At 44.6% G+C, this 72,089-nt stretch overlaps 1 non-coding gene, 1 pseudogene and 1 gene segment (V, D, J or C); 1 reads left to right on the top strand and 2 right to left on the bottom strand.

The window, feature by feature from the left end:
• Positions 1–29,655: 29,655 nt before the first annotated feature.
• On the top strand, positions 29,656–52,482 carry LOC139235449 (Ig heavy chain C region-like). The segment is given in 5 exon segments: positions 29,656–30,031; positions 48,622–48,961; positions 50,688–50,814; positions 50,906–51,203; positions 52,100–52,482. Coding segments are annotated over 5 exon segments (1,524 nt in total).
• trnal-uaa (transfer RNA leucine (anticodon UAA)) lies at positions 39,781–39,863 on the bottom strand. Its single transcript has one exon. It is a non-coding gene; the product is annotated as a tRNA-Leu (tRNA).
• Positions 52,483–63,090: 10,608 nt separating the features above from the next.
• LOC139235448 (probable G-protein coupled receptor 139) lies at positions 63,091–65,970 on the bottom strand (annotated as a pseudogene).
• Positions 65,971–72,089: the final 6,119 nt, after the last annotated feature.

Raw genomic sequence — 72,089 nt, 5'->3', positions numbered from 1 at the left:
CCACTAGTATTTGAACTCTTCTTATTCTAACATAATATTTCTAATCCAAATATTCTATGATGAAAATATCCTTGGCCAGTTGGTTGCAAACACCAACTGCTGCTCAGTGAAATCTCTCTCTAATGATAACAACGACATTTTCCCCAATATGGAATGAACTAAACATGAACACCTTTCAGAAGCTGAATTAGCCGAGTTCCCTATGTCAACACCCCTCTCATCTTCCATTCACTTCAACTGAAAGGATAACGCCAGATTGTATCAGTCGGGATTTGAAAGATATTTACAACAGATGCTAGAAATTCTTAGAGTTAGCATTGTTCTCTATTCTGTCTACTCGAGGAGTTTGATAAAAGAATTTCTCCTGTGAATGTAGAGCTGGAATATTGGGCCGGGATGTATTTACTTGTTCATCTTGTTGACTCGAACCCGTTGGCAATTATTTGATGTGATCTGTATTTTCTTAAATACATTTCCTGAGTGGATTCAAATTTAAATTAAACCCAGGTTTGCAGGCGTGATGCTCCATTCACACATCGAAGGTGAGAGAGATGCTGTGGGACACACGCTAAGTCCAGTATCTGAAAGTGATTCACAGACTGGGTTTTGTGTTCAGCGCTCCCAGGCATGTTACCGACACCTTCCCACAATACCAAGGCTAGGTGAGGCACTCTGGAAGGTAAGGGGAACTGGCATTTGTCCACGAGAGTAACCAAAGGTATGAGAACTGAAATAATCCAGAGTTAGAAAGGAGAAAAGGCCCCACAATGGTGCAGTCAGTAACAGGACATCAATTAGTCTCCTCTTATCTTGGAACATTAAATGTCGACACACTCTGTTGTTGAAATATCAAAATATTATATTCCAGCCCAGTTATAGGGTTATTATCATCAGAAACAAACTTCAACTGTCGGAATGGACACGATTCAGTCGGGATGTGATTAACAGCTGCAATTATAGCAGAATCCAACCCCTGAAGTCACTTGTGAACTCGCTGGTGTCTCAGAAGGTGGGATGAAAGAGTGAATCGCTCCCACACTCAGAGCAGGAGAACGCCCTCTCCCCAGTGTGAACTCGCTGGTGTGTCAGCAGGCGGAATGACACAGTGAATCCCTTCCCACACTCCGAGCAGATGAACGGCCTCTCCCCAGTGTGAACTCGCTGGTGTATCACCAGGCTGGATGAATGAGTGAATCGCTTCCCACACTCTGAGCAGGTGAATGGCCTCGCCTCAGTGTGAACTCGCTGGTGTATCAGCAGACGGAATGACACACTGAATCCCTTCCCACAATGAGAGCAGATAAATGGCCTCTCCCCAGTCTGAACTCGCTGGTGTGTCAGTAGGTCGGATGACCGAGTGAATCGCTTCCCACACACGGGGCAGGTGAACGGCCTCTCCCCAGTGTGACTGTGTTGATGAATTTGCAGTGCAGACGGGAGCTGAATCCCTTCCCACAGTCCCCACATTTCCACGGTTTCTCCGTGGTGCGGGTGTGCTTCCGTCTCTCCAGGTCGGATGATCAGTTGAAGCCTCCTCCACACACAACACCTTTACAGTTCCTCCCCGCTGTGAATGGTACGATGGTTTTTCAGGCTGTGTAACTGGTTAAAGCTCTTTCCACAATCAGTGCACTGATACACTCTCACTCGGGTGTGTGTCTCAGTGCTTTTTCAGTCACACTGATGTTTGTAATCTTTCCTCACAGACAAAACAAAAAAACATTTCTCCTTCCACATTCAAAGGCCGATGATATTCAAGTCCTGATGAATCGAGTGACTCTATCTGATCACGACGTGACGTTTAGTTTGAGTTTCCCTTCTTCAAATCCTCCCCTTCTAACACCCTGCAAAAGGAGTTTACAAAAGTCATCACTGTAAGTACAGGATCGAAATTCAGAAGAGACAATTTTAGTTTCTATGGAACATTCTTTCCTTCTGCTGTGTGGTTTTAAGTATTGACTTAATAAAAATAATAAAGAGAGAGAAGTTAGATTGAGAGTAAACTGGCAAGAAATATAAATACAGTCAGAGCTTCTACAGATATATAAAAAGGAAGAGATAGCTAAAGCAAACGTTGGTCCCTTCGAGGATGAGACGGGGAATTAAAAATGAGAAACAGGGAAATGGCAGAGACTTTAAACAAATATTTTGTGTGGTCTTCACGGTGGAAGACACGAAAAGCATCCCAATAATAATAATGATAGATAATCAAGGGGTCACAGGGAGCGAGGAACTTAAAACAATCACTATCACTGGAGAAAAAGTACTCGACAAACTATTGGGACTAAAGGTGGACGTCCCCTGGACCTGATGGCCTGCATCCTGGGGTCTTAAAAGAAGTGGCTGCAGAGAAATTGGATCGATTGGTTGTAATCTCCCAAAATTCCCTGGATTCTGGCAAGGTCCCAGTGGATTGGAAAAACTCAAATGCAATACCCCTATTCAATAAGGGAGGGAGGGAGAGAGAAAGCAGGAAACTATAGAGCAGTTAGCCTAACATCTATCATTGGGAAAATGCTGGAGTCCATTATTAAGGAAATGGTAGCAGGACATTTAGAAAATCATAATCGTCAAGCAGAGACGGCATGGTTTTATGAAAGCGAAATCACGTTTGACAAATTTGACGAGTTCTTTGAGGAAGTAACGAGCAGAGTGGATGAAGAGGAACCAGTAGCAGATGTGTATTTGCATTTCCAGAAGTCATTCGATAAGGTGCCAGATAAAAGGTTACTGCACAATATAAGAGCTCACAGGGTTGGCGGTAATATATTAGCATAAATGTAGGATTGGCGAACGAACAGAAAACACAGATAACTGGGTCATTTTCAGGTTGGCAAACTGTAACTAGTGGGGTGCCACAGGGATCAGTGCCAGGGCCTCAACTACTTACAATCTATATTAATGACTTGGATGAAGGGACGGAGTGCACTGCAGCCAAATATGCTGCTGATACAAAGATAGGTGGGAAAGCAAGTTGTGAGGAGGACAAAAAGAATCTGTAAAGGATTATAGGCAAAAATTTGGCAGATAATGTGGGAAAATGTGACGTTATGCACTTTGGTAGGAAGAATAAAAAAGCAAATTATTATTTAAATGGAGACTACAAAATGCTGCGGTACAGAGGGATCTGGGGGTCCTTGTGCATGAAACACAAAAAGTTAGCATGCAGGTACAGCAAGTAATCAGGAAGGCAAATGCAATGTTGGCCTTTATTGCAAGGGGAATGGAGTATAAAAGTAGAGAAGTCTTGCTACAATTGTACAGGGTGTTCGTGAGACCACTTCTGGAGTACTGTGTACAGTTTTAGTCTCCTTATTTAAGGAGGGATATACTTGCATTGGAAGCAGTTCAGAGAAGGTTCACGAGGTTGATTCCTGAGATGAAGCGGTTGTCTTATGAAGTAAGCTTGAGCAGGTTGGGCCTGTACTCATTGCAGTTTTGAAGAATGAGAGGTGAACTTATTGAAACGTGTAAGATTCTGAGGGGGCTTGACAGGGTAGATGCAGAGAGGATGTTTCCCCTCCTGGGGGAATCTAGAACTAGGGTGCATAGTTTCAGAATAAGGGGTCACCCATTTAAAACAGAGATGCGGAGGAATTTCTTCTCTGAGGGTCGTGAATCTTTGGAATTCTCTACCCCAGAGAGCTTTGGAGGCTGACTCAGTCAATATATTTAAAGGGGAGATAGACAGATTTTTGAATTAAAGGGGAGTCAAGAGTTATGGGGAGCAGGCAGGAAAGTGGAGTTGAGGTCAAGATCAGACCAGCCATGATTTTATTGAATGGCAGAGCAGGCTCGAGGGATCCAATGGCCTACTCCTGCTCCTATTTCTTATTGTTATTCTGTGAACCTTGACCTGAACGTTCCAAAATATTACTGATTTTGTGCAATAGAAAAAATATCTAAGCATTGATAAATGCATCGTCTAACATCTCCAACTGAGCTAACCTGCTGTAACTATGTCAGTATTTGTGTCAGCTGTGACTCAGTGGGTAATACACTTGCCTCTGGGTCACAAGGTTGTGGGTTGATGTCGCACTCCAAAGACATGAACACAAAAATCTCGGCTGATGCTCCAGTGCAGTGCTGAGGGACTGCTGTACTGTCGGAGGTGCTGTCTATTGAATAAGATGTTAAACCGAGGCCCTTTCTGCTCCCTCAGGTGGATGTAAAAGGTCCCATTGCACGATTTCAAGCAGAACAGGGGAGTTATCCCCGATGTCCTGGCCAATATTTTCCCTTAACATCAGTAAAGCAGATTATCTGGTCATTATCACATTGTAAATTGGTTGCTGCGCTTCCTACATTACGATAGTGACTACATATCAAAAATAACTTAATTGACTGTAAATCACTTTGGGGCATCTGGTGGTGGTGAAAGGTGCGAAATAAATGCAAGTCTTTTTATTTTCTATCTCTTTTATCACTCTCCCTTCTCCCATTGTGCCTCCTTTTGTCTGCTGTCACTTCCCCACCTCCTCTTCCCCACCCAACTTTACAGTTCATTTCTTGTGTACATGGTCTCTCTCTCTCTCCTTTCCCTCACTCTATCGCTCCCTATAAGCTGTCCATCTGCCATATCTCCGAGTCCTGATCAAATGCTCTCCCTGACCCATCACCATTTCTCCATCCTTTATAGACAACAACTTTCATTTATATAGCGCCTTTAAGAACATAAGAGTTATGAGCAGGAATAGGCCATACGGCCCCTCGAGCCTGCTCCATCATTCAATAACACCATGGCTGATCATTAACCTCAACTCCACTTTCCCGCCCGATCTCCATATCCCTTGATTCCACAAAACGCCAAAATGTATCTATCTCAGCCGTGAAATAACTCTGTAAAATGGCCCCTGGTGCTTCACAGGAGCATTATCAGATAGAATTTGACACCGAGGGTCAAAGAGGCACTTTTTAAAGAGGGTTAAAAAGGAAAAGAGTGGCTCAAGTAAATGTTGGTCACCTGGAAGATGAGATTGGGGAATTAATAATGGAGAACAGGGAAATGGCAGAGACGTTGAACAAATATTTCGTATCGGTCTATATGGTAGAAAACACTAAAAACATCCCAATAGTGGATAATCAAGGGCGATAGGTAGGGAGGAACTTAATGCAATCACTATCAGTAATGAAGTGGTACTCGGTAAAATAATGGGACTAAAGGCGAACAAGTCCCCTGGACCTGATGCCTTACACCCTAGGGTGTTAAGAGAAATGGCTGCAGAGATAGCGGATGCATTGGTTGTAATCTACCAAAATTCCCTGGATTCTGGGGCGGTCCCAACAGATTGAAAAACCACAAATGTAACGCCCCTATTTAAAAAAGGAGGCAGACAAAAAGCAGGATACTACAGACCAGTTTGCCTAACATCTGTCGTTGGGAAAATGTTGGAGTCCATAATTAAGGAAGCAGTAATGGGACATTTGGAAAAGCATGATTCAATCAAGCAGAGTCAGCATGGTTTTATGAAAGGGAAATCAGGTTTGACAAATTCACTGGAGTACTTTGAGGATGTAACGAGCAGGGTAGATAAGGGGGAACCAGTGGATGTGGTGTATTTGGATTTCCAGAAGGCATTCGATAAGGTGCCACATAAGAGGTTACTGCACAAGAAAAAAGCTCACTGGGTTGGGGGCAATATATTAGCATGGGTAGAGAATTGGTGAGCTGACAAAAAACAGAGAGTCGGGATAAATGGTTCATTTTCCAGTTGGAAAACAGTGACTAGTGGGGTGCCTCAGGGATCGGTGCTGGGTCCTCAACTATTTACAATTTATATTATTGACTTGGATGAAGGGACAGAGTATAATGTTGCCAAGTTTACTGATGATACAAAGATGGGTGGGAAAGCAAATTGTGAGGAGGACACAAAAAATCTGTACAGGCTCAATGAGTGGGCAAAAATTTGGCAGATGGGGTATAATGTGGGAAACTGTGAGATTATCCACTTTGGCAAAAATAATAGAAAAACAAATTATAATTTAAATGGAGAAAAATTGCAAAGTGCTGCAGTAGAGAGAGACCTGGGGGTCCTTGTGCATGAAACACAAAAAGTTAGTTTGTAGGTTCAGCAAGTAATCAGGAAGGCAAATGGAATGTTGGCCTTTATTGCAAGGGGGATAGAGTATAAAAGCAGAGAAGTCCTGCTACAACTGTACAGGGTATTGGTGAGGCCACACCTGGAGTACTGCGTACAGTTTTAGTCTCCTTATTTAAGGAGGGATATACTTGCATTGGAGGCTGTCAGAGAAGGTTCACTCGGTTGATTCCGGATATGAGGAGGTTGTCTTCTGAAGATAGGTTGAATAGGTTGGGCCGATACTCTTTGGAGTTCAGAACAATAAGAGGTGATCTTATTGAAACATACAAGATAATGAGAGGGCTCGATAAGGTGGATGCAGAGAGGATATTTGCACTCATAGGGGAAACTAAAACTAAAGGACATCGTCTTAGAATAAGGGACCGCCCATTTAGAACTGAGATGAGGAGAACTTTCTTCTCTCAGAGGGTTGTAAATCTGTGAAATACTCTGCCCCAGCGAGCTGTAGAGGCTGGGTCATTGAATATATTTAAGGTGGAGGTCGACAGATTTTTGAACGATAAGGGAGTAAAGGGTTATGGGGAGCGGGCAGGGAATTGGAGCTGAGTCCATGATCAGATCAGCCATAATCTTATGGAATGGCAGAGCAGGCTCGAGGGCCCAAATGGCCTATTCCTGCTCCTATTTCTTACGTTCTGAGGGTGTTAAACGAGGAGGGAGGGAATTCTTGAGCTTAGGGCCTAGGCAGCTGAAGGTATGGCCAGCAATGGTGGTGTGATTAAAACCAGGAATGTGCAGGAGGCCAGAAATCATGGAGGGTTGTAGGGCTGGAGGAGGTTACAGAGATAGGGAGGGGCGAGGCCATGGAGGGATTTGAAAACAATTATGAGAATATTAAAATTGAAGCTTCGTGTCCAGTCACCATATCTCCTTCATTTACAGACGCTCCCTCACCACTCTCCATTTCTCCTTCCTTTACAGATGCTCCCTGACCACTCTCCATTTCTCCTTCCTTTACAGACGCTCCCTGACCACTCCACATTTCTGCTACATTTTTTTAAATATTTAAACATTTTAATAAATCTTTGAAGGTCGCAGGACAGGTTAACAAAGCTATTAATAAAGCTTAAAGGATCCTGGGCTTTAAAAATCGAGGCACAGAGTACTAAAGCCGGGAAGTTATGCTAAAGCTATATAAAACACTAGCTCGACCCCAGCTGGAGGATTGGGTACAATTCTGGGCACACTTCAGGAAGGACACACAGGCTTTGGAGAGGGGACAGAAGAGATTTACTGGAATGGTGCCAGGGATGAGGAACTTCATTTATGTGGAGACTGGAGAAGCTGGGATTGTTCTCCTTGGGGCAGAGAAGGCTAAGACGAGATTTGATAGAGATGTTAAAAATCATGAAGATGAGATAGAATGAATAGAGAAACTGTTTCTAACGCTGATAACCAGAGGGCACAGATTTGAGGCGATTGGCAAAAACAGAGGTCATATGAGGAAAACCATTTTCACACAAGGAGTGGTTAGGGTTTGGAATGCACTGCCTGACGGAGCGGTGGAGACAGAGTCAATAGTAGCCTTCAAAAGTGAATTGGACAAACACTTGAAGCAGAATGATATTGCAGGGATTTGGGGAAAGAGCGGGGGAAGTGGGATAACCGGAATGCACCCCAAAAGTATCGACGCAGACTCGATGGGCCGAATGGCCCCCTTCTGTGCTGTAATATTCTGTGATTCTAGAATTCTTTACAGACGCTCCCTGCTCAGTCAGCATTGCTCCTTCATTCAGAGACGCTCCCTGGTCCATTACTATTTCTCGTTGATTTACAGACGCTCCCTGAGAGTTTGATGCAGACACAGCGCATGCACTGACCATTCCTTCGGGCTGGAGCGGACCCAGGACCCGGCAGGCAGAGGGAGAATGTTCCCCGGTTTATATCCCCCCCCGCCCCGGTGTGGGGAGAATGTTCCCTGGTTTATATCCCCCTCCCCCCCCGTTGTGGGGAGAATGTTCCCCGGTTTATATCCCCCCTCCCCCCGGTGTGGGGAGAATGTTCGCTGGTTGAAATCCCCCCCCCCGATGTGGGGAGAATGTTCCCCGGTTTATATCACCCCCCGGTGTTTGGAGAATGTTCCCCGGGTTTTCTCCCCCCGGTGTGGGGAGAATGTTCCCCGGTTTATATCACCCCCCCCGGTGTGGGGAGAATGTTCCCCGGTTTATAGCGCCCTCCCCCTCGGTGTGGGGAGAATGTTCCCCGGTTTATATCCCCCCCTAGTGTGGGGAGAATGTTCCCCGGTTTATATCCCCCCCTCCCCCCGGTGTGGGGAGAATGTTCCCCAGTTTATATCCCCCTCCAGTGTGGGGAGAATGTTCCCCGATTTATATCCCCCCCGGTGTGGGGAGAATGTTGCCCGGTTTATATACCCCCCCCGGTGTGGGGAGAATGTTCCCCGGTTCCCCGGTTTATATCCCCCCCCTGGTGTGGGGAGAATGTTCCCTGGTTTAAATCCCCCCCCCGGTGTGGGGATAATGTTCCCCGGTTTATATCCCCCCCCTCCCCCGGTGTGGGGAGAATGTTCCCCGGTTTATATCCCCCCCACCGGTGTGGGGAGAATGTTCCCCGGTTTATATCCCTCCCCCCCGCCCTGGTGTGGGGAGAATGTTCCCCGGTTTATATCCCCCGGTGTGGGGAGAATGTTCCCCGGTTTATATCCCTCCCCCCGGTGTGGGGAGAATGTTCCCCGGTTTATATCCCCCCCCGGTGTGGGGAGAATGTTCCCCGGTTTATATCCCCCCCCGGTGTGGGGAGAATGTTCCCCGGTTTATATCCCCCCCCCGGTGTGGGGAGAATGTTCCCCGGTTTATATCCAGGCCCGGGCCTGCACTCGGTGTTGTTGCCCCCAGCGTTTCTTTAACCCGCTCCCTGGATCTCGCTCACCTCCTGCGTCAGCGTCTGCCACCGCCGCCTGCACATGCTCAGCTCACACTGTCCGGGTGATTGACGGCAGCTCCCCACCAATAGGAAGAGCGGGGCGGTGCTGGAGGACCGAATGGGCGGTTGGTCCTCCAACCTATCGGAGTGTGTGAGGGGCGGGGCTTCCGGCAGGCTGTAACTAGTGGGGTGCAGCAAGGATCAGTGAAGGGGCCTCAGCTATTTACAATCTATATTAATGACCTAGATAATGGGACCGAGTGTAATATTTGCTGACGATACAAAGCTCGGTGAGACAGTAAGCTGTGAGCAGAACACAAGAGTGCAAAGATATATAGACAGACGATGTGAATGGGCAGTAAGGTGGCAGATTGAGTATAATGTCGGGAAATGTGAGTTTATTCACTTTGGCAGGAAGAATAGAAAAACAGAATATCTTTCAAATGTTGAGAAACTTTAAATGTTGGTGTTGAGAGAGATTTGGGTGTCCTTGTGCAAGAAACACAAAAAGCGAGATGCAGGTACAGCAAGCAGTAAGGGGGTGGAGTATAAGAGTAAGGATCTATTGCTACAATTGTACAGGGCCTTGGTGAGACCACACCTGGAGTACTGGGCAGTTTCGGTCTCCTTATCTAAGGAAAGATATACTTGCTTTGGAGATGGTGCAACGGAGGTTCACAAGATTGATTCCTGGGATGAGAGAGCTGTCTTACGATGAGAAATTGTGTAGAATGGACCGATACTCTCTGGAGTTTAGAAGAATGAGAGGGGATCTCATTGAAACATACAAGATTCTGAAGGGTATTGACAGGGTAGATGCAGAGAGCTCGGTTCCCCGGGCTGGAGTGACTAGAACTCGGTCGCTCAAGATAAGGGGTAGGCCATTTAAGTCAGATGAGAAATTTCTTCACTCAGAGGGTTGTGAATCTTTGGAATTCTCTGCCCCAGAGGGCTGTGGATGCTCAGTCTATTCAAGGCTGAGATAGAGAGAGTTTTTGGACTCTCGGGGAATCAAGGGATATGGAGATCAGGTGGTAAAGTGGAGTTGAGGGCGATGATCTTACTGAATGGCGGAGCAGGCTCGAGAGGCCGTGTGACCTACTCCTGCTCCTATCTCTGATATTCTAATATTGACATCTCAGGGCTCTAGATTTATTAGTCCCACCCTTTATCTTAAGGGAACACGCTTGCTCTGAACCCTCGCTATCTCCTCCTTGAATGCCTCCCACTGCTCTGACACTAATTTTCCTTCAAGTAGCTCTTTCCAGTCCACTTTGGTTAAATCACATCTCCGCTTAGTAAAATTAGCTTTACCTCAATTGAGAACTTTTATTCCTTTTTGTCTTTGTCCTTTTCCATAACTACCCTAAATCTAACTGAATTATGATCACCAGCACCAAAATGCTCTCCCACCGATACCCCTTCCACCTGCCCAAGCTTCATTCATTAAACCTAAGTCCAGAACCACCCTCTCTTGTTGGGCTTGCTACGTCATGGCTAAAAAAGTTCTCCTGAATGCATTTTAAGAATTCTGCTCCTTCTATATCTTTCATACTAAATCTATCCCAGTTAATATTTGGGTAGTTGAAATCCACGACTATTACTGCCCTATTATTTTGGCACGTATCAGAAATGTGCCGACATATTTGCTCTTCTGTCTCCCTCTGACTGTTTGGGGGTCTATAGTACATCCCCAGCAGTGTGATTGCCCCTTTTTTGTTCCTCACTTCTCCCATGTGGCCTCATTTGCTGATCCTTGGAACATATCATCCCTCCCCACAGCTGGAATTGTTTCTTGAATCAACACTGCGATACGTCCTCCTTTTTTTTATCCTTGGCTCTGTCTTGTCTTAAAACCCTGTAACCAGGAATGTTGAGCTGCCTTTCCTGCAGTTATTGTAGCCGTGTTTCACTAATAGTTACAATATCATACCCCCACATGTCTGTCTGTGCCCTCAGCTTATCTGCCTCAATCCCTAGACTCCTTGTATTGGCATTGAAGTATTTCTAGATTGATTCCTGTGATGAGAGGACTTGTCTTATGATGAGAGTTTGTGTAGAATGGGCCTATACACTCGGGAGTTTAGACGAATGAGAGGTGATCTCATTGAAACACACTGGCACTGGCATTTAGCGCTGCCAAACTCCCTTATTGTCTATTTTCTAGCCCTTGTTTCGTCTGCCTTCCAAACACTATCAAAACCCCCAGTTAGGATATTGTCCGGTCCTGTTGAGGTGCAATCTGTCCGGCTTGTACTGGTACCAACTCCCCCAGAAACGCTCCAAATGCCTCAGGAATGTAAAGCTTTCCCTCCTGCACCAAACTCCAGCCATGCATTCATCTGCTCTATCCTCTTATTTCTGTACTCACCAGCACGGAGCACCCGGAGTAATCCCGACATTACTACCTTTGAGGTCCTGTTTTTTAATCTCTTTCCTAGATCCCTAAAATCTGCCTGCAGGATCTCATCCCTCTTTCTACCTACGTCATTGGTCCCGATATGGACCACAACCTCTGGATGTTCATCCTCCCCCCTCAAATATGTCCTGCAGCCACTCAGTGACATCCTTGACCCGTGCACCAGGGAGGCAACACACCATCCTGGAATCATGTCTGTGCCTGCAGAAGCAATTGTTTGTTCCCCTATCAAATCCACTCCCACTATTGCTCTTCCACTCTTCTTCCTCCCCGCCCTGTGCAGCTGAGCCACCCACGGTGTCGTGCACATGGCTCTGGCTGCTTCTCCAGAGAAATCATCGCCCTCATCAGTATCCAGATCTGAAAACCGGTTAGCGAGCGAGATGCACTCAGAGGACTCCTGTCCTACTCTTGTCCCATAATGCTGAAAATTTGTTTAGCTCTTTCGAAAGTTACAAGTGAATTTGCTTCCACCACCCTAACAGGCAGTGCGTTCGAGGCCAGAACATCTCGCTGCTTCATTAGTCCCCTCATGTAGCATCTGGTTCATTTGCCAATCACATTCAATCTGTGCCTGTGGTTACTCAACTTTCTGACACTGAAAATTGTTTCTCCTTATTCAGAGGATTGGAGGGCTGGAGGAGGTTACAGAGATAGGGAGACGTGAGGCCTTGGAGGGATTTGAACAAGAGGATGAGAATTTTAAAGCCTGAAGCCACCAGCCGTCTCCCCCAGTGCAGAATGTGACTCACTGCTAACAGAAAGGATTTTTGTTTACTTACAAAAGATGCATAATGAACGGAAATCAATCTCTGTATTTTAACTAACAGCGACATGAGGGAAATGAATGAACTTTAAACACCTGGTTCACTTGGCACTGAAGTGTCTGAAACTCATAATAGGAACTCCAGGGAAACAAAATACTGACAAATGTTAAACTGTTTTGCTGACAAAGGAAATCTCGATTTAATTTTAAAAGATGAATAGTTTAACAGGGGTTCACACAGATTCACCTGACAGGCCGACTCAGGATCCAGCCCTCAAGCACCGCGAATGATTGCAGAACACGGTGCTCCCTGGGCCCTCCGGCCTCTGACCTCTCTTCCTGTTGGTTCCCAGTGACAGATTAAGTTGAGGGGCTCAGTGGGAGAAATAAAATGTGGTCGTGAATCTGAGTTCAGAAATAAAATTACAGCAGCAAAATTTAATTTATAAACAAAACTATTTAAAGTCAAATCAAATGAATTGTTGCATTTAATACATCCTTCTGCCTCAAGTGGGAAACAAGTCATGTGTGGGCTATGCAGAATATCTGTGCCCAGTTACACAGCGTGTCCCTGGCTTCCTGCTCCAAGTGCACATGTTTCAGCTCACATCCAACTGACTGGATAAACCTCACCCGTCTAAACCCCATCACACAAATAGCAGCATTTGATGTTTAGTTATGCTCAACCTTTATAAAACACTGGTCAGGCCTCAGCTGAAACATTGTGCTCAATTCTGGGCACCACACTTTCAGAAGGGTATCTACACCTTCGAGAGGGACCAGAAGAGATTTACTAGACTGGTACGAATATGGAGGGACTTCAGTTATGTGGAGATACTGGAGAAGCTGCGGTAATTCTCCTTGGATCAGAAAAGGTTAAGATGAGATTTGATCGAGTGTTCAAAATCATGAACGGTTTTCATAGAAAAATAAGAAGAAACACATTCCAGTGGCAGAATGGTCAGTAACCAGAAGACACAGAGTTCAGGTGATTGGCAAAATAAACAGAGGCGACATGAGGAACCATTGAATAAACAGCGAGTTGTTGCAATCTGGAATACACTGCCTGATAGGGTGGTCTAAGCAGATTCAATAGTGGCTTTCAAAAGTCAATTGGATATATACTAAAGGGGCAATATTTGCAGAGCCATGGGGAAGGAGCAGGGGAGTGGAACTAATAGAATAGCTCGACCATAGAGCCAGCGCAGGCACGATGGGCCGAATCGCCTCCTGCGCATTCATTCTATGAAAATGGCGGATGATCTTATCCAGAATGCTGTGACCACATATCCTCAGAAAACCAAGACCGACTATTTCCACCTCTGTAATATCGCCATCTCCATCCCTGCCTCAGCTCACCCTCTGCTGAAACCCTCGTCCATTCCTCCGTTACCTCTAGACTTGACTATTCCAACACACCCCTGGCTGGCTTCCCACATTCTACCCCACGTAATCTTCACCTCATCCAAAACTCGGCTCCCTTTGTCCTAACTCGCACCAAGTTACTCGTTCACCCATCACCCCCTGTGCTTACTGACCTACATTGGCTCCCGGTTAAGCAACGCTTCGATTTCAAAATTCTCATCCTTGTTCACAAATACATCCATGGTCTCGCCCCTCCCTATCTCTGTAATCTCCTTCAGCCCCACAACCCCCAGAGATATCTGCGCTCCTCTAATACAGCCCTCCTGAGCATCCCTGATTATAATCACTCAACCATTGGTGGCCTTGTCTTCTGTTGCCGAGGCCCCAAGCTCCGGAACTCCCTCCCTAAACCTCCGTGCCTCCTCCCTGAAAGAACTGACTCTGCCTTTGTTCAGTTCTACACTCACTGGTTCCTCTCCCCTGAAGGTGCTGACTCTGGCTGGGTTCAGTTCTACACTCACTGGTTCCTCTCCCCTGAAGGTACTGACTCTGGCTGGGTTCAGTTCTACACTCACTGGTTCCTCTCCCTTGAAGGTACTCACTCTGGCTGGGTTCAGTTCTACACTGACTGGTTCCTCTCCCCTGAGGGTGCTGACTCTGGCTGGGTGCAGTTCTACACACACTGGTTCCCCTCCCCTGAAGTTACTGTCTCTGGGTGCCTGTGCTCTCGTCACCTCTTTGTACACTCTGACCCTCCCTGTATATCTGTAATATCTCCCTGTTTTGGTGATGGGCTCTCTCTGATCACTCTCTCCCTGACTCTCACCATTTCAGGGAATCATACGGCACAGAATGAGGCCATTCGGCCCATCGAGCCTGTCCGACTCACTGAAAGACTCACTCCCGGCACCTGCCCAAAACACCAGAAAATGTTCCCTTTGAACATTGCTGGTTTTGAAAGTTATTATTGATGTCCCAGAATTGAGGCCAACGCTCAATATCTGAGTCTAACTCGTGAGTGATAAAGGTTGACCATAACTTGCTTGTTGTACTCTGTACTGCTATTAATGCTGGAACAGATTGATCAGCGGACCCTGCCTCCTCACAGCTTTGTGTTCACCTGCAAATTGCACCATTTGCTTTAGAATGCCTCCCATTTTTCCTCCTTCCCAAATCCCAGCTAGTGGCCGGTGACCCCGCTGACCCCGGGCCTGTCACCGCGGGTCAAGCCCGGGGTCAGCCTCTGGTCTGTGATTGGCCCTGGGCCCTACACCAGGTGTTTGTGACGCTCACCAGCTCCACGCGCGGCTCCAATTCCTGCCCCGTGCCGACAACAGACATCATCCGGGATCCACCAACTGTCGCCGCCGCCGCTCGCACATGCTCAGTGCGGGAGATCCGGGCTCAGCCCCGCTCCCAGCACGCTCCGAGTGGTTGGAGGACCCACCGCCCGCTCGGTCCACCAGCCCTGCCCCTGCTCTTCCCGAGAGACAACACTCTGCATTATCCGCTTCACACACACCCGCTGTGGGCCTCAGGCCCTGAACAACAACCTGCGGCTCCGGCCTTTCCCCGAGTGTGGCCCCCGGGGAGGTGGGCTCTGAGCCCGTGCGGGGCCCCCGGGGAGGTGGGCTCTGGGCCCCCGGGGAGGTGGGCTCTGGGCCCGTGCGGGGCCCCCGGGGAGGTGGGCTCGGGGCCCGTGCGGGGCCCCCGCGGAGGTGGGCTCTGGGCCCATGCGGGGCCCCCGGGGAGGTGGGCTCTGGGCCCGTTCGGGGCCCCCGGGGAGGTAGGCTCTGGGGGAGATTAGATTGTTAAACACACCCTGTCCACACAATGGAAAAGTGTTTGAGGAACAAGTATTTCTGGAGAGACTTTTAATCCATTGAACATATACAGTTTTTTCAATTTGTTCCGGGCTGTGGCCGTCGCTGCCAAGGCCGGCATTTATTGGCCATCCCTAATTACACTGGAGAAGGTGGTGGGGAGTCACCTAATTGAACTGCTGTAGTCCGTGTGGTGACGGTACTCCCACAGTGCTGTTAGGGAGCCAGTTCCAGGCTTTTGACCCAGTGACGATAAAGGAACGGCAATATATGACCATGTCCGGATGGTGTGTGTCTTGGAGGGGAACTTGCAGATGATGCTGCTCCCATTCACCTGCTGCGCTTTTCCTTCTGGGTGGTAAAAGCCATGCTACAGGTTTGTTGGCAGGTTCCCTTCCATCAGAACATAAGATTTAGGAGCAGGAGTCAGCCATATGGTCCTTCGAGCCTTCTCCGCCGGTCAATACGACCATGGCTGATCTTCGACCTCAACTTGACTCTCCCGCCCGATCCCCATATCGCTGGAGGACATTAGTGCGCCAGTTGGGATTTTACTGACAATCCAACAGCTTTCATGGTGACTATTTTTCTAGAGCCTGCCCCACAAATTCCCCGATTTATTAAACTCAATTTTACAACAAGCCTTTCTGTTTTTCTGGGTTCTCTCTCACTCCCTTTTATTTGTTTTATATTCATTGTGCAGGTTATTAGAAGGGGAGGACTTGTAGACGGGAAATTTAACTCCAACATCATATCAAGGTCGATCAGTCTGTTCATCGGGACCTGAATATCATCAAACATAACATGGAAGCAAAAAGCAGAGTTGACAGCGGGGAGAAACCGTACACGTGTTGTGTGTGTGGACGAGGATTCAGCCGATCCTGTGGCCTGGCGAAACACAAACGCAGTCACACTGGGGAGAAACCGTGAAAATGCGGGGACTGTGGGAAAGGATTCAATTACCTGTCTGAGCTGGAAACTCATCAACACAATCACACTGGGGGGAGGGAGGCTGTTCAGCTGCTCCGTGTGTGGGAAGAGATTCACTAAAAGAGTTTCACTCGGTCATGTGAGCTGCTAACACACCAGCGAGTTCACACTGGGGAGAGACCTTCACCTGCTCTGTGTGTGGGTCAGGATTCATTTCTTCAACCCATCGACTGACACACCAACTTGTTCACACCAATGTGAGACCTTTTAAATGTTCTGCCTGTGAGAAGAGCTTTAAAAGCAAAAAGGAACTGCTGGCACACCAGCGCACTCACACTGGGGAGTGGCCGTTCACCTGCTCCGTGTGTGGAAACACATTCAACAGTAATTACTGTCGTGTTTGCCAGCACTCTAGTAATGACTCCACGAGGTAAGGTATTGCACTTGCACTGTTGTGACCTTCGTCCTTTTATTGCAGCTCCTGAATGAGGTGACAGTAAGGTGGGCTCCCTTTTATACCTGCGGTGTGCAGGTGACATCTAGGTCTCCACCTGTTGCACCCTCTGGTGGTACAGGCATATTGTATACAGTGTAAAGATACATTCATAGGTCTTACGTAACTGTACATTTAGTGTACAATGTGTATACACGCACAACAATTATCACCTGCTGAGACACCAGCGAGATCATACCGGGGAGAGGCCGTTCACTTGCTCCATGTGTGGGAAGGGATTCACTGGATCATTCAACCTGCTGAGACACCAGCGAGTTCACAAGTGACTGCAGGGTTTGGATTCTGTTGTTATTGCTGCTGTTAATCACATCCAGGACTAAACCATGTACATTCCACTGTGGAACTCCGCTGACCCCGCTGAAGGTTGTGAGCTCAGGGAGTGGGACCTCCCGGAGTGGAGTGTAAGAAAGCTGGGTTTCGGTATCCTGACAAATATATGGCGTGGTACCAGTGGAATCCTTACAAGTTAGGATCTGATATGCACTGCCTGAGAGGGTGGTGGAGGCAGACTTAATCGCGGCTTTCAAAAGGGAATTGTGTAAGTACCTGAAAGAAAAAGATTTGCAGGGCTCCGGGGAAAGGGCGGGGGAGTGGGACTAGCTGAAGGGCTTTTGCAAAGAACCGGCACAGACTTGATGGGCCAAATGGCCTCCTTCTGTGCTGTAACCACTCTGATTCTCTACTCAGGAACCGTCCAGCGTAGGACGAGGGGTAAATGATGTCTGATTCCCTGAACTATTTCACATTGAACCCAGTTCAGATCCAGATCAATTCAGTTTACAGAAGAATAGAGAGAAATATCACCCCCAACTGAGGGAGACAAAAGCAGCCATTAGAGAAGCTCAGAGATCTTTGGAAAAGAAGAGAGTGCTCAATTATGGTAATCATTACAAAAGATTTTCCAGCTACGTCAGGAGGCAGAAGACGGTTAAAGATGGTTTAGTGCAGGGGTGGGGCATTATTTGGGCTGGAGGGCCACTGAACAAGTTTTGCTGAGCTGTTGAGGGCCGCCCACCAATGTTTCCCCGAAGGTGGGCGGCCGCACGGTCACGCATCAATCGCAGGGTCGCGCGCAGGGTGCTCACCAGCTCCCACCGCTGGAAGAGACACTGTGCAGCAGATTTAAAGGGACCGCTCACCAGCTCCCACCACTGGAAGAGACACCGTGCAGCAGATTCAAAGGGACCGCTCACCAGCTCCCACCGCTGGAAGAGACACCGTGCAGCAGATTTAAAGGGACCGCTCACCAGCTCCCACCGCGAGAAGAGACACCGTGCAGCAGATTTAAAGGGACCGCTCACCAGCTCCCACCGCTGGAAGGGACACGGTGCAGCAGATTTAAAGGGACCGCGCACATTGGTGAGAACACAGTGCTAAATTGGTAAATTTGAAACAGTCCCACTCTTGGGGCTCAAATTTGACCAGTAGAGATTTCTGTCGAAATGACCAGAGGTGAGCCGCTTTTCTACACCGATTAGGGCGCCAAAAATCTTCAGGCCGAGTTTGGCCGCTCCCCAGCCTCGCCTCGATGGAAACGCAGCCAGGTCCCGGTGCTGAAAACAGTGCCGGGACCTCTGCACATGCGCGCTAGAGTATGCATGCATGTGCAGCAGCTCCTCGCCCCCAGAATCTCTGCGTGTGCTCTGCAGGCTGTGTGGGACGGGCCCGAAGTGCGCTGCCCCTATCCCTGGCCTAATGGGCTCCCTCATCGGCGGCCCGCTGAAGGTGGGACTTCTATTTTTTGTGTGTCTATTCATTTATTGATTGATTGTGGTCCATTTTTCATTTCGCACTCTGGGTTGTAAGAGATCTCTTGAGACCCCAGTTTAAGTTCGCTAAAGAGATTCTGAGCTTTCTCTGAGTTTTGACTGCACATACATGCAAGTTGAGTTGCAGTCAGTAGGGGGTTGAGGGTATATCACCAGGAGCAGATCAACACTGAGAAAGAACCGATTCTCCGACCTTTTTATTTGTTATTGATTGATTGCTTATTACATTGAAACATAGAAAATAGATGCAGGAGTCAGCCATTCGAGCCTGCACCACCATTCAATAAGATCATGGCTGATCATTCACCTCAGTACCCCTTTCCTGCTTTCTCTCCATATCCTTTGATCCCTTTAGCCGTAAGGGCCATATCTAACTCCCTCTTGAATGTATCCAATGATCTGTCATCAACAACTCTCTGCGGTCGAGAATTCTACAGGTTAACAACTCTCTGAGTGAAGAAGTTTATCCTCATCTCAGTCCTAAATGGCTTACCCCTTATGTCCCCTGGTTCTAGACTTCCCCAACATCGGGAACATTCTTCCTGCATCTAACCTGTCCAGTCCCGAAATAATTTTATGTGTTTCTATGAGATCCTCTCTCATCCTTCTAAACTCCAGTGAATACAGTCCCAGTCGATCCAGTCTCTCCTCATATGTCAGTCCTGCCATCCCAGGAATCAGTCTGGTGAACCTTTGCTTCAATCCCTCAATAGCAAGAATGTCCTTCCTCAGATTAGGAGACCAAAACTGAACAAATATTCCAGGTGTGGCCTCACTCAGGCCCTGTACAACTGCAGTAAGACCTCCCTGCTCCAATACTCAAATCCCTGAGCTTTGAAGGGCAACATACCATTTGCCTTCTTCACCGCCTGCTGTGCCTGCATGCTAACTTTCAATGACTGATGTACCTTGACACCCAGGTCTCGTTGCACCTCCCTTTTTCCTAATCTGCTGCCATTCAGATAATATTCTGCCTTTGTGGTTTTTCCACTAAAGTGGATAACCTCACATTTATCCACATTATACTGCATCTGGCATGCGTTTGCCCACTCACCTAACCTGTCCAAGTCAGCTTGCAGCCTCTTAGCCCTCCTCACAGCTCACACCGCCACTTAGCTTAGTGTCATCTGCAAACTTGGAGATATTACACTCAATTCCTTTAGCTAAATCATTAATGTATATTGTAAATAGCTGGGGTCCCAGCACTGAGCCATGCAGCACTCCACTAGTCACTGCCTGCCATTCTGAAAAGGACCCGTTTATCCCGACTCTCTCCTTCCTGTCTGCCAACCAGTTCTCTATCCATGTCAGTACATTACCCCCCAAACAATGTGCTTTAATTTTGCACAACAATTTCTTGTGTGGGACATTGTAAAAAGCCTTTTGAAAGTCTGGACACACCACATCCACTGGTTCTCCCTTGTCCACGCTATCAGTTACATCCTCAAAAAATTCTAGGTTTGTCAAGCATGATTTCCATTTCATAAATCCATGCTGACTTGGACCGATCCTGTCACTGCTTTCCAAATGCATCTTTAATAATTGATTCCAACATTTTCCCCACTACTGATATCAGGCTAACCGGTCTATAATTACCCGTTTTCTCTCTTCCTCCTTTTTTAAAAAGTGCTGTTACATTGGCTACCCTTCAGTCCATAGGAACTGATCCAGAGTCGATAGACTGTTGGAAAATGATCACCAATGCATCCACTATTTCTCGGGCCACTTCCTTAAATACTCTGGAATTCAGACTATCAGTCCCCGGGGATTTATTGGCCTTCAGTCCCATCAATTATTTTGGTCTCGGTGCTTTAGATGCAGGATTCCTTCTATTTTTTATTTGTTAATTAATTGCTCATTACTTTTTGTGCTTTGTTTCGTGCTTTGTAAATCTTGGTGCTAGGTGCAGGTCCTCTCAGCTTCCTTGTATTTTTTATTTGTTATTGAATGTTTATTTTTGTGCTTTGTTTAGTGCTTGGTGCTTTAAATGTACTGCTTTGTTTAGTGCTTGATGCTTTCTCAACTCCCCACAAGGTTTTTCTGTGTGGCCAGATACGCTGGCTTAAGTTAGTTTGGAATAACTATTAGCTGTTCAAACTAGCTTAATGACATCACTGCAGTACCTAGCAACCAACCTCCCTGAGCCCTGCTCATTATGGGCAAGGTTAAGCGTTTGATGGGACATTGTAGAGGGAGCTTTACTCTATATCTAACCCTTGCTGTACCTGCCCTGGAAGTGTCTGATGAGACAGTGTCGAACATAAGAACAAATGAACATAAGAAATTGGAGCAGGAGTAGGCCATACTGGAGCCTGCTTCATAACCCAACACGATCATGGCTGATCCGATCATGAACTCAGGACCACTTCGCTGCCCTCTCCCCATAAACCCTTATTCCCTTATTGGTTAATAAACTGTCTATCTCTGTCTTAACTTTATTCAATGACCCAGCTTCCACAGCTCTCTGAGGCAGCGAATTCCACAGATTTACAACCCTCCGAGAAGAAACTGCCACCAAAGCAAGAATATCCTTTCGTAAATATGGAAACCAAAACCGCACGCAATATTTCAGGTGTGCCCTCACCAATATCCTGTATAACTGTAGCAAGACTTCCCTGCTTTTATACTCCAACCCCTTTGCAATAAAGGCCAAGATTTAATTGGCCTTCCTGAGCACTTGCTGTACCTGCATACTAACCTTTTGTGTTTCATGCACAAGTACCTCCAGGTCCCGCTGTACTGCAGAACTTTGCAATTTTTCTCCATTTAGTTAATAACTTGCTCTTTGAATTTTTCTGCCAAAGCACATGACCTCACACTTTCCAACATTATACTCCATCTACCAAACGTTTGCACGCTAATTTAGTCTGCATGTCCTTTTGAAGATATTGTGTGTCCTCCTCACAGGGGTATTCAACATTCAGGAAAGATAGAATAAAAGGAAAAGGAGGCGGGGTAGCATTGCTGGTTACGGAGCAAATTAAGGCAATAGTTCGGAAGGACATCAGCTTGGATGATGTGGAATCTATATGGGTAGAGCTGCAGAATACCAAAGGGCAAAAAACGTTAGTGCGAGTTGTGTACAGACCTCCAAACAGTAGTAGTGATGTTGGGGAGGGCATCAAACATGAAATTAGGGGTGCGTGCAATAAAGGTGCAGCAGTTATAATGGGTGACTTTAATTAGCACATCGATTGGGTTAACCAAACTGGAAGCAATACGGTGGAGGAGGATTTCCTGGAGTGCATAAGGGATGGTTTTTTAGACTATAATGTCGAGGAACCAACTAGCGGGGAGGCCATCTTAGACTGGGTGTTGTGTAATGAGAGAGGATTAATTAGCAATCTCGTTGTGCGAGGCCCCTTGGGGAAGAGTGACCATAATATGGTGGAATTCTGCATTAGGATGGAGAATGAAACAGTTAATTCAGAGACCTTGGTCCAGAACTTAAAGAAGGGTAACTTTGAAGGTATGAGGAGTGAATTGGCTAGGATAGATTGACGAATAATACTAAAGGGGTTGACTGTGGATGGGCAATGGCAGACATTTAGAGACCGCATGGATGAACTACAATAATTGTACATTCCTGTCTGGCGTAAAAATAAAAAAGTGAAGGTGGCTCAACCGTGGCTATCAAGCGAAATCAGGGATAGCATTAAAGCCAAGGAAGTGGCTTACAAATTGGCCAGAAATAGCAGCGAACCCGGGGACTGGGAGAAATTTAGAACTCAGAAGAGGAGGACAAAGGGTTTGATGAGGGCAGGGAAAATGGAATACGAGAAGAAGCTTGCAGGGAACATTAAACGGATTGCAAAAGTTTCTATAGATATGTAAAGAGAAAAAGGTTAGTAAAGACAAATGTAGCTCCCCTGCAGTCAGAATCAGGGGAAGACATAACGGGGAACAAAGAAATGGCAGGCCAATTGAACAAGCACTTTGGTTCGATATTCACTGAGGAGGACACAAACAACCTTCCGGATATAAAAGCGGTCGGAGGGTCTTGTAAGGATGAGGAACTGAGGGAAATCCTTATTAGTCGTGAAATTGTGTTGGGGAAATTGATGGAATTGAAGGCCGATAAATCCCCAGGGCCTGATGGACTGCATCCCAGAGTACTTAAGGAGGTGGCCTTGGAAATAGCGGAGGCATTGACAGTCATTTTCCAACATTCCATTGACTCTGGATCAGTTCCTATGGAGTGGAGGGTATCCAATGTAACCGCACTTTTTAAAAAAGGAGGGAGAGAGAAAACAGGGAATTATAGACCGGTCAGCCTGACATCGGTGGTGGGTAAAATGATGGAATCAATTATTAAGGATATCATAGCAGTGCATTTGGAAAGAGGTAATATGATAGGTCCAAGTCAGCATGGAATTGTGAAAGGGAAATCATGCTTGACAAATCTTCTGGAATTTTTTGAGGATGTTTCCAGTAAAGTGGACAAGGGAGAACCAGTTGATGTAGTATATTTGGACTTTCAGAAGGCTTTCGACAAGGTCTCACACAAGAGATTAATGTGCAAAGTTAAAGCACATGGGATTGGGGGTAGTGTGCTGACATTGATTTAGAAGTGGTTGTCAGACAGGAAGCAAAGAGTAGGAGTAAATGGGCACTTTTCAGAATGGCAGGCAGTGACTAATGGGGTACCGCAAGGTTCTGTGCTGGGGCCCCAGCTGTTTACACTGTACATTAATGATTTAGATGAGGGGATTAAATGTAGTATCTCAAAATTTGCGGATGACACTAAGTTGGGTGGCAGTGTGAGCTGCGAGGCGGATGCTATGAGGCTGCAGAGCGACTTGGATAGGTTAGGTGCGTGGGCAAATACATGGCAGATGAAGTATAATGTGGATAAATGTGAGGTTATCCACTTTGGTGGTAAAAACAGAGAGACAGACTATTACCTGAATGGTGACAGATTAGGAAAAGGGGAGGTGCAAAGAGACCTGGGTGTCATGGTACATCAGGCATTGAAGGTTGGCATGCAGTTACAGCAGGCGGTTAAGAAAGCTAATGACATGTTGGCCTTCATAGCGAGGGGATTTGAGTACAGGGGCAGGGAGGTGTTGCTACAATTGTACAGGGCCTTGATGAGGCCACACCTGGAGTATTGTGTACAGTTTTGGTCTCCTAACCTCAGGAAGGACATTCTTGCTATTGAGCGAGTGCAGCGAAGGTTCACCAGACTGATTCCCGGGATGGCGGGACTGACCTATCAAGAAAGATTGGATCAACTGGGCTTGTATTCACTGGAGTTCAGAAGAATGAGAGGGGACCTCATAGAAATGTTTAAAATTCTGACGGGGTTAGACAGGTTAGATGCAGGAAGAATGTTCCCAATGTTGGGGAAGTCCAGAACCAGGGGACACAGTCTAAGGATAAGGGGGAAGCCATTTAGGACCGAGATGAGGTGGAATTTCTTCACCCAGAGAGTGGTGAACCTGTGGAATTCTCTACCACAGAAAGTTGTTGAGGCCAATTCACTAAATATATTCAAAAAGGAGTTCGATGAAGTCCTTACTACTAGGGGAATCAAAGGGTATGTTCAGAAAGCAGGAATGGGGTACTGAAGTTGCATGTTCAGCCATGAACTCATTGCATGGGGTGCAGGCTAGAAGGGCCGAATTGCCTTCTCCTGCATCTATTTTCTATGTTTCTATGTTTCTATATTGCTTTTCCTCCCATCTTTGTATCGTCAGCAAATGTGGCCATGTTACACTCGATCCTTTCTTCCACATCGTTAAAATAGATTGTAAATAGTAGGGGTCCCAGCACTGATCCCTGCGACACCCCACTAGTTACCGATTGCCAACCCGAGAATGAACTATTTATCCTCACTCTGTTTTCTGTTAGTTAGCCAATCCTCTATCCATGCTAATATATTACGCCCAACCCCGTGATACTTTATCTTGTGCGTAACTTTTTATGTGGCATCTTGTCAAATGCCTTCTGGAAGACCAAATACATCACATCCACTGGTTCCCCTTTATCCACCCTGTTTGTTACATCCTCCAAGAATTCTAACAAATTTGTCAAACATGACTTCCCCTTCATAAATCCATGGTGACTGCCTGAATGAATTGTGCTTTTCCAAATGTCCTGCGACTACTTCTTTAATGATGGACTCCAACATTTTCCCAAACACAAATGTTAGGCTAACTGGTCTATAGTTTCCTGCTTTTTGTCTGCCTCCTTTTTTGAATAGAATGGTTACATTTGCAGTTTTCCAATCTGCTGGGACCTCCCCAGAATCCAGGATATGTTGGTAAATTACAACCAATGCATCCACTATCCCTACCATTACTTCTCTTAAGACCCTAGGATGCAAGCCATCAGGTCAGGGGATTTATCCGCCTTTAGTCCCATTATCATAATGAACACCACCTTCTTAGTGATTGTGATTGTGTTAAGTTCCTCCCCCGCTATAGCCCCTTGACTATCCGCTGTTGGAATATTGTTTGTGTCCTCTACCGTAAAGACCGATACAAAATATCTGTTCAGAGTTTCTGCCATCTCCATGTTCCCCATTACGAATTACACGGTCTCGTCCTCCAAGGGACCAACATTTACTTTAGCCACTCTTTTCCTTGTTATGTACCTTTCGAAACTCTTGCTATCTGTTTTTATATTTCGTGCTAGTTTACTTTCATAGTCTATCTTCCCTTTCTTAAATTTGTTATACATTCTTTGCTGGCTTTTAAAAGGTTCCCAATCTTCTGTCCTCCCACTAGTTTTGGCTACTTTGTATGCCCTTTTAATTGGATACCGTCCTTTATTTCTTTAGTTAGCCACGGATGGATATCTTTTCTTTTACACCTTTTTCTCCTCACTGGAATGTATTTTTCTTGAGAGTTGTGCAATATCTCCTTAAATGTACGCCACTGTTCATCAAACATCCGACACTTTAATCTATTTTCCCAGCCAACTTTAGCCAACTCTGCCCTCATACCTACATAGTCTCCTTTATTTAAGATTAGTACGCTGGTTATAGATCCAGCTTTCTCACCCACCATCTGAATTTGAAATTCAGATCATGCTCTGATCACTCATTCCAAGGGATCCTTTACGAGGAGATTGTTCATTAATCCTGTCTCATTAAACAGGACCAGATCTAAGATAGCCTGCCCCCTGGTTGGTTCCATTACATACTGCTGAAAGAACCCATCTCTTATGCACTCTATGAACTCTTCCTCAAGGCTACCCTGACCAATTTGATTTGTCCAATCAATATGGAGGTTAAAATCACCCATGCTTATTGCTGTTCCCTTTTTACAAGCCCCCACTATTTCCTGGTTTATACTCCAACCAACACAGTTGCTACTGTTAGGCGACCTATAGACTACGCCCACCAGTGACTTTTTCCCTTTATTATTCCTTATCTCCACCCAAACTGTTTCAACATCCTTATCATTTGAGCCAATATTGTTTCTCATTATTCCATCCTTGATCAATAGAGCTGCCCCACCTCCTTTTCCTTTCTGTCTGTCCTTCTGGATTGTCAAGTACCCCTGAATATTTAATTCCCAGACCTGGTCACCTTGCAACCATGTCTCTGTAATAGATATTAGATCATAACCATTTGTATTTATTTGTGCCGTCAACCCATCTATTTTGTTGCAAATGCTCCGTGCATTTAGACAAAGTGCCTTTAAGATTGTTTTTCCCCCTTTTTTCCCCACTTGTTTCCTCTCTCCTTCAAACTCACTTTCTTTAATTTTGCTTTCTAATTCCAGCTTTACTCCCCTCCCTACTGAATCTATTCTAAGGTTCCCATCCCCCTGGCAGGCTAGTTTAACTCTCCCCAACAGCACTAGCAACCCCTGCCCCCGCAAAGATATTGGTCCCGGCTCTGTTGAGGTGCAACCCGTTCAGCTTGTACCGGTCCCACCTCCCCCAGAAGCTGTCCCAATGCCTCAGGAAACTAACGCCCTCCCGCCTGCACCATCTCTCCAGCCACGTGTTCATCTGCTCTTTCCACCCATTTCTGTACTCACTCGCTCGTGGCATCGGGAGTAATCCAGAGATTACTAGCTTTGAGGTCCTGCTTTTTAATCTCTCCCCTGGCTCTGTAAACTCTGCCTGCAGGACCTCACCCCTCTTTCAACCTGTGTCATTGGTCCCAGCGGAAGTAGCACACGACAACCCAAGCACTTCAAGAAACCGGCACTTCAACCAACGTACTTTCAACCACCGTCTGTCCAACCTGCGACAGAGACTGTAGCTCCCGCATTGGACTTAACAGACATCTGAGACCTCATTTGTAATGTGGAAGCAAGTCATCCTCGACTCCAAGGGACTGCCTTTGATGATGATGGTTTATATCAGACAGGAGGGGATTGGTGTCAGTTACTGTGGGGTGGGTTTATTTCAGACAGGAGGGGATTGGTGTCGGTGACTGTGGGGTTGGTTTATTTCAGACAGGAGGGGATTGGTGTCAGTGACTGTGTGGTGGGTTTATATCAGACAGGAGGGGATTGGTGTCAGTAACTGTGGGGTGGGTTTATATCAGACAGCAGGGGATTGGTGTCAGTCACTGTGGGGTGGTTTTATTATCAGACAGGATGAAATTGGTGTCAGTGACTTTGTAGGAGGAGTCTCCAGCTTCAACTACTCGAGCTCCATGTTTCGGAGCATGAGCGGCGGCTGGACTCAATACGGTGCATCCGCGAGGCTGAGAGCTCCGTGGATAGCACCTTTTAGGAGATGGTCACCCCACAGATTAAAAGCGTGCAGGCAGCGGGGAAGTGGGTGACCACCAGACAGAGTAAGAACGCTTGGCAGGTAGTGCAGGAGTGCCCCCGTGAGTCCATCTCACTTTCAAACCGATATTCACATCTGAGCATCGGTGAGGGCAATGGTGCCTCTGGGGTGTGCAGCTCGAGCCAATTCCAAGGCACCACGGGTGGCTCAGCTGCACAGGGGAGAAACACGAAGAATAAAAGAGCTGTAGTGATTGGGGATTCTATAGTTAGGGGAGCAGAGAGGCGTTTCTGCGGCCACAGACGTGACTCCAGAATGGTATGGTGCCTCCGTGGTGCCAGGGTCAGGGATGTGACAGAGCAGACGCAGGGAATTCTGGGGGAGGGAAAGAGGGTAAACAGCTAGAGGTCATGGTACATATCAGCACCAGCACCATAAGTAGAAACAGGGATGAGGTCCTACAGGCAGAATTTGGGGAGCTAGGAAGAAAATTAATGAGTAGGACCTCAAAGGTAGTAATTTCTGAATTACTACCAGTGCCACGTGCTAATGAGCACAAGAATAGAAGGAGCGAGAGAATGAACGCGTGGCTGAAGGATTGGTGTAGGAGGGAGGGCTTTAAATTACTGAGGGATTGGGACCATTTCTGGGGGAGATGGGACCTGTACAAACAGGACGGGTTGCACCTCAACAGTGCCGGGACCAATAACCTCGCAGGGAGCTTTGCTAGTGCTGTTGGGGAGAGTTTAAACTAGCTTGGCAGGGGGATTGGAACCTGAGAAAACATTCAATAGGGAAGGAAGTAAAGCAGAAATTGGATAGCAAGAATTTAGAAATCGAATCTGTAAAACAGAGGAAACAAGGGTTAGTAAGTAGCAATCAAGGAGGGCTTCCTTTGCTAAATGGTATATACTTTAATGCAAGGAGTATAGCGAGTAAGGCAGATGAGCAAAGAGTACAGGTAGATACTTGGGAGGATTATATTATAGCCATTACAGAGACATGGCTGAAAGAGGGGCAGATTTGGCAGATCAATACTCCTGGTTACAGGATTTTTAGACAAGAGAGAGAGGGGGGTAAGAAGGGTTTCGCGGTATTGATTAAAGAATTTATTACAGCGGTGAGGAGGGATAGTTAAGAGAGATCATCAAATGAGGCCACATGGATCGAATTTAAAAATAAAAAATGGGTGATCACACTGCTGGCCGTGTATTATAGACCCCCAAACAGTGGGAGGGAGATAGAGGGAGATAGAGTAACAAATATATCGGGAAATTGCTGTGAAGTCCAAAAACCTTAGGGCACTAATAGTAGGGGATTTTAACTATCCTAATATTAATTGGGACAAATATAGTGCGAAGGGTATAGAGGGTACGGAATTCTTAAACTGCATTCAAGAGAACTTTTTAGTCAGTATGAAACAAGCCCAACACGAGAGGGGGCGGTTTTGGATTTAGTTTTGGGGAATGAAGCTGGGCAGGTTGAAGGTGTATTCGTGGGAGAGCACTTGGGTGCCAGTGACCATAATTCAGTCAGATTCAAGTTAGTTATGGATAAGGACAAGGATAGGCCTCGAATAAAAGTCCCAAATTGGGGAAAAGCTAAGTTGAGGAGTGATTTGGCCACAGTGGACTGGAAACTGCTACTTGTTGGTAAATCAGTGTCGGAACAGTTGGAAACATTCAAGGAGGAGGTCTGGAAGGCTCAGGCCAAACATGTGACTTTAAAGAAAAAGGGTGGAATAACAATTCTAGAACCCGCTGGATGTCTAGGGACTTACAGGGGAGGGTAAAGAAAAAACGGGAAGCTTATGTCATACACCAATGGCTAAATACTGTCGAATCTTTGGCGGAATATAGAAAGTTAAGAGGTAAAATTAAAAAGGATATTAGGAATGTTGAGACAGAGCATGAAAAATACTTGGTTAGTGTCATGTATCTCACATTACTGTATATAGCTGTATCTTACCATGCTATACATGACAGTAATTGGATATGACCTGTAACAATAAGCATACCTTACAACCAGGAGTGCACTTGCAGGAGACACTCCATACCTGTCCCACTGTGGTATATAAAGGGAGGTCTCAGGCAAGTGCAGCACTGGAGAGCTGGAATTAAAAGTGCAGGTCCTGAGTGACCTTGACTTCAGCCTGTGTCTCGTGTAAGTCAGTACATTAGAGTCAGGACTTAACAGTGGCGATGAGTTACAGGATCACAGAATCCACAGAATGGCTACCAACAGCTCAAATGAGAAATACAATGCTGGAGACAATTGGGATGACTTTATAGAAAGGCTCCAGCTAAGCTTTGTGACCAAAGACTGGTTGGGCGACGATAAGGCAGACAAGAGAAGAGCCCATCTCTTGACCAGCTGTGGCTCGAAAACATGCGCTTTAATAAAAGACCTGCACCCGAGAAACCGGCAAGCAAGTCGTTTGAGGAGTTGAGCACACTGGTGAGAGACCATCTGAAGCCAGCGAGCAGCCTACACATGGCCAGACATAGGTTCTACAACTACAGACGCTGTGTGCGCCAAAGAATACCCGACTTTGTGGCGGAACTTCAGAGGCTGGCTAATTCATGTGAGTTCCCCGATAAACTAAGGAGAGAAGTACTGAGAGACTTATTTATTGAAGGAATAGGCCACGCAGGCATATTCCAAAAGTTTATAGAGACGAAGAACTTGACTCTAGAGGCAGCAGCACTGGTCGCGCAGACGTTCTTGGCAGGCGAAGAAGAAAGGAGGCTGATCTATACTTCGGGTACGACAACCAACGAGGCATCAGAACAAGGGGTTCAGATTGTGAAACAAATCGCTACCCCCACATACAGACAAAGGCAGGAGAGCAGGCTTTCAACAGCAGACAGTGGCGCCAGAAGCCATCAAAATCAAGGGCCACATGAACGGCCAATCACACCTCATCAACCCACAATGCGAGCAATCAACAACAGATTGAGAGAAGCTCAAGGGAGATCAGCCAGATGCAGCTCATCCTTCAGAAACAATGGAAACGGTCTGTGTTGGAGATGTGGGGGCAGGCACTCAACCAGGGGGTGTCGATTTCAGCATGCCGTTTGCAGAAACTGCAAATACACAGGGCATCTGTCTCGCATGTGCAGAAAAACAGCAGCTCGGCTTGTATACGAATCGGAAAGGTCGGAAAGCGGACCAGAAAACGGTTGGAACAGTGCACGGGACGCCGAGGTACAGCGGGTTAACATGATCAACGTCCACTGTTCTTACACCAAGACGCCTCCAATTATGATGAGGGTTCTACTCAACGGGATACCCATCAACATGGAACTGGACACGGGGGCCAGTCAATCCCTCATAAGCGTTCAACAATTTGAACAGCTGTGGCTGCACAAAAGTAACAGACCAAAACTCACAAAGATCGACACCAAACTAAGGACCTATACTAAAGAAATCGTCCCAGTCCTTGGCAGCGCCAGGCTCTCATTCACACACAAAGGGATGGTGCACCAACTTTCCCTGTGGATTGTCCCCGGGGATCTCCCAGACCTGTTGGGGAGAAATTGGCTAGCAGAACTTAATTGAAAATGGGATGATGTTCACGCCATGTCGTCAGAGGAATGGACCTCCTGCTCAACAGTTCTAAGCCGTTTTGAACATCTCTTTCAGCCAGGTGTGGGCACCTTCAAAGGGGCTAAAGTTAGAATCTACATCACACAGAATGCCAGACCGGTCCATCACAAGGCTAGAGCTGTGCCTTATGTGATGAGGGAAAAGATTGAAAAAGAACTGGACCGGCTTCTGCGGGAAGGCATAATTTCTCCCGTGGAATTCAGTGACTGGGCAAGCCCCATCATCCCCATCATGAAGCCTGATGGATCCGTGCGAATCTGTGGGGATTACAAATCTGCCATAAACAGAGTCTCCCTACAGGACCAATACCCGCTGCCCAGATAGGAGGACCTATTTGCCACGTTGGCTGGAGGAAAACTTTTTTCGAAACTTGACCTCACATCTGCTTATATGACGCAAGAACTGACCGAAGAGTCTAAGCTACTCACCACCATCAACACACATCGAGGCCTTTTTGTGTGCAATCGATGCTCCTTCGACATCAGGTCGGCAGCTGCTATATTCCAGTGCAACATGGAAAGTCTGCTCAAGTCCATCCCGGGGATGGTTGTGTTTCAAGATTACATACTCATCACGGCCAGGGACACCTACCCTCGCCTCCGCAATTTTGAGGAAGTACTAACTCGATTGGATCGGGTAGGCCTAAGAGTTAAGAAATCCAAGTGTCTGTTTTTCACGCCTGAGGTTGAATCTTTGGGCAGAAGGATTGCCGCTGATGGAATCTGCCCAACCGAATCCAAAACCGAAGCGATTCGCCTGGCACCCAGGCCCCGGAATGTCTCGAAACTGCGTGCCTTTCTCGGGCTACTCAATTACTTTGGGAACTTTATGCAGAACTTGAGCACGCTGCTGGAGCCTCTCCATGTGCAACTCAGAAAGGGGTGCAATTGGTTTTGGGGAGACGCCCAAGACGCTTCAATAAGGCACGCAACTGTCTATGTTCCAAGAGTGTTTTAGCCATTTTGACACATGTAAAAAGTTAGTCCTTACGTGTGATGCATCAGCATATGGGATCGGGTGCGTTTTACAGCATGTCAATGATGTGGGTAAATTGCAGCGCGCTGCTTATGCCTCCAGGTCACTTTCGCGGGCGGAGTGCACGTACGGTATGGTTGAGAAGGAGGCGCCCGCGTACATGTACGGTGTCAAAAAGATGCACCAATTCCTTTCCGAGGCAAAGTTTGCGTTAGAAACTGACCACAAACCTCTCACGTCCCTACTATCCGAGTGCAAGGCGATCAACGGCAACACCTCGGGGCGCATTCAGTGACTTACGACTACACGATAAGGCACAGACCAGGCACAGACAACTGTGCCGACATGGTTAGCAGGCTACCCCGGCGACCACAGAAGGGTCCGACAAACAGGACTGTGAGATGGTCATGTCAATCAATGCCTTTGAATCCACAGGTTCGCCCATTACGGCTCGCCAAATCAGAGCCTGCACGACCAGCGACCCCACGTTATCTCTAGTTAAAAGATGCATTTTAACCGGTGACTGGGCAGAGGCTCACGATGCCTGCCCCGAGGTGGTCAAACCCTTCCGTAGGCGCATGCATGAACTATCACTAGAGGCAGACTGCCTGATCTGGAGCAGGCGAGTAGTTATGCCTTTATGAGGCAGGGAGGCGTTTGTCCAGGAGCTCCATCGCGAGCACCCGGGGATCGTCCTTATGAAGGCCAAAGCCAGATCTCATGTCTGGTGGCCTGGCATTGATGCGGAATTGGAGCTCTGCGTCCGTCGGTGCACCATTTGTGCCCAACTTAGTCATGCCCCCAGGAAGGCCCCCCTAAGCCCCTGGCCCACCAAACTGTGGTCGCGGGTACATGTAGAGTATACAGGCCCATTCATGGGCAAAATGTTCCTTGCAGTCGTTGATACATTTTCAAAATGGATCGAGTGCACCATTTTAAAATCGAGCACCACCTCCACCACTGTGGAGAGCTTTAGAACCATGTTTGCAACGCACGGCATTCCTGACATATTGGTCAGTGATAATGGTTCGTGCTTCACTAGCGCAGAATTTCACAATTTTACAGTTGACCATGGTATAAATCATGTTATGACGGCACCTTTCACGACGGCACATTTCAAGCCGGACTCCAATGGCCAGGCAGAGCGAGCAGTGCAGATCATTAAACAAGGCATGCTCATAATCCAATTTCCCACGCTGTAGAGCCGCCTGTCACAACTGCTGCTGGCATACAGATCTTGTCCGCATTCGTTGACTGGGGTTCCCCCCATGCAACTATTGATGAAACGAACCTTAAAGACCTCCCAGACATGCATGAAATTATTGAGGCTATGTGGCAAAAGGTAACTGAGTACCATGACCGAAATTCGAAGGGGAGGTGGAATGAAATAGGGGACAAAGTGTTTGTGCTAAACTATGGCCGGGGTCCCAAATGGCTTGCAGGGACATAGAAACATAGAAAATAGGTGCAGGAGTGGGCCATTCGGCCCTTCGAGCCTGCACCGCCATTCAATGAGTTCATGGCTGAACATGCAACTTCAGTACCCCATTCATGCTTTCTCACCATAACCCTTGATTCCCCTAGTAGTAAGGACTTCGTCCAACTCTTTTTGAATATATTTAGTGAATTGGCCTCAACTACTTTCTGTGGTAGATAATTCCACAGGTTCACCACTCTCTGGGTGAAGAAGTTTCTCCTCATCTCGATCCTAAATGGCTTACCCCTTATCCTCAGACTGTGACCCCTGGTTCTGGACTTCCCCAACATTGGGAACATTCTTTCTGCATCTAACCTGTCTAAACCCGTCAGAATTTTAAACGTTTCCATGAGGTCCCCTCTCATTCTTCTGAACTCCAGTGAATACAATCCCAGTTGATCCATTCTTTCTTGATAGGTCAATCCCGCCATCCCGGGAATCAGTCTGGTGAATCTTCGCTGCACTCCCTCAATAGCAAGAATGTCCTTGCTCAAGTTAGGAGACCAAAACTGTACAGAATACTCCAGGTGTGGCCTCACCAAGGCCCTGTACAATTGTAGCAACACCTCCCTGCCCCTGTACTCAAATCCCCTCGCTATAAAGGCCAACATGCCATTTGCTTTCTTAACCGCCTGCTGTACCTGCATGCCAACCTTCAATGACTGATGTACCATGACACTCAGGTCTCTTTGCACCTCCCCTTTTCCTAATCTGTCACTATTCAGATAATAGTCTGTCTCTCTGTTTTTACCACCAAAGTGGATAACCTCACATTTATGCACATTATACTTCATCTGCCATGCATTTGCCCACTCACCTAACCTATCCAAGTCGCTCTGCAGCCTCATAGCATCTTCCTCGCAGCTCACACTGCCACCCAACTTAGTGTCATCCGCAAATTTGGAGATACGACATTTAATCCCCTCGTCTAAATCATTAATGTACAGTGTAAACAGCTGGGGGCCCAGCACAGAACCTTGCGGTACCCCACTAGTCACTGCCTGCCATTCTGAAAAGTCCACATTTACCCCTACTCTTTGCTTCCTGTCTGACAACCAGATCTCAATCCATGTCAGCACCTTAACAGTAACAGACAAAGAGGGAAACAGGCTACTGGTTGTACAAATGGACAATGGCCAAACCTGGTGGAGGCATGTAGACCAAGTAAAAAGTAGATTCACTGATAACACTGAAGAACCAGAGGCAGACTACCAACATGGAACTCACACCACACCTGGTGGACAGACAGGTGGAACAACCTGAAGGAAGGGCAGTCTCAACAGACAGCCCAGGCGAGATACCAGGAAACACACAGAACGAAAAACAGGCACCAAGGCAAACAACTGAACCACAACAAAGACGCTCCACGAGAGAGCGCAGACCACCCGAGAGACGGAATCTATAAAGGCAATAAGACCTTGGGGGAGGGTGATGCATGTATCTCACATTACTGTATATAACTATATCTTACCATGCTATACATGACTGTAACTGGATATGACCTGTAACAATAAGCATACCTTACCACCAGGGGTGCACTTGCAGGAGACATTCCATACCTGTCCCACTGAGGTATATAAAGGGAGATCTCAGGCAAGTGCAGCACTGGAGACCTGGAATTAAAGGTGCAGGTCCTGAGTGACCTTGACTTCAGCATGTGTCTTGTGTAAATCAGTACATTAGAGTCAGGACTTAACAGTTAGTAAACTTAAGGAAAGCCCAAAGAAATTCGATAAATATATTAAGAGCAAGAGGATAACTTAAGAAAGGGTAGGGCCTATTAGAGACCATGAAGGTAATCTTTGTGTGGAGGCGGAAGATGTTGTTATGATTCTTAATGAATACTTTGCATCTTGTTTTCACAAAGGAAAGGGGCAATGCAGATACTGTTATCGAGGAGGAATTTGAAATTCTGGATGAAATAAACAGTGAGAGAGGATTATTAAGGGGTTTAGCAGCTTTGGAAGTAGAAAATTGCCCAGGCCCAGATGAAATGCATCCCAGGCTGTTGAGTGAAGTAAAAGAGGAAATAGCAGATCCCTTGACCATCATTTTCCAGTCCTATTTGGATTTGGGCATGGTGCCAGAGGACTGCTAATGTGGTACCCTTGTTTAAGAAGGGAGAAAGGAATCGGCCGAGTAATTACAAGCCTGTCAGCCTAACCTCAGTGGTGGAAAATTATTGGAAAATTATTGGAGGATAAATCTACATTTAGAAAGGCAAGGACTAATTAGGGACAGTCAGCAGAGATTTGTAAAGGGAAGATCGTGTTTCACTAACCTGATTACCTCCTCACAAAATTCAACCAAGAGGGTCGATGAGGGTACTGCATACAATGTAGTGTATTTGGCCTTTAGCAAAGCTTTTGATAAGATCCCACATGGTAGACCGGTCACGAAGGTTAAAGCCCATGGGATCCAGAGCAAAGTAGCAAGTTGGATCCAAAATTGCCTTTGAGGTAGGAAGCAAAGGCTAATGAATGATGGATGTTTTTTGACTGGAAGGATGTTTCCAGTGGGATTCTGCAGGGCTCAGTCATGGGTCCCTTGATTTTTGTGGTATATATCAACGATCTAGATTTGAATCGAGGGAGTAAGATTAAGACATTTATAGACATATAGAGAGAGAAAGACATAAAAGAGGTGCAAAATTCCCTAAGTACTGCATTTGAGTGTCAGCCAAGATGATGCGCTCAAGTCTCAGGAGAGGGACTTACACACACGACCTTTTGAATGGAGCCACTGAAACAAAGCCGATACCAAAGATCACAACCGTATTATTTTCCCCAAGTTTTTTAAAAAGTTCCAGGACATACCAAATTCTTGGTGATGATTTCCATCGACAGTTGCACATACACAGAGACATACAAAAAGATCGACATACACAGACACACACACACATAAAATAACCAAAAATATACACGCATCAACATAGAAACATAGAAACATAGAAATTAGTTGCAGGAGTAGGCCGTTGGCCCTTCGAGCCTGCACCACCATTCAATAAGATCATGGCTGATCATTCAACCTCAGTACCTATATCCTCCTTTCTCTCCATATCGCTTGATCCCTTGAGCCGTAAGGGCCATATCTGACTCCCTCTTCAATATATCTAACGAACTGGCTTCAACAACTTACTACGGTAGAGAATTCCACAGGTTAACCACTCTCTGAATGAAGCTGTTTCTCATCATCTTGGTCCTAAATGGCTTACCCCTTATTCTTAGACTGTGACCCCTGGTTCTCGAACTCCCCAGCAACAGAAACATTCTTCCTGCCTCTCACTTGTCCAATCTCGTCAGAATTTTATATGTTTCTATGAGATCCCCTCTCATTCTTCTAAACTCCAGTGGATACCAGCAGAGTTGATCCAGTCTAGCCTCATATGTCAGTCCTGCCCTCCCTGGAATCAAGCTGGTGAACCTTCCCTGTGCTCCATCCATAGCAAGGACGTCCTTCCTCAGATTTGGAGACCAAAACTAACAGAATATTTAACGTGTGGCTTCACCAAGGCCCTGTACAACTGCAGGAAGACTTCCCTGCTCCTATATTCAAAGCACCTAGCTATGAAGGCGAACATGTCATTTGCCTTCTTCACTGCCTGTTGCACTTGCATGCCCACTTTCAATGACAGATGTAGCATGACACCCAGATCAAGATATACACAGAATGCCTTAGACAAATAGACGGATAGACAGGCAGGGTCACTGTCGCTACTTTGGCTGGTCTTTGCGTTTTTCCTTCGAGAATGCTGCCACTGAACCAAAGCCAATGCAAAAGTTCACAAACGTATTATTTTGTCCAAGTCTTTTGAAAAAGTTCCAGGACATACCAAATTCATGGTGATGATTTCCACAGACAGTTGCACATACACAGAGACATATATACAGATAGACAGACACAGAGACACACACACACACATAACCAAAAATATACATGCACCAACGGACATACACAGATGCCTTAGACATATCGAGGGATAGACAGGCTGAATCACGACTTTGGCTGATTTTAGCATTTTTCTATCCGTATGTATCGTGAATATTGCAGACTAATAGAAATGTGAAAAAAATGTCAGTGTTGAAAGGTGTGGGACGTTATTCCATCTATCTCAGGATCAGTTTTGCCAAAACCTGGTTAAATTGTAAAATGGAATGAAAAATGTTGAGAATCGTAGTCGGCAGGATTCTAACCTACGCGCAGAAAACCCAAAGTGTTTCTAGTCCATCGCTTTAACCACTCTGCCACAATTACTGCGTCTCTGGCACATTAAATGTTACTCAGAAAAAACTCAGTCGTCCATCTCTGTGCAGCAGACGGCCACAGAATCCTGAAAAAGTCTCCGTTTGCAAAAAATCTGGAAGAGGCAATCTCCTCTTGCTGTATTTTTACTGTTCTATATTGCTCTGGAACTTTTTAATAAAATCTATACCAAGAAACAGAAGTAAAATTCGACATTTTGAAAAAACTACTGCGCCGTCGGGAAATTGAACCCTGTTCTCCCGCATAACTAGCGGCGATAATCACCACTATACGGACGAGGGTATGGGTTGCGTTAGAGCAGTAATCCAGCTGTGAACAGAAGTCGACAGAAACATTGATCGACAGAGACAAACCGACAAACAGGGTTAGACAGACATCGAGAGAGAGAGACAACGCGAGACAGAAAGGGTGAGACTGAAAAGTGAGGCAGACTCAGTGAGAAAAAGACTCAAACACCTACATATACAGAGATATGTGTGTGTGATCTATATACAGAGAGAGGGAAAGAGTGAGAGAACGACAGTGACAAGGAGAGAGACAGATAGAGAGATAGCGACAGATAGAGAGAGAGACAGATATAAACAGAAAATGATGGAAATACTCAGCAGGTTAGAGGTAGAAACTACCAGCGACAGGCAAAGAGAGACAGACAGGCAGAAACATAGAGTGACGGAGATGATGGGAAAGAGTGAGACAGTCAGACAGAGAGTCTGAGTGAATCCCTTTCGAACAGAACTGGGCACCGTGAGAAAGAGACAGACACATTCAGAACCAGAGACAAACAGGGAAACAGGGAGAGACAGACAGTGAGATAGAGACAAAGAGAGACAGAAAGTTTGAGACTGAAAGGGAGGATCAGACTGAATGAGAAAAAGACTCAAACACATACATACACAGAGATGTATTTGCGTGCTCCAAAAAGTGAGGGAGGCAATTAGCGATGGAATGACAGAGAAAAGGACAGGGACAAAGAGAGAGAAAAAGAGGGAGACAGATAGAGAGAAAGACTGAAAGAGAGAGAGAGACATAGAGACAAAAACAGAAAATACTCAGTCATCCATCTCTGTGAAACAGACGGCCACAGAATCCAGAAAAAGTCTCCGTTTGCAAAAGATCTGTAAGAGGCAATCTCCTCTTGCTGTATTTTTACTGTTCTATATTGCTGTGGAACTTTTTAAGATGAATCTATACCAAGAAACAGAAGTAAAATTCGACATTTTGAAAAAGCTGCTTTTCCATCGGAGAATTGAACCAGATTCTCCCGCGTAAAAGGGGGGCATTATCGGCACGAGATGGACGAGGTAACGGGTTGCGTCAGAGCAGTAATCGAGCTGTGAACAGAAGTCGACAGAAACATTGATCGACAGAGACAAACCGATAAACAGGGATAGGCAGACAGCAAGAGAGAGACAACGAGAGACAGAAAGGGTGAGACTGAAAAGACAGTCAGAGTCAGCGAGAAAAAGACTCAAACACCTACAGATGCGTGTGTGAAACAGGGAAACAGGGAGAGACAGACAGTGAGATAGAGACAAAGAGAGACATAAATTTTGAGTCTGAAAGGGAGGATCAGACTGAATGTGAAAAAGACTCAAACACATACATATACAGAGATATATTTGCGTGCTCCATAAAGAGAGGGTGGCAAATAGCGATGGAATGACAGAGAAAAGGACAGGGACAAAGAGAGAGACAAAGAGGGAGACAAATAGAGAGAAAGACAGAGAGAGAGAGAGGGAGAAGAGTCATAGAGACAAAAACAGAAAATAATGGAAATACTTATCAGGTTAGAGTCAGGGACTAATAGCGACAGGCAAAGACATGGACAGACAGAAATAATGGGACAGAGAGAAACAGTCAGACAGAGAGTCTGAGAAAATCCCTTTGCAACAGAACTAGACACCGTGAGAAAGAGACAGATTGAGAGACAGAGACAAACAGAGAAACAGGGACAGACAGAGTGTGTCAGAGAGAGGCAGACTGAGAGAGACAAAGACTCAAACACACAAACACAAACACAGCTCTCTAAAGAGAGAGAGCGGCAGAGACCGGGCGACACAGATACATTTCACAATTTCATTTCATTATCGGCTCAGAGTGTCATATCGTTACAGAAAATTGGAGATTCAGCATTTGAGAATCGTGTATCACTGAGCAGGATGGGAAAAATCTATGTTTAATTAAGGAATTACCAGGACTGGGGTTCAAACCCACGCGGGTATAAACCCATTAGATCTTAAGTCCAACACATTTACCACTCGGCCATCCTGGTCCTGATCCTGTCAGTGGTTGGACTCTGCCTCTGTGAGAATCTGAGCTTCAGCTCCACGCCCACAGCGACACACAGACACATAGGATTTCAGGGAGCATTTACGAACATTTTTCGTCATATTGACACGGGCGCAACTCTCCTATTCTTTTTCGACTAAGGCTCTGGGAACTTTCACATCCACCCGAGGGTGCAGATGGAGCTTCAATTTAAAATTTCAGCCGATGGTCAACAGCTTCAACAATGCAACATTCCCCAAGTACTGCATTTGAGTGTCAGCCAAGATGATGTGTTCAAGTCTCAGAAGTGGGACTTACACACACAACCTCCTGATTCAGTCGAGAATGGAGCCACTGAACCAAAACCGATATCAGAGATCACAACCGTATTATTTTCCGCAAGTTTTTTTAAAAGTTCCAGGACGTACTAAATTCATGGTGATGATTTCCACAAAGAGTTGCACGTACACAGAGACATACATACAGATAGACATACACAGACACATACACACACAATAACCAAAGATATACACGCATCAACATAGAAACATAGAAATTAGGTGCAGGAATATGCCATTCGGCCCTTCGAGCCTGCACCACCATTCAATAAGATCATGGCTCATCATTCAACCTCAGTACCCCATTCCTGCTTTCTCTCCATACCCCTTGATCCCTTTAGCCGTAAGGGCCCTTTTGAATATATCTAACGAACTGGCCTCAACGTCATTCTGCGGTGGAAAATTTAACAGGTTAACCACGCTCTGAATGAAAAATTTCTCCTCATCTCGGTCCTAAATTGCTTACACCTTATTCTTAGACTGTCATCCTTGGTCTCGAACACCCCAGCAACGAGAACATTCTTCCAGCCTCGAAGCTGTCCAATCTCGTCAGAACTTTTTATGTTTCTATGAGATCCCCTCTCATTCTTCTAAACTCCAGTGGATACCAGCCCAGTTGATCCAGTCTCTCCTCATATGTCAGCCCTGCCATTCCGGGAATCATGCTGGTGAACCTTCGCTGTGTTCCCTCAATAGCAAGGACGTCCTTCCTCAGATTTGGAGACCAAAACTGAACACAGTATTTAACGTGTGGCCTCACCAAGGCCCTGTACAATTGCAGTAAGACCTCCCTGCACCCATACTCAAATCCCCTCGCTATGAAGGCGAACATGCCATTTGCCTTCTTTACCGCCTTCTGCACCTGCATACCAACATTCAATGACTGATGTACCATGACACCCAGATCAAGATATACATAGGTTGCCTTAGACAAATAGATGGATAGACAGGCAGCGTCACTGTCGCTACTTTGGCTGGCTTTTGCATTTTTCAGTCAAGGATGCTGCCACTGAACCAAAGCCAATACCAAAGTTCACAACCGTATTATTTTCCCCAAGTCTTTTTTAAAAGTTCCAGAACATACCAAATTCATGGTGATGATTTCCACAGACAGTTGCACATACACAGAGACATAGATACAGATAGACAGACACAGAGACACACACACACACACATAAACAAAAATATACATGCACCAACGGACATGCACAGATGCCTTATCCATATAGAGGGATAGACAGGCTGAATCACTTTCGCTACTTTGGCTGATTTTTGCGTTTTTCTATCTGTATGCATCCTGAATATTGCAGATATTGAGATATTGCATAACAATGAGAAATAGATTTCAGTGTTGAAAGGTGTGGGACGTTCTTCCGCCTATCTTAGGAACGGTTTTGCAAAAACCTGGTTAAATTATAAAATGGAATGAAAAATGCTGAGAATCAGAGCCGGCAGGATTCGTTCCTGCGCGGGGTAAACCCAAAGGATTTCTAGAAAATCGCGTTAACCACTCAGCCACAACTACTGCGTCTCTGGCACTTTAAACGTTACTCAGAAAAAACTCAGTCATCCATCTCTGTGCAGCAGACGGCCACAAAATCCTGAAAAAGTCTCCGTTTGCAAAAAATCTGGAAGAGTCAATCTCCTCTTGCTATATCTTTACTGTTCCATATTGCTCTGAAACTTTTTAATATGAATCTTTTCCAAGAAACAGAAGTAAAATTCGACATTTTGAAAAAGCTGCTTTTTCATTGGGGAATTGAACCCGGTTCTTCCACGTAACAGGCGGGGATACTCACCACTATGCGGACGAGAATACGGGTTGTGGCAAAGCAGTTATCGAGCTGTGAACAGAAGTCGACAGACACTTTGAGAGACAGAGACAAACCGACAAACAGGGAGAGACAGAGAGCGAGAGAGAGACAACGAGAGACAGAAAGGGTGAGACTGAAAAGTCAAGCAGACTCTGAGAAAAAGACTCAAACACCTACATATAAAGAGATGTGTGTGTGTGATCAATAAAGAGAGAGAGGGAAAAAGTGAAAGAAAGACAATGATAAAGAGAGTGACAAGGAGAGAGACAGATAGAGAGACAGCGACAGATTGGGAGAGAAGCAAAGATGTAAACAGAAAATGATGGAAATACTCAGCAGGTTAGAGACAGGAACTACCAGCGACAGGCAAAGAGAGACAGATAGGCAGAAAGATAGACAGACAGAGATGATGGGAAAGAGTGAGACAGTCAGACAGAGAGACTGAGAGAATCTCATTCGAACAGAACTGGACACCGTGAGAAAGTGACAGACACATTGAGAACCAGAGACAAACAGGGAAACGAGGAGAGACAGACAGCGAGGTAGAGACAAAGAGAGAAATAAAGTTTGAGACTGAAAGGGAGGATCAGACTGAATGAGAAAAAGACTCAAAAGACGTGCACAGAGATGTATTTGCATGCTCCATAAAGAGAGGGAGGCAGATAGTTATGGAATGACAGAGAAAAAGACAGGGACAAAGAGAGAGACAAAGAGGGCGACAGATCGAGAGAAAGACAGATAGAGAGAGAGAGACATAGAGATAAAAACAGAAAATAATGGAAATACTTATCAGGTTAGAGACAGGGACTAACAGAGACAGGCAAAGACATGGACAGACAGAGATAACGGGACAGAAAGAGACAGTCAGACAGAGAGTCTGAGAGAATCCCATGGCAACAGAACTAGACACCGTGAGAAAGAGACAGATTGAGAGACAGAGACAAACAGAGAAACATGGACAAACAGAGTGGGTCAGAGAGAGGTAGACAGAGAGAGAGACAAAGACTCAAACACGCAAACACAAACACAGCTCTCTAAAGAGAGAGAGTGACACAGATACATTTCAAAATTTCATTTCTTTTTCGGCTCAGAGTGTCACATAGTTACAGAAAATTGGAGATTCAGCAGATGAAAATCGGGTATCACTGAGCAGGATGGGAAAAATCTCTGTTTAATGAAGGAATTACCAGAAGGCGGGGTTGAACCCATGTGGGTATAAACCCATTACATCTTAAGTCTAACGCCTTTACCCCTCGGCCATCCTGGTCGTGATCATGTCAGTGGTTGGTCTCTACCTCGGTGAGAATCTGGGCTTCAGCTCCACCCCCACAGTGACACACAGACACATTGGATTTCAGGGAGCATTTACGAACATTTTTCGTCATATTGACACGGGTGCAGATCTCCGATTCTTTTTCGACTAAGGCTCTGGGAACTTTCACATCCACCTGAGGGGGCAGATGGAGCTTCAACTTAAAATTTCAGCCGATGGTCAACAGCTTCAACAATGCAACATTCCCCAAATACTGCATTTGACTGTCATCCAAGATGATGTTTTCAAGTCTCAGGAGTGGGACTTACACACACAACCTCCTGCTTCAGTCGAGAATGGAGCCACTGAACCAAAGTTCACAACCGTATTATTTCCCCAAGTTTTTTTAAAAGTTCCAGGACGTACCAAATTCATGGTGATGATTTCCACAGACATTTGCACATACACAGATACATACATACAGATAGACATACACAGATACACGCACACACAATAATCAAAAATATACACGCATCAACATAGAAACATAGAGACATAGAAATTAGGTGCAGGAATATGACATTCGGCCCTTCGAACCTGCACCACCATTCAATAAGATCATGGCTCATCATTCAACCTCTGTACCCATTTCCTGCTTTCTCTCCATACCCCTTGATCTCTTTAGCCGTAAGGGCCATATCTAACTCCCTTTTGATTATATCTAACGAACTGGCCTCAACGACTTTCTGCGGTAGAAAATTTCACAGGTTAACCACTCTCTGAGTGAAGAAGTTTCTCCTCATCTCGGTCATAAATGGCTTACCACTTATTTTTAGAATTTAATCCTTGGTCTCAACACCCCAGCAACGAGAACATTCTTCCAGTCTCTAAGCTGTCCAATCTCGTCAGAATTTTATATGTTTCTGTGTGATCCCCTCTCATTCTTCTAAACTCCAGTGGATACCAGTCCAGTTGATCCAGTCTCTCCTCAGATGTCAATCCTGCCATCCCGGGAACCATGCTGGTGAACCTTCGCTGTAATCCCTCAATAGCAAGTACGTCCTTTCTCAGATTCGGGGACCAAAACTGAACACAACATTCCAGGTATGGCCTCACCAAGGCCCTGTACAACTGCAGTAAGACATCCCTGCTCCTATACTCAAATCACCCAGCTATGAAGGCGAACATTCCATATATAGAGATAGAGAGACACAGAGACACACCCACACATAACCAAAAATTTCCACGCACCAACGGGCATGCACAGATGCCTTAGAAATCTCGAGGGATATACAGGCTGAATCACTGTCGCAACTTTGACTGATGTTTGCGATTTTTGAAACGGATGTATCCTGAATATTGCAGATTAATAAAAATGAGAATAAACTGTCAGTGTTGAAAGGTGTGGGACGTTATTCCATCTATCTCAGGATCACTTTGCCAGAGAACCGATTAAATTGTGAAATGGAATGAAAAATGCTGAGAATCGTCGTCGGCAGGATTCGAACCTGGCGGGATAACCCAATGGATTTCTCTTCCGTCGCCTTAACCACTCGGCCACGAGTACTGTGTCTTTCAAGGACAGACAGAGTGAGTCAGACTGAGAGAGACAAAGACTCAAACATCCAAACGCATGCACAGTTCTCTGAAGAGGGAGAGGCAGAGACAGGGCGACACAAATGCATTTCATAATTTAATTTCATTATCGGTTCAGAGTGTCACAGAAAATTGCTGATTCAACCGATGAAAATTCGGTTTTATTGATCAGAATGGGAGAAAATCCGTGTCAAATTGAAGAGATACCAGGAGTAGGGTACAAACCCACGCGGTAAAAGCCCCATTCAATTTTAAGGACAACGCCTTAACCACTCAGCTACCCTGGTCCTGTGAAAACCTTGTGAGTACAAGGTAGAGATTCATAGAAACATAGAAACATAGAAACAAAGAAAATGGATGCAGGAGCAGGCCATTCAGCCCTTCGAGCCTGCACCGCCATTCAATGAGTTCATGGCTGAACAAGAAACTTCAGTACCCCCTTCCTGCATTCTCATCATAACCCTTGATCCCCCGAGTAGTAAGGACTTCATCTAACTCCCTTTTGAATATATTTAGTGAATTGGCCTCAACTACTTTCTGTGGTAGATAATTCCACAGGTTCACCACTCTCTGGGTGAAGAAGTTTCTCCTCATCTCGATCCTAAATGGCTTACCCCTTATCCTCAGACTGTGACCCCTGGTTCTGGACTTCCCCAACATTGGGAACATTCTTTCTGCATCTAACCTGTCTAAACCCGTCAGAATTTTAAACGTTTCCATGAGGTCCCCTCTCATTCTTCTGAACTCCAGTGAATACAAGCCCAGTTGATCCAGTCTTTCTTGATAGGTCAATCCCGCCATCCCGGGAATCAGTCTGGTGAATCTTCGCTGCACTCCCTCAATAGCAAGAATGTCCTTGCTCAAGTTAGGAGACCAAAACTGTACACAATACTCCAGGTGTGGCCTCACCAAGGCCCTGTACAACTGTAGCAACACTCCCCTGCCCCTGTATTCAAATCCCCTCGCTATAAAGGCCAACATGCCATTTGCTTTCTTAACCGCCTGCTGTACCTGCATGCTAACCTTCAATGACTGATGTACCATGACACCCAGGTCTCGTTGCACCTTCCTTTTCCTAATCTGTCACCATTCAGATAATAGTCTATCTCTCTGTTTTTACCACCAAAGTGGATAACCTCACATTTACCCACATTATACTTCATCTGCCATGCATTTGCCCACTCACCTAACCTATACAAGTCAGTCTGCAACCTAATAGCATCCTCCTCGAAGCTCACACTGCCACCCAACTTAGTGTCATCCACAAATTTGGAGATACTGCATTTAATCCCCTCGTCTAAATCATTAATGTACAATGTAAACAACACTCAGAAAAAACTCAGTCATCCATCTCTGTGCAGCAGACGGCCAAAGAATCGTGAAAAAGACTCCGTTTGCTAAAAATCTGGAAGAGGCTCTATCTTCTACATGTATTTTTACATTTCTTTCTTGCTCTGGAACTTTTTAATATGAATCTCTACCAAGAAACAGAAGTAAAATTCTATATTTTGAAACAACTGCCTCTCCGTCGGGGAATTGAACGCCGGTCTCTCGCGTGACAGGCGGGGTTACTCACCACTATACTAAGGAGGAACTGACGAGTGCCAGTTTTGTCACAGCAGGAATCGAGCCAGTGTGAACAGAATTGGACACCATGAGAAGTCGACAGACACATTGAGAGACAGAGACAAACCGACAAACAGGGAGAGACGGACAGCGAATAGAGACAACGAGAGACAGAAAGTGTGAGACTGAGAAGGAGAGGCAGACTGAGTGAGAAAAAGACTCAAACATATACATATACAGAGATGTGTGTGTGTGATCTATTAAGAGAGAGAGGGAAAGAATGAGAGAAAGACAATGATAAAGACAGTGACAAGGAGAGAAACAGATTGAGAGAGAGCGATAGAGACTAAAACAGAAAATGATGGAAATACTTCTCAGCTTACAGGCAGGGACTAACAGAGACAGGCAAAGACATGGACAGACCGAAATGATGGGAAAGAGAGAGCCAGTCAGGCAAAGAGTCTGAGAGAATCCAATTGGAACAGACGTGGCACCGTGAGAAAGAGACAGATTGAGAGACAGAGATAAACAGAGAAACAGGGACAGACAGAGAGAGACAAAGACTCAAACATATACACAACACTCTGAAGAGAGAGAGAGAGGCAGAGACCGAGCGACACAGATACATTTCACAATTTCATTTCATTATCGGTTCAGAGTGTCACATTGTTACAGAAAATTGCTGTATCAACCGATGAAAATCCGGTCTCACTGATCAGAATGGGAGGAAATCCGTGTTAAATTAAAGAGATACCAGGAGTCGGGTACGAACCCACGCGGGAGAAACCCATTGAATTTTAAGGCCAACGCCTCAACCACTCGGCTATCCTGGTCCTGTGAGAGTCTGGATTCTGTCTCGGTGAGAATCTGGGCTTCAACCCCAACCCCACATACAAACACATACAATTCGGCTTTCAGTGAGCATTCCCGAACATTTTTAGTAATATTGACACGGGTGCAATATCCAGATATTTTTGTTTTTGTATCCCCTCAAAACAATACTATTTAGATGATACTGCCTCTCCATGTTCCACCCAAAGTGCACCGCTTCTCAATTATCAGCATTAAATTGCACCTGCCATGTCCCTGCCCATTTCACTCGTCTCTCTGATTCCTCTTCAAGTCTGTTACTATCATGCTACGTTGCCATGTTTTGCTTCATCTTCGGACTTCGAGATGGAATCTCTATAACCAAGTCCAGGTCATTGTTATATAACAAGAACTACAATGGGAATTGAAATGGGCCGTTTTAAGGAGAATCTTCCAATTAACCGGATTTTGGAATGGTATTTAATTCGAATTATTTATTGAGTGGGAGGAAGGAGGAAACTCAAGAAACGTCCATTCAATAGAATGGAATAGAGCCCAGATCACAGTGCGCTGAGTAGGGAGAAACTGCTTCCGCTGTTTGGCGATGGACTACTAACCAAAAATCACCAGCTTTTCCTGGAAGAAAGATAAAATCATCAGCCTTTCCTGGAAGAACGAAAAAGAGCCGGTTAACCATCACCGAGTCAGAGGTGTGCAGCAGCACAATCTACTGCGAGGTTTGACGTGGTGTGTCGTTCTAGGCCATCACAATGCTAGGTTAGTGATGTGGGATACAGGGCAAACTGTGATAAGATGAGAAGGTATGTTCAACTTGGACAGAAATTTGGTTAGACGACACTTAGAGTGCTGTGTACAGTTCTGGTCTCCATATTACACTTGGAATGCTGTGTACAGTTCTGTTCTCCATATCACACTTAGAGTACTGTGTATAGTTCTGGTCTCCCTATCGCACTTATAATGCTGTGCACCGTTCTGGTCTCCCATATCACAATTAAAATACTGTGTATAGTTCTGGTCTCCCTATCATACTTAGAATATTATGCACAGTTATGGTTTCCATATCACATTTAGAATACTGTCCACAGTTCAGGTCTCCATATCATACTAAGAATATTGTTTACAGTTTTGGTCTCCTAATCACTCTTGGAATACCGTGTAACGTTCTGGTCTCCAGATCATACTAAGAATATCATGCACAGTTCCGGTCTGCAGATCACACTGAGAAGACTATGCACAGTTCTGCTCTCTGTAAATGCCAGGTTAGTGTTAGTCTGACAGCGAAGAACCTGTTAAAATATAAGGACACTTTGCATTTCTTAATGATTGATTTTGCAAGCATTGTCAATAATCTGTCTTCTCTTGAAGATCCTGAACGCGACATCATCCCTCCAACTGTTCTCCTCACGCTGAGTTCTACTGAACAAATCACCAGCAGCAGATATGCAAGCGCCGTGTGTTCAATCATCGATTTCCGGCCAAAGTCACTGACCGTGAATTGGCTGGAGAGTGGACAACTCCTGGATTCTGGCTCCGTCACCTCTCCCGTATTTGAGGTGAATGGGAACTTCTCGGCGGTCAGTCGGCTGACAGTCTCCGCCGAGGAATGGTTCACCGGCTCGGTCTACACCTGCCAGGTCACTCATGAAGGGGTCACGCAAAGCCGTAACTTCATCAGATCTCCGGGTAAGAGGCACAAACCCAGGAGGTTATAGACCATTCTGAGCGTTGATCTCAGTCAGGACTTTTATTGAAATTAGTAAAAAGCACCGAACTGTTCCTAATTTCCAATCATGCAGTTTGTGTATTATTGTGATTACAAACTTGCCTTGAAACAGCGCCTTCAGCTACCTTAGTCTGAACCAAATCGCTTGCCAGCCAATGAATTAATTTGTGAAATGTGATCACAGTTGTAATGTACAACGTGCAGCAATCATTTAGTGCACAGCAATCTCCCACAAACAGCAGTGTGATAATGACCAGATTATATTTTGCTTAGTGGTGTTTTTTGAGCTATAAATATTCCCAGGCCACCAGGGAGAACTCCTCGGCTTTTCATTGAAATAATTCCAGGGGAACGTTTACGTCCACCTGAGGCCAGACGGATCCTCGGTTTAACATGTGATCTGAAAGACGGCACCTCCGATAGTGCACCACGCCCCCAGTACTGCACTGGGAATCTCAGCTTACATTTTGTGATCAAGTATCTGGAGTGGGACTTCAACCCACGATCTTCTGGTTCAGGATTCCTCATTGTTCAGGATTTAATAAACTCGTCAACGAAGCTTTCCCCCTGCTCTGATTTCAGGCAGTGAGTGACGTGCCCTTATTCTCAGGTTTATCCTGAGTTGGCTGATCATATACGGAGTGGCAGTCGGAGTCTGGAACCCTTTACTGCTAGCTGTCCAGGAACCCACTGTTGGAATGGGCATCTACTCTATTCAGAGCACTGAGCCCAATTCTGGGCTCCGCACCTCAGGAAAGATATACTGGTCATGGAGGCGGTAAAGTTCAGGTTTACCCGAATTATACCGGGACTAATAAAATAAAATGATGAGGAGACGAGTAGAGAATATTAAGAGGTGATACAATTGAGGTGTTCAAGTCGATAAATACAATTGATCAAGTAGATGTTGAACAATTATTTCCTTTGATGGAAAAGTCCAGAACAAATAGCAGAATCTTAAAGTTAGAGCTAGTTCGTGCAGAAGTGATGTCAGGAAGGATTTCTTCACAGGAAGTCTGGATTTCCCTCCCCAAAAGCTGCTGAAGCTTGGTTTCAATTGAAAAGTTGAAAACTGAGATTGATAGATTTTTGTTAGGCAAGATTATCAAGGGTTACAGAACCAAGGCGTGAAGATGGTGTTGAGTGTAGATCAGCCCTGATATAACTGGATTGCGGGAGAGGATAGATGGGATGAATGGCCTCCTCCTGTTCCTATGTTGCTATTAATGCCCTGAGGTCATATTTAACTCTGACTCTCTCTCACCAGACATGATAAATGTTCAGTAATGACAGAAATTAACAAACTACCTCACATCATTAAAAATGATGCCCCACCACAAAAGACCCTTTGGAACTCCATTCTCCGGACCTTGTACTTCTCCTCTGACGGGGGCTGTGACTGGTTCCTGCACCTTTTCACCGCAATAAAGATCACAGCAAGTGACCAGAAACTTAGCTTTGTTTCCTGTTGTCCCATAAATCCTGAAATTAAATTGACACTTGTTTCGAACGAGAGTAATGCTGGTGTAGACCTCTTGACCTTCGGGCTATTTGGGCTTCACTATTACAACCAGCGGAGATGCGTTTGGATGCAAGGATCTATAGATGGGTGTAAAGGAGCAAGGGATTTCAGGAAGAGCGCTATTCAGTGCCTAACACAATTGCACCACAATGTATTCCCGTTTTACGCTGGTTATTTGCTTCACAGCCCATTACAGGTGACTCTGGCAGCAAATACACAGGAAATGTTACAGATCTCCCCGAATCGTTGCCAATTCATTGTCCTTCCAATAACGTCGGTGTTAAAGCAACAGCGAGAGGTTGATATCTCAAAAGTGATTTATCCCCCTTGAACGAGTTAAGGCTAAATATTGTGTCCTGATTCTGAAGATGCAGCTTTTTCTGACTTTCATTCCTGTTTTGCAGTGGATGTCCCATGCAGCGATTCAAAAATCTCAGTCACTGGCACAGGACTTACGGGAGGCGACGGTGACCTTAACCTGCGTCGTGTCTGACGCTCCTTATGGGCTCACCGTGACCTGGACCAGAGAAAAGGAGGCTTTGAAATCAGAGATTACCGTCCAACCCGGTGAGGATCCCAACATAGTGATCAGCAACTTAAACATCTCGAAACAAGACTGGCTGAGTGGGGATAAGTTCGACTGCGTGGTGAGCCAGCAGGATATGCCGACTCCTATCAGAGATTCTATCCACAAGGAAAAGGGTGAGCGGGGAGACTGTTGCAATAAGTCAGACACTTTGAATATTTCCGGTGCATGTTCAAGGGCCAATTCATTACATAAAGTGTTTAATGGGCTACTCTGATCATTCAGTTTGGTAATCCCACTCTTGGACCTGAGGTTATGTATTTTAGGGGAAACTGGATAAGTCCATGAGCGATAAAGGAATAGAAGGGTATGTTATTAGGGTTAGATGAACTGAGTCAGGTTGAGGCTTGTATGGAGCATAAACACAGGCATAGACCGGTTGGCCAAATCGCCTTGATCTGTGCAGTAAATTCAAGTCCAACCCTTCAAGATTTCAGAGAGAAAGATTATGTTCACTCTGCTGCGGGATGGTAAACCAGAGAGGCCCCAGAGGGGAAATAATAAAGGGTTAAATGTCAACGAAGAGCATATTTCTCTGACGTGTAACTACGGGACATTGGCGAATTTAAACGGAGAAGGCGATTTGGTGGTGGTGGTCTCACAGGCCACCCGGGAGAAGAGGAGGATTGGAATCCGAGTGAGGAGCTCTCGGATCGCGGGGGGTGGGTTAGGCAGGGACCCTGGATCCAGGAGGGAGGTGTAAGGGCAATAACCACCTGGGTGCAGCAGTCCCCGCATCGCTGTAACTGCTGGGATTTACACAGTATGTCAAGCCGGACCAGCTACAGTTAAAAACCGAATAGAGGTTAAAATAGAGGATTCCAGCCTCCTATAAATATATTATTCAAATACAATATTGCAACCAGGAGTGGTCGGGTTGATGTCGGGATTCCGATGTTTACCAATTTAATCACCCTCACAACCTCAACACGCCTGCTTTATTAGATTAAAACTCCCACCATTTTCTCTGGAACTGTCCAGTTCATTGGCCTTTATTGTAACTGTTCTACAGCGAAAGATCCATGGGAAGCAGCCGTGTCTGACCTCCTGCCCTCGGCAGAAGAAGTCTCTGCTCAGAGCTTGGTCATCCTCACCTGTTTAGTGAGAGGTTTCTCCCCCCGAGAGATCTTCGTCAAATGGACCATCAAGGAGAAGCCGGTCAACTACAAGAACACTGAGGTGATGGCGGAGAATGGCAGCAGATCATTCTTTGTGTACAGCCTGCTATCCATTGCAGCCGACGAGTGGGCCAGCGGCGCCTCTTACTCCTGTGTGGTGGGACATGAAGCGATCTCCTTGAAGATCACCAAAAGAACCGTCAATAAATCCAGAGGTAAACCCAGTTTTGTGAATATTTCCCTTGTTCTGATGGACAACATCAATTCTTATCAATGAGAATCTCTCGATTGCCTTTCAGTTCTTAAATAAAAAACAATAAAGGCCTTTTCTTCCAATCGTGAGTTACACACACAGCCGCTCAATTAATATTGTTTTCTATTTTAGCCAAGCGGCGGGCTGTTAATCTGAAGCAGAATATTTGTCGGACTTGTGGCAAAGCTCGTACATTCAGCGCTCTCAGCTCATGTACAGGTTGGAGACAAAGAGAAGCTCTTTAATGACAGGATACCTCAAAGTCATTTCAGCAACTTTCGTCCCACTGGGAGAATCTGCATAGTTCTATTTCCCTATAAACAAATGCTGTACATTTATATCTCGGTGCCATTGTTTCTCGTGTTGTCCATCCCTTCAGATTTGGGGCCAGTTTTATTTGGCAGCATCGCACACTCTGGGATCTGAAATGAGGTCCACACACGAACACGAACTGTATCTCCCATCGCCCCACCAGAGAGAGGTGAAATGGCAATTGTTATACCCCTGTACCTCCCACTACCCCACCAGAGAGGTGAAAGGGCAATTCTGAACCAACTGTACCTCCCACTGCACTACCAGAGAGAGATGAAAGGGCAATTATTCACCCACTGTAACGCCATTGCCGTACCAAAGAGTGGTGAAATGGCAATTCTGAACCCACTGTACTTCCCACTGCCCCACCAGAGTGAGGGGAAACGGCAATTGTTAATCCACTGTAACCTCACTCCGTCTCTGCAAGATTCTACAAGTTCCCTGGCAGGACAGACGCACCAACATTAGCGTCCTTGTCCAGGCCAACATCCCAGCACCGAAGCACTGACCACACTTGATCAGCTGCTCTGGGCAGGCCACATTGTCTGCACACCAGACACTAGACTCCCAAAGCAAGCGCTCTACTCGGAACTCGTCCATGGCAAATGAGCCAAAGGTGGGCAGGGGAAACGTTACAAGCGACCTCAAAGCCTCCCTGATAAAGTGCGACATACCCACTGACACTTGAGAGTCCCTGGCCAAAGACCGCCCTAAATGGAGGAAGTACATCCGGGAGGGCGCTGTGCCCCTCGTCTCTCGTTGCCAAGAGCATTCAGACATCAAGCGCAGGCAGTGGAAGGAACGTGCGGGAAACCTGTAAAATCTTCCCCTTCCCGCAACCACGGTCTTTCCCACCTGTGACAGAGACTGTGGTTCCCTATTGGACTGAACAGCCACCTAAGAAATCATGCTAAGAGTGGAAGTAGTCTTCCTTGATTGCGAGGGACTGCCTATGATGATGTAAACCCTCTTCCCCACTCAGAGAGAGAGGGGAAAGGGCAATTGTTAACTTACTGTCCCGCCCACTACCCCAGCATAGTGAGGGGAATCTGCAATTGTTAACCCAATGTATCCGACTTCCGCACAAGCGAGAGGGAAAAGGGCAATTGTTAACTCATTGTACCCCTCAATGCCACCAGAGAGAGATGCTCATCGATTGAGTTGTTGTATTCCGTCGGCTGATGTGACATTGTGTCTCACACTGAACACATTTACACAGAGCGAGGAAGAATGCGTGTAAACGTTAGTAGTGTATGTTTTTGTAGAAGTTCACACTTACACATAAACACAACACGGACTTACACATAAACACACAGCGACTTACACATAAACACACACATTGACACACTGACACAAGATATTACGCATACCCAGAATATAATACACACTGTCATTGTCAGAACCACAGCACCATTAACATGACAGCAAAAATAAACACACCCTTAAATAAAACAGAAGCACGAACACACACACACACACACACACACACACACACAAAAACACACACACTTAAACTCGCATAAACACATATTCAACACAAACTAACTAACGCATAACACACACACACATTTACATGCGAACATACACAGTTACACATAAATGCACACATTCTTACCCATAAACATACACAACACTTACACATATCCATACACAAACACATTAAAACACATACATGAACGTACTTACAAAGAACACACATATTTAAGCATAACCACAAAAAATTGCATATATACACACAAAGGCTTACATGTAAACATACACAAACTTACAAAAAATCACAAACACTTACACATAAAAAAAAATATATGGAATGACACGTTAAAACATTCAAACTTACATATCAATACACATCAACACACAAACACAGACAACACCAAAAGAAGAGATCGTCATACACACATACACAAACACTAAAGTGCAAAAAATACGTCAGGTAACAGACGAACATAGAATTAAAATAAATTCTTTGAACAGACAGTCTGCAACGATTGTATTAAACAAATCATTTCTGATAACATAATATCTTACATTCCTATATTCTGGTCCTGCACACAAACTGAATCAAAGTTCTTAGTTGGAAACTCATGCAAATTAATTATGTTCAGAACCTTGACTACCACAAATTAATCCAGATTATAACTCACATCTGATGTCTTACCCTGTCCCTTTGACAGCCTCCGAATAATTAGCTATCTGAAGCTATTGTTAAATTAATCGATATCATTCAGTATAGGTCCCTCGATATTACATCATACTATTCCCGAATGGTAAATCCTATGGAATTGATGCAAAATCAATTAGCCTATAACATTGAAGGAAAACTGTCATATTTTCCAAAACCTACTATAGAAGGATCATAAAGAAGGAACGACTGTGGAATTAGGAACACAGATAGATTAGTGAGCGTGATTAACTTAACACAGGGCGTACATTGAACATTAAAATAGAGAACAAACTAACACCTTAAAAAAAGAAAATAGAATACGTAATAATAAGATGAGATCTTGGATTAACAAACGATCTGAATATATTTCCTTCCCTACATCCCGTAGATTCCTCAGACCACATCTGGAGTGAAGAGTGTGAGGACGAGAGCAGCAACATCTGGACAACCGCTTCTACATTCATCATCTTGTTCTTCCTGAGCATTTCTTACAGCGCTGCCATCACTCTGATGAAGGTGAGAAGATTCAATGCACTCAGTTCGAGTTGATTGAAGAGTTTGACAAATCTCTAAATGTTTCATTGATAACAACCCTGAAATTAATGCGCCAAATCATTAAAACGCTGCTTCAAACTTTTATCCCTCTTTTACAGGTCAAGTGATTGACTGAATTTCGGCCGCCGTGGATTTTTCTCCTCTGGTTGTTCACATCACTGTGTCCTGAAAATAAATTATGTCCTCTTGGTGATTCCCGGAGTCAATTGCCTTCAATTTTTTCATTTCTCTGTTTGAAATGTGTGAGATAACCGTGGCTATAATGTAAATGTATCTCGGAGTTAAACAATTGTTTGAATATCTCATGTGTACATAAGTCACTTTTATCATTCATGATTCACAATTATTCCCTTCTCTTGGTGTTGAACATCTGTTTCTCTCTCCCTGATGTCTGTTAGAGTTGTACAGATAGCTGGCAGCTCAGACCGACTGTGTTCTGGTATTAATGTGACGCTCATTTGTTATATTCAATTTGTGTGAACTTTTGAAAACCTTCATGTAAATTGTTCTCTGTGAAATTGTTAATAAAACTGCAATGGCAAATGGAATAAATTGGACTTTGCTGAACTCCTTACTCCAAGGCTCCTTCACATGTTCTATTTCCCTATCACATGTTGTTTTATTTCCATGAAATTTATTCTTCCCGCGTCCTATCCTGTTTGTGTTTGAATCCAAGTCCCTTCGGTTAAGGAGCCACTGCGCCACCTAGTGTCCCATCAGAGTGAAGGCACATTTTCCCCTGTCTTGTTGCATCATGCACCAGAGGCGGAATGACTGCACAGCGACCAGGCGGTCTCCTCTAATATTATTGTCTTTCACGTGCCAGGTTATATTAAAGAGCAGGCCTCTGATGCACCAAAGTCCGATACAGTATAGTATGCGTCAGAGCAAATCTCCCTCTACTGTCCTAACAAACACTCTCAGGGCAGGTACAACACGGGTTAGATACAGAGTAAAGCTCCCTCTGCACTGTCCCATCAAAACTCCCAGGGCAGGTACAGTACGGGTTAGATACAGAGAACAGCTCCATTTACACTTGCACTCCACACCCTCCCAGGGCAGGTACAGTACGGGTTTAATATAGAATAAATCTCCCTCTATACCGTCCCATCAAACACACCCAGGGCAGGAGCAGCACGGGTTAAATACAGATTAAAGCTCACTCGATACTGTCCCATCAAACACTTCCAGACATACTAGGGAGCACAAACTCTTGGAATGATTCCCAAAGACTGGGGCCTAACTGACACACAGACAGGCGCTCCAATGTTTCTGTTATATACATACAGAAAGCCAAGAAAGAGACGACAGGTGGAGAGACTATTTTTGACAGAGAGGAGATGAGGGTTCACGCGGCATCTGCAGGTACATTTGGAGCTTTGTGCCCGTTGGGCACCTACATACAGAATGTGTGATGCACGGGCAATATCAATTTCTGATGTAAAATCATTGTCGTTTTGTTCTGCCCAAATATACGATTGACATCCTCCTCTCTGGGAGGGCATTCGTATAATGTAAGTTTTGTTTTCGATTCAACTCTTTAAAGGTGACCTGAATGCATATGGTCCACACAGACAGAAATGAGTACGGTGATCACTGCCAGCCGTTCTCCTTTATGAGGAACATACATAAAAACATAAGAATATAAGAAATTGGAACAGGAGTAGGCCATACTGCATCTCGAGCCTGCTCCGCCATTCAATAATATCATGGCTGATATGATAATGTCCTGAGCTCCACTTCCCTGCATGCTCCCCATAGCCCCTTATTGTTTAAAAAACTGTCTATTTCTATCATATGGTTATTCAATGTCCCAGCTTCCACGGCTCTCTGAGGCAGCGAAGTCCACAGATTTACAACCCTCTTAGAGAGGAAATTTCTCCTCATCTCTTTTTTAATTGGGCGGCCCCATATTTTAAGATCATGCCCTCTAATTCTAATCTCCCCCATCAGTGCAAACATCCTCTCTGCATCCACCTTGTCAAGCCCCCTCATAATCTGATACATTTCGATAAGATCACATCTCATTGATCTGAATTCCAATGAGTCGAGGCCCAAACTACTCAACCTTTCCTCATAAGTCAACCCCCTCATCTCCGGAATCATCCGAGTGAACCTTCTCTGAACTGCCTCCAAAGCAAGTATATCCTTTCATAAATATGTAAACCAAAACCGCACACAGTTCCAGCTGTGGCCTCCCCAATATCCTGTATAACTGTAGCAAGACTTCCCTGCTTTTATACTCCATCCCCTTCACAATAATGGCCAAGATACCAATGGCCTTCCTGATCACTCGCTGTACCTGCATATCATCCTTTTGTGTTTCATACACAAGTACCCCCAGGTCCCGCTGAACTGTGGCACTTTGCAATCTTTTTCCATTTAAATAATAACTGGCTCTTTGATTTTTTTCTGCCAAAGTGCATGATCTCACATTAAACACAACCCGCTGTCACCTCTTCCCCGGACTGCCTTTCTGTCTGCTCTGCACTGTTCCCTCTGATACCATCTCGCTTAACTCACTGAACATCAACCACGGATTTGTTCTCACTGCTCTGCTCCATTCCTTCTGATACCATCTCCCTGAACTCACTGAACATCTTCCTAGGGATCCTGCCTCCCTGCTCTGCTTCATTCCCTTTGATACCATCTCGCTGAACTCACTGAACATCACCCTGGAGATCCTGTCTTCCTGCTCTGCGCCATTCCTTCTGATACTATCAACGTGAAATCAGTGAACAAATGCTACGGATACGGCAGTAACCTTCGAAGAAACAGCCAATCACTGTGCTATGATGTATGCGAGGGATTATGGCGTCATCCACGGAATCCAGGTACGCAACTCAGTTGAAGTTAGTACCAGGGACACATATATTTCCTGATGTTTGATTTCTGATTTAAGCAAATTGGAAAAGGAGCCTGAGGTGAAAAGGGCCGAATTTATTGATGCAGTTATGATCAGGAATATACTACGTGAAAGAGTGGGGAAAAGAATTAATATTAACTTTCAAAAGGGAATTAGTTAAATAACTAAAGGGAGAAAATTGCAGTGCTTTAGGAAAAGAGTGGGACTAATACGATAGCTCTTTCAAAGTGCCAGCACAGGCTTAATATTCTGATTCTAGATTCGAGGCGATGCCAGCGAATGTTGTCATTCTGTTCTCACAATTAACTTTAGCTGCAACCAGTTGGCTTCTGCTTCGTGCATGTCGCTAAGATACTCAACCTGCCCAATTGATTGGCTCTGCAGGACATTGCCACGAGTATCAAGAAATCAGTTTATTGTGAGCCCTTCATACAGGAGACTCTCCTTTGGGTCCATCTCAGTGTGTGTCGGCTCACAGGAACCAATGTGGCAGGATCTGCCCGCCGTTATATACGACTTCAGCAGTCGGAGCCAAGATCTACAAAGTTGCGGGAGGTTCTTTATGAGAGTTGAACTGAGTTCCATCACTGTGAGTGCCAGGGCACGTTAATAAACTGCAGGTCCAGTCATCTGCAGCCCAGAGATGGTTAAACCGGTAAACTTAGTCACAATTTAGAGATCTGCAGAGAAACGTATCTGGCAAAATATATTACCTTCATAATAGCCGATGTATTTCACCAGAATAATCTCGATCGCAGGTAGGTTGTGGTAAGTGTTCCCTGTGCTGGTTTAAATTGTGCTAATTAAGAAGGACATTAAATGATGATCTAAATAAGCTTTACAGGTAAAATCCAATGGAGTTCGGTAATGCAGCCTCAATATGAGATGACGGTATATGAAGGAGAAAAAACCTGAAATAAATGCACTTACAACACCAGTTCCGAAGATCCAGATCGTTACTGGTACGCCTGCACCCGATCCCGACAACGCAGTTTACCTTATACCGCAATAACACCAGAGAAATTGGTGCCGATTTTGCAAGAGGAAAATTCGGTGCTCGTCATTTAAATGTATATTAATTTTTCCTTTGTCAATTCAGAAAATGAATACAGCGCCGTTTATTTCTGTTGACGGAGAATCACGGTGCTTCAAACTGCTCGACTATGTAAAAAATTCTAGGGAAGCCACAGACCAAACCAAGAAGATATCTGTCATCGAGCGATTCAATAAAGCAATATCTGTAATTGAGGGAACTTTTAAAACAACATGTTTAATTTCTTTTCATATCAGGGATGTGGGGATTTTGTGGAGGGACTGGAGAAGCTGGCATTGATCTCATTAAAACAGAGAAAGTTAAGAAGAGATTTAATAGAGTTGTTCAAAATTATGAAGAGTTTTGCGAGATTAAATTAGGGAAACTCTTTCCACGAGCAGAAGGGTCGGTAACCAAAGGACAAAGATTTAAGGTAATTGGGAAAGGAACCACAGATGACACGAGGAAACATTATTTTACCCAGCGAGTTGCTTTGATCCGCAATGCAGAGCCTGAAAGGGTGGAGGAAGCAGAGTCAGTAGCAACGTTATAAATCGAATTGTGTAAACACTTGAACGAATAAACGAACAGTTTTATGGCGGAATGCAAAGGTGTGGGACTAATTGAACAGCTCTTGCAAAGAGGAGGCACAGGCACAAAGGTCGTAACGGCGTCCTTAGGTGTTGTATCATTCTACGTACGGGACCGTTGTCCCACAGCAATGCTCCAATTCCCGTTGAATCATGCTGCAAGTCTCTTTACTGCAACTCATTAGAAGAAGCGTATTCGTGTCGACCAAAACACAGCGGGGTTAATGGAAGGAGTAGATTGGAGAAGGTTCTTTCACAGAGCGAGCACAGACACGATTGGTCAGACGGCCTCCTTCAATGCTGTATTATTGTGTGATTCTATAAGTCAAGCACCATCCGGAATTTTCATTTATCGTTGTTACTTTATTGTCCATGGGTTGAAATACTGGAACTTCCTACGTGACATCACATTCACCACATGGACTGCAGCGGTGCAAGGAGAAAGCCCACCAACACTTTTTCAAGGGCAGCCAGTAATGCACAATAAATTCCGGCCTTGCCATCTACGCCCATATCTTGAGAATAAATACAAACATCTAAGAGAAACAGCGAGTATAGAAGGACAATTACAAAGTAAAACATTTCTTGATTTCTGTCATTTTTCCTTTCCTTTACTATTATCTTATTTTTTTCTCTTACGCTTCTTGTTCTTTCTCCATTTCAATCTTTCTCTCCTCTCTCACACTTTCCCTTGTTCACTCTATTTACTGATTCCAATTTCTTCTTTTGCAATGTTCATAACGTTGAATGGTTAAATTGCATCCCCGAATATTTTCTTATTTTGAACAAGTGGGGTGCAGTTGGGAGGGAGGCTTGAATTACCATTGAGAAATACTACCCAGAGAAATGCTCCTCCAAAATCTGTATATCTCCTCCTTCATTGTTACTGAGTGGTATTCTGAGTGATGCGCCAAATTCACATGAGAGGGAGTAGAGTAAGTACATCGTGGCGATTTGTCAATCCTATTCAAACGCTGTTACCCAATTAAAGAATTTGGTGCCTTTTACCAGGAAAAGAATTGCATGCAATGCTTCTTTACTTTCTGTTATACCTCCCTGCCAAACAGTTGCTCACTTTACTGAGTATAGCAGCTTGCAATGGGAAATAGAATTTAAATTTTAAGGTGTTGTTGGTGACGTTGTAATAGCGCCCATATCATACCATCATATCATTATGTTGTGGCTGGTGCAGGATCATAGAATCATAGATTGGGTTACAGCATAAATGGACACATTTCGGCCTGTGGAGCCCCTGTCCGCACTCTGCAAGAGCACCTCAGCTATTCCCACACCCTACCTTTTCCTCATAGCCCTGCATTTTTCCCCTTTAGGTAGCTATCCAACATCCTTTTGAAAACTACGATTGAACTTGCCACCACCATCCTTTCAGGCAGTGCTTTCCAGATCATAACCACTCGCTGCATAAAAAAGTTATTCCTCAAGTCGCCTTTGGTTCTTTTGCCAGTCCACTTAAATCTGTGTCCTCTTGTTCTCGAACCTTCCGCCAATGGGAAGAGTTTCGCCCTGTCTTTTCTGTCCCGAACCCTCATGATTTTGAACACCTCTATCAAATGTCCTCTCGAGGTTCACTGCACCAGAGAACAACTCCAGCTTCTCCAGTCTATGTACGTAAATGAAATCCCTCATCCCTGTAACCATTGTTCTAATTTTTCTGCACTCTCTCGAAGGCCTTCACATCCTTCCTAAAGTGTGGTGCACAGCATTGGATACAAAATCCAGTTGAGCACGAACCAGTGTTTTATAGAGGATTATCTTAACTTCCATGCTTTGGTACGCTATGCCTCTATTTATGAAGCCCAGGATGGCGATTATTGTTTTAACTGCTTTCTCAACCTGCCACTCTCAACGATTTGTGAACGTGTATCCCAGGTCTCTCTGTTCATGCACGCCCTTTAGGATTGTACCCTTTAATTTATACTGCTTCTCCTTGTTCTTCCTACCAAAATGTTACACTTCACACTTTTCTGCATTGGATTTCATCTGCCACTGGTCCGCCCATTCCGCCAGCCTGCGGTGCCCTTTTGAAGTCTATCACTGTCCGCGTCAATGTTCACCATACTTCTAAGTTTTGTGTCGTCTGTAAATTTTGCAATTGAGACAAGTACACCCAAGTCCAATTCATTAATATATATCAAGAAAAGCAACGTTCCTGATAAAGACTCCTGGGTAACACAGATACCAGTCAGAAACACATTCCATTCATCACTAATCACTCTTTCCTGTCATTCAGCTAATTTGGTACCCATGCTGCAACTTTCCCTCTTACTCTATGGGCTTCTACTTTGCAGGCAAACGTATTAGCTGGCACTTCGACTTTTTGGAAGTTCATGTATACCACATCAACCGCATTGCCCTCAACTACTCTCTCTGTTACCAACGTAAAAAAACTCAATCAAGTTATTTAAACACAATTTACCTTTAACAACTGCATACTGGCGTCCTTTAATTAATCCATACTTGTCCAAGTGACTGTAAATTTTGTCTCCATTTTTCGCAGGATCACAGAGACTGCTGCCATGATCCACCACTCGCAATAGTCCTGAGAGTTATGGATCAAGGATATTCAGAGCGGTCTCTACAGGATAACAACTGGTTGTCACATAGTCGCATAATCCTGACTCTAAGAAGGAAAGAAAGAAAGTACTGGATTTATATAGCACCTTTTACAACGAGTGGATGTCTCAAAGCGCTTTACAGCCAGTGAAATACTTTTTGAAAGTATAGTCACTGTTGTAATGCAGTGAGCCGATGGTGATTCATGAGAGCACGATAGAATGGAAAAGTATCTGTTAGCATTGGTTTGATAATACTACTCTGAGGAAACAAACCGCCGGCAGTACTGAAATAAGGCCCTCTGATTAAAATATAATCTTAATTACACGCAAATCAGTTGTACGATTTCTCACACATGGATGTCAAGATGTACGATATCGTGCATGTGGATGTCGAGATATTCAATTTCTCAGACTTGCATGTCGAGATGGACCATGTTATTGGGGCTGATGGAGCTGGACAAAGCTGGTTCAGAACTGACAGGACAGGATGGCCCACTGGGTGTGATGTAATGCAGAATTAACACGAAAATACATTTTTATAATTTGTTTAATTTTATAATGAGATTCATTGGATATTTCAGCGCATCCATTAACTCCTCTCTGAATTTACTCTGGAACACTGAATAAATACACGTGTTTGTGCAGGAACTCAAAAGCTGAAGACTATTTCCGGTTTCTTGGAGAATACATTTTGGGTCTTTGAAATTGGAACCTGAGAAATAATTATTCTTTGTAATTCGGACATACAAGAAATTTACAACGTACACTGTCCATAATAGGATGAAACTGCCCGAGATGGTAAAGTGTAAAACGATTAATTTTCTCCGGCTCTCCAACTCCGGGTCGCTTTGATTCTCTCCATTGCTGTGGGCCCGGAGCCTTCTGCGGGCTCTGCTCGTCGCTAGAATATGTCTGACGATCAGAGCATTGAGCAGCAATATCAGGAGAAAGGGGAGTCATGGCGTTAAAATTCTGTCAAGCCAGTCATATACTATCCATAGAGGAGAACGATAAAATATTACTTTGATGTTACATAACCATGGACATTGTCAGTTATGAACATAGGTTCATAAGTGAGATAAGAAGTGATGTTTTTTTAAACAGCCAGGGCACCGACCATGACTATAATCAGAGCCGCACTTTTCTCAGTGCAATATTTTGTTTTCAGTTTCTGGCATCATATCGCCACAAATCGATCGAAGGTGAAAGCGACTGTTAACCAGATGGAACTATCCGTGGCTACATAAATTAGGATAGATGTTATAGTACAGCCTGGAGTAGTGGACAGCAGACTAAATTGAAAATAAATTCCACTGATCCGGTTTAATATCACAGCGGTGATAATGACCAGGAGATCTGCCACTGCCATGGACAGCAGGTACCAAGTGATACATCTGGAAAGACCGCACTTTCCTCGGGACAGGATCACAATTATCACCAAGTTAGCTGCAGGAAATAGACAGAAAAGAAAACAGTAACATTAAGTATCACTCCTCCTTGATGTTTATTTATTTTGATCATATTTCAGCCTCGCGATGGGAATGATTCAGTGACCTGTCGGCAGAGATTGATCTGTTAAGATTTGAATAATGTTTGAGGAAGGGAAGCAGGAACAGCGAAAGTGAAGGAGCGTGGGCGGACTAAAGCAATGAATGAGGAGCAGGACAGTGAGAGCAGGCCAAGGAGTTTTAGGTGCAACTTCGTGACTACAACCGTTTATCGTTCACTGATTGCCATCCATTTAATGACTCAGAATATCCCTTCAATAATTGCATGGCTAAAATCACACGTCAATGATGCAATCATTCAATCAGTTCAGAAATTCGATCATATAGACTCATAGATTCATAGAAGCTTACAGCACGGAAGGAGGCCATTTAAGGCCCTCGACCAACAAGAAGCTTTCCAGCTTAATCACACGTTCCAGCTCTAGGTCTGTAATCCTGCAGGTTACGGCACCTATGGTGCATATCCAAGTACTTTTTAAATGTGGTGAGGGGTTCTGCCTCTACCATCCTTTCAGGCAGTGAGTTCCAGAACACTCTGCATGAAGAAATTCCCCTCAAATCCCCTTTAAAACTTTTAATTATTTTAAATTGATGTATCCTGGTTGTTGATCCCTCTGCTAATGGCAATAGACCCTTTCTATCCACTATATCTAGGCCCGTCATAACATTATACACATCAATGAAGTTTCCCCTCTGTTCCAAGAAAAACAAATCCAGCCTATCCAATCTGTCCTCGTGGCTAATATTCCCCACTACCGGCAACATGCTCGTAAATCTCCAGTTCAATCATCTCCTTCCTGCAATGCGGTGACCAGAACTGCACACAATACTTCAGCTGTGGTCTAACCAGTGTTTTATACAGTTGACGCATAAGCCCCCCCTGCTCTTGAATTTTATGCCGCGGCTAATAAATGCAAGCTTTAATTATGCCTTATTAATCACCTTATCTACCTGTACTGCTAACTTCAGGGATCTGTGGACATGCACTCCAACGTCTCTTTGTCCCTCGACACTTCTCAGTGAACCATTTAATGTGTATTCCCTTTCCTTTTCAACCTTCCCCAAATGCATTACCTCACAAACCTCTGGATTAAATTCAATTTGCCACTGTTCTGCCCACCTGACCCGTTGATAGACATTTTCCTGCTGTCTGCACCTTTATTCTTCATTATCAACCACACAGTTGATTTTAGTATCGTTTCAACGCAATAGTCAGAAATAGATGCATTTTAAATACCCTTTACACGCATCATTTCTGGACATTTGAACGTCGACAGCATTTGTGAACCTGTGTTTGATCACCAGAATTAACTGTACTGATAAAAAGTGGCGGGAAATACATATCAAGACACACATTATTGACCGATCATTGTCGCATCGGTTCACTTCAGATTTTTTCATCAGTCACACGATTCTTACTTTTTAAAAATAACGACTTTTGGACTTGAACAGAGATTATTAGCTGAAGGCAGTGCGAATATAGTTCTGGGACAGGAAGTCACGCTGATGCAGAATAATGTTGTAATAAATTTTGCATTGGACACCCGGGGAACTTTACAATTCCAATAAAATGTCACACTGAACAGGGATACAGAAGACACATACTCTCACTCAGGGAGATTTGAAATGAGACCAGAAAACCTGGAAGGTCAAGCAACATCTGTGGAGAGAGAAAATGAGTTAATGTATCAGATCAGTGATCTTTCATCAGAACACAATGAACAAAGCGGCTGTGAAGCAAAATCTCGAAACACAAAATGCCAAATCGGGTAAAGATGCAGATCATCAGTAGAAACCGTGATATCCTTAACAACCAATGACTTGCTGTAATACCTTACCTGGAACACCGACAGCAGCGAGAAGCGGATAGTAAATGGCAAGTATTGGACTGTTTCCAGGGGCGTGCATTCTCTGTGAGAAACGAATTGCTGGAGACAGTAGCTCCAATATGAGTTGTGGCTCATTCTAATGATCCCTTAGTTATACCGAATGTTAATCCCTAGTGAGCCAATCAGATTATGCAATTTTATTGTGAGCTACGGTCATTGAAACAAACAAATTAAGATAGCCATTTTCGAGTTCACCTTTTCTACATTACAATAACTTCCAATGAATATTGCACCATGTGGCAGGGGAAAAAAGACTTCCGTATCTTTCTAAGGAAAATATAATGTAAATCTCCATCTGGACATTCGAAGATGGCATAAAACCATACACAGCATAGAGGTCCGAGTTCAATTCCTGGTGTTTTCATTTGAACTATGGGGCACAGTCTCAGGATAAGGGGAAGCCTATTTAGGATCGAGATGAGGAGGAATTACTTCACTCAGAGGGTTGTGAATCTTTTGAATTCTCGGCCTCATCGGGCTGTGGATGCCGAATCTCTGAATATATTCAAGACTGAGGTAGATAGATTTTTGGAGTCTATGGGGAATCTGGGGATATGAAGATTGTGCAGGAAAGTGGAGTTGAGTTCGATGATCAATTATGAATTTATTGAATGGCAGAGCAGGCTCGAGAGGCATAGGGCCTACTCCTGCTCCTATTTCTAATGGTTTGTTATGTTCCTTAATCAGACCCAAATTATCTCAATGGGAGAAAGCAGTTGTGCGATCTAATGATAACTTTTGTCTCCCATCCTGCAATAAAGCAGTCATAGTGTAGTAGGTGGTGCTATCTTTGGACAGAGCACCCCTTGTTCTGCAGCAAACCATCATACGGCAGAAGGGGTGCTAAAATTATAAAGCACATCCCTCATCATCCGATAAATCAATAATCGGGATGGTACAACTAGACAGACAAATAAGATGTAAACAGAAACGTGTTTTATCAATTAAAACATGCAATACTCAAATAAACAGGGTTGAATACAGGAAACAGCTAAAGAAAATGATGGCTGCTATCACATCATCAAACACTAATGGACTAATGGTTTGTAGACAACTGTGGCAGTAATGGGATCAGCATTTTTCTTTACGTGGTGAATCAGAGACTTATCAAAGATTGTATTGGGCCACTGAAGGGTGTTCAAGGGCAGGTTTCAAAGGAATCACTAAGAATGGTGGAAATATTACATTTGTACTTTGCATCAGTCTTCACCCTTGAAAATGATTCTCGAATATTAGAATTTAATTCTACTAGTTTTGTTAGCAGCATTACCAAAGATAAAAACGTTAGGGTAAAAGTAATTAAGAACTTGGAAATAGATAGAGCAGCCGCACTGGATGATATCCACCTGATGGTCCTCTGGGAGATAGGACATGAGCTGTGAGAGCTGCTGGCCTGTATTTATAATAGCTCACTGCTCTCTTGAATGGGTCCTACAGATTGGATGGAGACTAATGCAGACCCCATTTTTGAAATAGGTGACAAGACAGACTCGGGCAACTATAGGCCCATCAGTTTAACATCAGTAATATGTAAGATGCTTGAAGCAAACATAAGGGATTTAAGAATACTTGGATAGGGAGGGACATTTTAGGCATACCAATATGACTTCATAAAAAAGAGGTAGTATCTCACAAATCTAATTGTATTTTTTGAAAAAGTTACGAAGTTTGTGGATCAGGGAAGCCCAGTAGACATTGTCCACTCAGATTTCCCAAAACATTTTGAAAAATACCGCACAAAAGGCTTTTGTATAAGATCGGAGCCTCTGGTATACGTTGAAATATATTGAGTTGGATTCAGAACTGGCTGGCAGGAAACAGTCAAAAAGTAATAATTGATGGATTTGAATCTGATTGTAGACTAGTCACCCGTGGTGTCCCGCAGGGGTCAGTGTTGGGTATATTGTGTTTTACTATTTTTAATAATGATCTAGATTTTGGGATTGCGCGCAAAATTTTTAAATTTGCAGATGATACCAAGATCTGAGTGAGATTTTGAATTATAGCAGATGCTCGACTGCTTCAGGCAGATCTTGATGTGCTGGTAGATTATGCTCAAGGCTGGAAAATTATGTACAACTTAGATAAGTGCATATTTATGCATGTAGTTAGGGCAAATGTTCACATTCTTACACCCTCCAGGGAAAGGTATTAAAGTTGGCGCAGATAGAAATGGAATTGCGCATTCTAGTACATACATCCTTAAAGTTACATGAGCAATGCCGTGCAGTGATAGTTACAGCAAATAAGGCATCGGGGTGTATCCAAATGACATTTGATTATAATAGGACGTATACTGTTATGTCCTTGATCAAGGCCTTAATCAGACCGAGTTTTGAATACTGTGTCCATTTTTGTCCTCCTCACATGATAGGTGATATTGACACTCTGAAAAGGAGAACAAGAAGGTCACGAGGCTATTTCCAAGTATAAAGCATTTTAATTACCAATATAGGTTGAATGAGTTGGTACTCAATTCCTTAGATCAGCGTAGACTTAGGGGGGATCTGATTGAGGTTTATATAATAATGAAGGAAATAGAAGGTTTTCCAACCGATAGTTAATTTCAATTAATTAGGTTAGGTTGGACCAGGTATCACACATTTAAGTTGTATAGGACTAGATCTAGGTTAGATGTCAGGAGGTGGATCTTTTCCCAGAAGATAGTAGACCACTGTACAATCTGTCGTTTCATGAAATGAATGCAGACTCACTGAATTCCTCAAGTGAAAGCAGGATTTGTTTCTGGCTGCGGTAGAGATCACATGTTATAGAAGGGAGGTACTGCAGGGAATTCAAGGCCAGAGTAATCACCTGGACTAGTTTCGATCATCTAGATGGATCAGAGAAGAATTTGCCAAATTTCTTCCCCCAAATTGGCCTGGGTTTTTAATCAGACTTTTGCTACTTCCAGGAGATCACATGGTTTCGGGCGGCGTGGGACAGGCTCAATGGACCAGATGGTCTTAACCTTTCCATCATTGCATGTATGCTCGTATCTTTGTTTGTAGAGTGTCCGTTCTCTTGCAGTAAATGTGTCATATGGCAGTGGGCGTTGCTAAATGTATACAGAGCGTCGTTTGTCTTGCGGCAAATCAGTCAGAGGGAGGCAGGGGGCGCAACAATTATTAAAGAACATACTATTCCATGCGTTAAAAAATTAAGAAAGCAGTAGGGGGCGCTACAATTATAAACGAATAAAGATATTGAAAAAGAGATAAATTCCTAGATCTAGAGATGGATAGATAGATAGATAGATAGATAGATAGATAGATAGATAGATAGATAGATAGATAGATAGATAGATAGATAGATAGATAGACAGATAGATAGATAGATAGATAGATAGATAGATAGATAGATAGATAGATAGATAGATAGATAGATTGATTGATTGATTGATTTATAGATAGATTGATTGATAGAGTGATAGAAAGAGAGAGGGATAATCTGCCAGCTAGGCAGATAGAAAGATAGACAGACAGCCAAATAGATTGATAGTTACATAGATCGACTGATACATACATAGATAGATAGACAGACATATCGACAGACAGACTGATAGGCAGACTGACAGACTGACTAACAGATAGATAGTTAGACAGATAGACAAAGAGGGCTAGAAGAATCTATAGATATATAGACAGACTGAAAGATAGATATTGATAGGGCATACAGATAGCTCGGTAGATAGGTAAATATCATGTTGAAAGCAACATATTAATGAAAGGAATGTCCTTGAAGAGAAAATGAGCGCTGTTTGCAGTTCGAGTTGTGTGTGTGGAAAAGTTACAATTTCAAAATCAAGTTATGGAAATCTCATTTTGTACTGACATGTAATGCACTGCATGGTGGGACTGGTGACCAGAGTCTGCAATAACATAATGCAGGAGAGGGGCGAGGGTCAGGAGATGGAAACAGCAGGGTGTATTGACACTTGATAAATGTACATTTGGCACACTGTAATTAAAGAATATAAACAACTTGCTCATCCAGTCTGAATCAGACCGACCTTCATCTCCTTTCCTTGTTGCTGGATGTGATGCTATGTCTCAGGATCAAGTGGACACTATCTCAACAGTCCTTAAAACCGTGGATGTACATTACGAGTCACATCAGAAATTATATTCAAATGAAAATCAGTGAGGCACAATGCAGGGATACATAATAACATAAAAAATCGGAGCAGCAAGAGGCCATTTGGCCCTGCGAGCCTCTCCGCCCTTCAGTAAGGTAATGGCTGATCTTGTACCTCAACTGCACTTTCCAGCACTATCAAGAATCTCTTGATTCTCTTATTATCCGACAATCTATCGACATGTGCATTGAATATACTGAACGAATATGCCTCCACTGCCCTCTTGAGCAGAGAATTCCAAAGAATCACCCCCCTCTGTGAAGACATTTCTTTTCATCTAAGTCCTGGTTTATCCTGAGATAGTGAAAGCCTAGTTCTAGAATCTCCTGCCAGATCTTCCCTGCGTTTACCCTGTAAAGCCCTGGATGAATGTTGTAGTTTTTATATGACATTTTATTCTTCGTAACTCTAGAGGATATAGGAGTAGTCTACTCAATCTCTCCTTATAGAGTAATCGATAGATAGATAGATAGATAGATAGATAGATAGATAGATAGATAGATAGATAGATAGATAGATAGATAGATAGATAGATAGATAGATAGATAGATAGATAGATAGATAGATAGATAGATAGATAGATAGATAGAGAGATAGAGAGATAGAGAGATAGATAGATAGATAGATAGATAGATAGATAGATAGATAGATAGATAGATAGATAGATAGATAGATAGATAGATAGATAGATAGATAGATAGATAGATAGATAGATAGATAGATAGATAGATAGATAGATAGATAGATAGATAGATAGATAGATAGATAGATAGATCAATCGGTCGATATCTACCTGAGCAAGCAGGGACTAAGAGGCACCCGTCACCGTGCAGATATTACCATGAGGGTTTCAGACTGAGACACCAGTCGATGTACTGATATGTCCCTGAGGAAGGAAGTCATATGGATACCAATCAATGTCGAGATCTCCCCCTGAAGGAGAGGGAGTGAGATAAATCAGTCAATGTACAGATATCTCCCTGTGGAGTGGAACTGAGGGACATCAGTCAATATTCTAATATCTCCATGAAGGAGAGAGACAGAGATAAACCGTCCATTGTACAGATAGCTCCTCAGGACATCAGACAGAGAGACACCCGTCAGTGTCCAGATATCTCTTGAGTATGCAGGTATAGCCATGAGGGATAGGGGAATGAGGGCAACAGTCGATATATTGATACCTCCATGCTTGACAGGGATGGAGAGACAGGAGCCAGTGCATAGCTATCTCTCTCAGAGAGAGGAGACTGAGACGCCAGGCACTGCACAGATATCTCTTGTGCGAGCAGGGACTGAGGGACACCAGCCAGTCTATAGAAATCTCCCTGAGTTGGAAAGGGACTGAGAGATACCAGCAGTGTACAAACATTTCTTGAGTGAAAGAGACTGGGAGACACCAGTCAATGTAAATATGTTTTCCTGCGAGAGTGGTGGGGGTCATCGAGACATCTGTAAATATACAGTTAACATCGGGAGGGAGAGGGACTTAGATCTTAGTCAGTGCACAGATATCTCGCTTTCTCACGTATAGGATGATATTATTTTCAGTATTTCAATAACTTTAATCATATCCGTCCATTTACAGGATGCAATTTCCTCCTTGATGTGTGAAATTATGCATGCTGGAACCTCAGGGATCTCTTGTATCTACTGGTTTCCAAAGATTTCAGAGAGGAACGTCATAGAATCAGAAAAGTTTACAGCACGGAAGGAGGCCATTTCCTCCCATCGTGACTATGCCGGTCAATCAGAGGCAAACCAGCCAAATCCCACTTCCCATCCTTGGTCCGTAACCATGCAGGTTACGATACTTCAACTGCACATTCAAGTACTTTGTAAATGTGGTGAGGGTTACGCCCTATACCACACTTTCAGCCAGTGAGTTCCAGACCTCCGAAACGCTCTGCATTAAGAAATTCCCCTCAACTGCCCTCTAAACCTTCTACCAATTACTTTAAATTTATGCCCGCTGTAAGTCGACCCCTCTGCTATGGGAAATA

This window comes from Pristiophorus japonicus, chromosome 23, assembly GCF_044704955.1.
Source record: "Pristiophorus japonicus isolate sPriJap1 chromosome 23, sPriJap1.hap1, whole genome shotgun sequence".
NCBI classification, from domain to species: Eukaryota; Metazoa; Chordata; class Chondrichthyes; family Pristiophoridae; genus Pristiophorus; species Pristiophorus japonicus.
This window is presented reverse-complemented; position numbering and strand designations above follow the sequence as displayed.